The sequence below is a fragment of the Thunnus albacares genome, chromosome 1, assembly GCF_914725855.1.
Source record: "Thunnus albacares chromosome 1, fThuAlb1.1, whole genome shotgun sequence".
In the NCBI taxonomy this organism is placed as follows: Eukaryota; Metazoa; Chordata; class Actinopteri; order Scombriformes; family Scombridae; genus Thunnus; species Thunnus albacares.
Window position 1 is genome coordinate 4,510,955 of NC_058106.1, and position 72,089 is coordinate 4,583,043.

General features: G+C 38.6%; 1 protein-coding gene across 1 annotated transcript; it reads right to left on the bottom strand.

Annotated features, from left to right (window-relative positions):
• Nucleotides 1–12,752: 12,752 nt before the first annotated feature.
• On the bottom strand, nucleotides 12,753–41,254 carry vstm2b (V-set and transmembrane domain containing 2B). The gene is made up of 5 exons (XM_044355467.1): nucleotides 39,944–41,254; nucleotides 39,147–39,334; nucleotides 38,163–38,192; nucleotides 36,862–37,300; nucleotides 12,753–13,710 (listed from the first exon to the last, which is right to left on the bottom strand). Exons 1-5 carry the CDS (start codon nucleotides 40,014–40,016, stop codon nucleotides 13,622–13,624), a joined length of 819 nt encoding a protein of 272 aa, XP_044211402.1. The 5' UTR covers nucleotides 40,017–41,254; the 3' UTR covers nucleotides 12,753–13,621.
• Nucleotides 41,255–72,089: the final 30,835 nt, after the last annotated feature.

Here is a 72,089-nt window from a genome sequence, read left to right on the forward strand (position 1 = left end):
AGATAATAAATAAAAAAAACAAAGACATTTTGAATTTCCCCTTAAGGTTTGCTTAGGGAACGCTCTGTAGTGTTGAGGTCTCAGACGGGGCTACAATGTATTATTTTTTTTCTTTAGTCTGAACCAAATGAACCAAATCATAGGTGTGAAGTGACCCTCATCTCAAAGAAGAACAAAATACTAAAGGTAAAATGTAGTTGTTAATAACCTGCAGGTGGTCTGTGAGAAATCTCTAAAATCTTTACCTAAACTTGCAATAATTTTTGTTTCTGTTGCATCGCCATAAACTACAGTGCATGAGTAGATAATCAAAAGAAACATAGGAAGATTTTTCAAAAATGCAATTAAGCAGTCTGTTTCTAAATAGCCATTTTCCAAGGTTATCTAGGAAATGATGGAGGATGATGTGGAGCCATGCTTCCTCTCAGCCTAAGTCTCTGTCCAATGTAACATCAGGCCCCAACACAGTGTCCTGCCCGGGTTGAGAGACCCCCTCTCTGGCATCATACCAACAAGCTGTCCTGAGTGATGGAGATGGACATTTTCTGAGAAGACTCTTGCATCATTGAGACAGCTGTTTCCAGATGGAAGATTAAAAGTGACAATACGGCCTGCGAAAGGCACTACATCATGTGGAGATTTAAAGGAGGAATGTTCACACTTAACATAAGCATAATCCCCACCCCTTCTGGCAACATTATGTCTTTTCACATTTCAGTCTATTAATGATACCTTGATTATTTGTAGTTCTAACAGAGGTCACAATTTATAAAATCTTTTATGTCAATTACTTGGTTCATTTTTCAAATGCATATCAGTCTGTTAAAAAGAACTTGATTAAATTGTGGGTGTTAATATAACTTGGTCATTGTATTGAAATACAAATCAATTTATCACATTTTAAGTACTTTGTAATTTGAGTTTTTCTTAAATGTTATTTCTCTAAACATAATGCACACAATAACATTGTTAATTTACATACTTTAATCGTATTAGATAAATATTCATTTGGGCACTAGTTCTTTGTAGAAAATCTGCTTCCTGGCAGGAGGGTTGCACAACTGGACAGTCACAGCTCAGAGGCCTAAAATAAGTCAGGGATCAGATATCAAGTCATGACAGAGGTGACTAATGAAGCTTATATATCTTCCTCCACAGATCCATCATTGAGATTAAGGACTGTGCTCTTTATTACGGTTTTATGTGACTCTGAAAAGGGCCTTTGTGTTTTTTTGTTGTTTTTTTTTTAGATTAGGGCTGGAGGGAGATTAGGGTGTAGGGCTCAATGGACGTCTGCCAAGCTGCTGCACCAGCTGGAGAGAAAAAGTAGGTTATTAAATTCTCCTTCATTGCCAGTGCCTCATTGGTGGCATTTGTGCTGCCCACACTGGCAATTTGTTGCACTACTGTCCACAGACAAGTGGACAACATTTACTTTTCCCCTTGCTTCCCACTTGAGGACCTTGTGGAGAATGTTGGTAAAAATATCCTTAGCCACCTACGAGAACTGTTCAAAAGGTGGGCAGGATATTCAAAGAGGCATGCTTCTTGCCTAAGGTGATCAAATGTTAAAATCACTGTTGCAATGCAGGACACGTCAGGTAATGTTTCTAAAGAGTCCTCTAAATTATGAGGCCTCTGTGTGCCAAAAAAACATAAGGTCTGGGCCCACAGTGGTATCTGTGAGGTACAGGTTTGTCACCTGGCAGTTGAGGGTCTCCAATGACATAGGCAGCTAGTGTTCCACCGTTTATTGATCTTTTCAAAAGGTTCTAACATTCCCTCAGCCCTGTCCAGAGAGCAAGGGATGCGCCTGAGAACTGCCTACGTCCAGGGCATCCCCTGCTGTCTGCACTTTTCCAGGTTCCTGGAGTATGACAAGGAGCACCTTTCAATCTCTGGGCATGAATGTGACAGCTTTGGGGTTTTTTTGTTTTTTTTAACTCTTAGATTTTATTGAATCTTTTTTTGACAAAAAACAGCACAGTTTATGAACATTGCCAGGCATCATGAAATCCACAACATCCAGATAACACACACTATATATTATGGATTATGGACAGGGGTTCTTTATACAGCACTGCATGATTTATAAATTTCCTTAATTGGTAGAGCATACAGCAGAAGGAGGGTAAATTACATTTTAAGCAGTGAGGATTGGGGGAAAAGACACCAACCACTTTTCTTATTCCACTAAATATGTTATCCATTTTGTCCGTCTTGCGATATATAAGTAATTTCTCAGTCTCAGTAGGAAAGTCAGTCTTCCCATCTCATGGATCTCTTTGATGATTTCAAGCCAATTGCAGGCGAGTCAGTCTGACCATTTACAAGTGATTGCTTTTTTTTGCTGCTACAGTTATTATTTTTTGGAGGTATCTGTCATTTCCTGTTATTCTTTCTGGTAGATTGCCCAAATAAAATAACACACACATCATCGGGATCTGTGGTGGTGATTTGCCAAGTCATCCCCACAATTCCTCCAACATGTATGGTCTATCCATATGTGTTTTCATTTAAGGAGTAATGAAGTAATGAACAAGATTCTTCCAACATAATTCACGCCAATACATAGAAGAAGTAGTTGAGAAAATAGTTTCACACATGTTCTCACATTGTTGACTGGTTATTTTATCATTTAATTCTTTCTCCCATCTCTCCTTGATATAGTTTGTGGTAGTTCCCCTACCCTTTGCAATTCCCTGGTAAAGTTTTGAAACTATTGATTTAGAACTACCAGTGTATGCCTGTACTGTTAAATGTATTATCTCATTAGGTTCTATAATTGCCTTGTTTCTCCCAGTTTCTTTTAAGAATTATTGGTGTAACTATAAATTTCTGAAAAAGGCATACTTTTCCAAATTGTATTTGTTACACTTTGTAATGTGTTCTTCTCCATTATATTGCAATAAGCAGTAATACCTTTATTCATCCAGTTAAATCTAGGATCCATATTATTTGGTTTAAATTTTATATCACATGCAACCCATCTAAGTTTTCTGTTTATGTGGGTCCACAAATTTAATTGCTTGATAACGTCAAACCAGGTGTGTAAGGTAAATGAGATGAAGGGGTTCAGGTGGTTTTGATAAGTTATCACTAATTTGTGATCTCCAATCATTTCTTGTACTGGGGTACCCTTGCATTCTCTCTCCATCTCCTTTCATTTTGCCTCATATCCACTGTCACACCAAAGAACTATAGTTTTTAGTTGGGCAGAATGGTAAAAATCCCTAAGATTAGGGAGAGACATACCACCTCCCTCTTTACTGATGATTAATGAACTATATTTAATCCTTGGTTTCTTTCTATTCCAAATAAATTGTGAAAAAATGTTTTCTCAGTCATGAAATTGACTGGTTGGAACTTTTAATGGGTAGTGATATAAATAAATACAACAGTCTAAGTAAAATAGAAATTTTTATAGTCTCTATTCTTGCACTAAAATTTATGAGGTGTGTTGACCGCTTACTAAGATCCTCTTTAATTCTTTGCTTAAGCTCAGGAGATGGGTTGTAATTAAATGTTAATATTTACATTTTCTGTATATTAAGCTTATATCCTGAGTATGCCAAATGTATTAAGGAGATCTAGAAGGATAGGAAGGCAGACGATCTCAATTACAGATATATAGTAAAACATCATTCCCTGTTATTGACCAGAATTCCCTGCATTCTTGGGTCCTGGAAGGAGATTGCAGGGAAATACAGATCCTTAGCTTACAAATGCCCTACAGTAGACAGTAAGCAATATCCTAGTTCTTTGTTTCCATCAGGCTTAAAGCCCAGGTAAAGATCCCTGGCCCTGGAAAGGCGTTCCTTGTGGCCAGGTCCCAAGAAAGGTAAGCTGTCATCATAGGTGGTGCCAGATTGTTGGTCCCCAAGCTCATGCTAAGCTGAGTGTCCATCTGGGAAAGTGGCTGGCCTTAGAGGAATTCCTCAAGGGCTAACTCAAGCTGAAAGCTCTTCCATGAAGCATCAAAGTTCCCTTTGTGTCCAGAACTGGCGGGCGTCAGAATAGGTCACTTGCTCCACCCAGCATCCCATCTGGAAGACCATCTTGCTAGCCAGGTCTTCCATGTGGTCCAGGTAAGAGACAGCCCTTGTCAACGTTGCTTTGTTAAATTTGGGGTGGGACCAACCCCATGTGGCAATGGCACCACTGACAGGATGTCTGAAGGGTGTGGAAATGTCCACATACAGCTGACAGTTCAGCTCACAGGACGCGAGATGGTGCATAGCTGACCTGAAATGAAATGCTTGCTGTCCAAGTTGAACTGGTAATTGACTGTCTCATGTATGGACAAAGCAGTCCAATAGCTCAAACAGGGCATAGTATGGATTGAGACAGAGGAGACAGGGCAGATCTGACAAGCTGGGAAGGTCATTTCACATCTCTGGAAGATGAACAAGGTCTTGATGAGAAGCATCTATAAAACCTGTTTGGGAAAATAAGCTAATCACATCCAGCTGATATGTTACTCTCAAAAGGACCATTATTTTGATGTCATTAACACATGTACAATGTAACCTTATCCAACACAACAACCCTGCCAAAGATCCTATCTTTGTGAAGTTTGTCATGTTTTTGAAGAAACTATCAGAGAGGTGGTCAATGATCATTTTTGAGACTGTAGGTTGTAGTGGTGTCATGTCCAACCCTGCAGCTCACATCTTTCTCCATTTCAGTGGCATTTTCTTTCTCTCTAAGCTCGTCACAGTGGAGTTTTTACTTGAGATTATGTTGTTGCCTGTATGTCTGCTCTAAGCAGGCTGAGTATAAGCTAGGCTTGGTCAATGTCGTATGCAAGAAGTGCAAATGAGTCACATGTCAACAGCCTACAGGAGGATTGCACTGACAGGGCACAGAAGGAAAGCCAGGGATGGGAACAAATGTGAGTGTCATAGTTGGTCTGACCTCACCAGACATTCATCAGTTTAACTAATATGAAAAAAAGATCCATCTTTACAAATAGCTCACAAATACTCTGCCCAATTTTGTCTGTGCAGGTTTCCTGCTGATGTCTTTCAGATCAAGATGCTGTGGTGGGAAACCAAGTCTGTGTGTCCAGTTACATTTTTATACTTGCATGCTGGGTGCACATCTGTTACTAAATGCGTGTGTGTGTGTGCCTCGGCCGCACCATGCCATCCCCCATGTTATCCCCTCTGACCTTGTTTAACCTGGAATCCAATCAGATTTGTGCAAGAACTGGAGGGCCTGTCAGATGTGTCAGTTCAGCTTGCCACAGACTTCACTGCCAGATGTTCATGATGGCATGTGCCCTTACGGTGCTAAACCACCTCTCAATTTTTTTCTTATCCTGTCTCTATCTCTCTGTGTATGCTGCTCTCCACTGTGTTCATCAGTCTTTTTTCCCCAAATGTCTTTGAAATACTTGAATTAGTTTTCAAAGACATTTGAATTAGTCTATTTCCTTGGATTTCCTATTGGGTTTTTAGTTTCTGTAGGTGACACTTGCGGTAGCTTTAGTTGTTCATGCCAACTCAGCACTTCTTTTTATCAGGGACCACATTCATGAAGTGTTAATCTTACCATAAAAGAGTTCTCCTAAATGGCACTAAATGTGCTTGGCTAATAGTTTAACTGTGTTTTAACATGTTGGTGGATATGAGTCAGCCTGCAGCGACTATCCCCTACCAAGTTTGACTTTGCTGGGACATGATGCTCCTCAAACAGCATCCTTGGGCCAGCAGCAGGATACAACAATAAGGCATTTTTTGGATGATGGAGTCTAAAGAGAGTGTTTCTGGTTTAATGTAGCCTGTAGCCCCACAGATCATTAAGTTTTTAACAGCTCTTCATCGTTATATAACTGAATTTTCCCAATGGTCAAGTAGGGGTAAACTCCGCTGTTGTTGGATTGCTTCTGTTAGTTGGGGGGGGGGGGGGGGGGGTCAAGAGTGGCTCTAATCCCTTCAAGACAATGTCACATTTGAAGCTATATACTTAAAAAGAACACATAGTCTAGTCTGTATGCAAGGCTAAGACAATCTGCTGCCGAAAAATATATTTACCGTACGGACACGAGGGTGGTTGCAACAGATGCCTTATACTATTTATGATTTAGTCTCAGTGTCCTCTCAACCACACCTAACTTGTCATAAATTTGAGAGATTGTTTTAATATTAAAATGTTTCATGAATCACCTTGAAAACATGATCTAAGGTGTCTTAAAATTAGGTCTGATACAGCCACAGGTTCCAGGAGATATTTTTGAATCAGCCAGTTAGGAGCTTGTCTCCCAGTGCCAGCAACATTAAAGACCCAAACATGGAAGTTCATACTTTGGAACAGTATGTAAGACAATATAATCCTAACTCAAAGGTCCATTTACTAGCTTTTTTAAAGCTGTCATTGCACAGTCATCATGAGCAGCGTGACTGACATTCCACTGAAGTGTTATTTTGTTTTATATATTGTTAGATATTACATCAAAACCCAAGAAAAACTGTTCAGGAATGCAACTGAAACTGTAAAAGCCTTTATGAGCTGTGTGCAGGTATGAATGCAGACAGAAGTGGATAATTTTGCCTACAAAGCACTCAATTTATGGGCAATACCAGTAATTCACTGAGTATCACACTCTATCCTGAGTCCTTGCCAGTTGTTCCTGTTTATAGCACCAAATACCAGGTGAGGTGAAAATCCTCTTAAGGTCACAGGTATTGATTGTTATTTTGCAGGACACACCATGGCTTATGTAAAATCCAGGCTAGTCCCATCCTCTCTCCCTCATTCCGCCTCCCTGAGATGAGATTAATTCAGAGGTGACTATGCAGCCTGTGCCTCAGTCTAACATAATGTTTGCTTTCTGGCTGCAAAATAATCAGAGAGCCGGATCAGAAAGTGGAAATCAAGTTTTAGTGTAACACTCTGGGCAGCTGCCTGCCTGCTGAGATCTCTATCTATCTTATTAATTCATGTTTCAGTGACTTGTCATCATATCTTTATATCTTTAAATCTCTAAGCTAGGATCTTGAATGACACTCTCTCAGGCTATACAAGAGAGTATTCCCGCCTATGTCTTAATCTTCCACCAGTCTGCGATATGTATTAAAATACACCCTGTAAACCATCTGTTTCTGTACATTATACAGGAGCTTCTCCAGATTTCCATGAAATCATGTTTGTGCTAAGATTGCTGGACTTCAGGCAGCTGCAAAGAAATCAGACCATACTGTTTATTATATATTATCCAGTTGAAGCTTGAGTTTTAAATCAAGCTTACATGATGCTCTCTAAACTGGAAATCTCGTGATTTGGTACAAGTGGTTAACATTGTGTGAGCTAATTAGGTTTCTCATTAGCCACTTTTGTGTTGCATTCATCAGGATGGTTTGGATGGTTGTTTCAAGGCTCTCATCTGTGTTTATGTGCACATAACAAACGGTGATTCAGTAGGGGAGGGCGGACTGGCCATCTGGAGTAACAAGTGTTTTTGTGGTGGGCTGCGATGCAAATTGGGTTGATGCAATGAAAAAGAAAAAAAACACACACACATACAGACTACTGTGCTGTGAATGGCCCAGTCGAGGGAGCTTCCTGGCCCAATGCAGTAGAAAGAGGGTTGCCTGTCCGTCTCCCTTATGTCTGTCTTGCAGTTCCTCCTCACCTGGCTGGGTCCCATGGCTCCACCTGGCCCTTTTCCATTTCTGTATAAGCATCTTTTATCATCAGGTTAACCTGATGATAAAAGATGCAGCAAGCAGTTTCCTATTCTCCGGCTTACAGTAAAGTAGGAGACATCTTGTGTCCAGCAGTTAAACTTCTGAGATGAAATATGTTTATATATTTATAGATTTTGGAATTTTTAATGAAGGAGAAGGAGTAGATGTCATTTTAAGGATTTTAAAGTGGTAATTATACTTCTTTTCTGAAAAAAACCCAAACATATCAGCAACACATTTTTGTTCCAAGCAGAGTATTTTTGTATGTTTTAATACATGTCTGGAGGGGATCTTTAAAGGGTCTCAGTACCAGGGTGTTTCTCAGTGTTTTGTTCTGCACCCGAGTATGATTGCTTTTTCCCAGATCAGCTCAAACGAATCGTATCAAGGGGGAAGCCAACTAGAGTCCAATTCAGTCACATTAAACAATACAAGCTTGTAAGTGCCCTTAAATTGTTTTTATCAAACAATCCTGCGTTTGTTGCCAAATCTCTCTACATTTTCAGCCTGGCTGTGTTAACAGATAGTTTTTCACACAGGACTGATGTCACTCTCAGGACATGATCTAACAAAAAATAGGAGGAAAAATCACAAGAAATAGAGACATTTAAATGCTAAATGATTCAGTACCACAGCCCAGTGATTCTATAACAGCAGTTTTACATCTGAGGTGGGAGGCAGAAGACAATAGAGATAAGCTTGTCATGTAAAGCATCTTTAAATAATTATCATTCATGTATTCAGTTATGCTCTCATTATTTAGCTCAGTTCAGTTCTGCACTGGTTTCATGAGAACTTCTAGTATGCTAATTAAATTATTGTGTTTGTGTGATTACCTTTCATCTACAGAACCTCTTACACAAGGGTTCTTCACAAAAGCTACTAAGTAGGTGCTTTGACACCTAACCTATTTGGTTCGGAAGTGATTCATATGATCAGTGTATATATGTAAGATCGTTTTGTAACCATGGTAAGGAGATAACACGTAGGGTGCATTGTGCTTGTGTCCTATTCTGCATTTCAGCAGTTTCTCATTAAAAAGCTTCAAAAATAAATGCTTTTATTCCATTTTTATTTTGCCTACAAAATGCTGGTATGATTAGTGCGAATGCTCTTACTGCAATTAGTCCTGATTGCTTTCTTTCTCCACATCATTCTTTTCCTCCATTTAGTCTGTCACGCCTTCATCTGTCCCCTTTCATTTTGTCTCCTGCTTTGGAAGATGTAGAATACATGTCTTGAATGTACTGACAGTGTGCAGACAAATAACCTTCTCACAAACTATCAAACAGAGGGATATTTCATTTTCTAGTGGAGCACATGTTGTAGCTGACAGGTCAGTGGGGCGCTTGGCTGTGTTGTCCTTTTCTTGCTTCAAGGTGTGTATTTGGCTCAAATTAGAAGAGGAATGTACCCAAAGGCCCTGAATTTCTCTAGCTAAAACACAGAAAAGAATATTAGCAAACAGATAGGTGTTCAAAGCAGACTTACAGAGGCACAAATGAGTTGTACCATCATCTTGAAACTGGTTGCAAGCAGAAACTTTGGCGCAAGCATATTTGGGTGTGACCCACTAATATTTGCAATTTTGGTTAGAAAGGATGTAGCCCTGGCACAGCGGGGCTTAATGTAGAAGATGAAAATATTGTCAGAAGAAGGAATATTTGAAGCACTTAACAGATGATGTCAGCTGGGCAAGGCCACATAAATATTACTGAATCCCACTGAACTACTGCATGCATCTCACCTCAAAATCTTAACCAACTGGAGAACTTGCCCAACAAAGGGCTGGCTTTTAAAGATGAGCTTCCAATTCAGATTTCCATGATAGGTAGCTGAGCCGGAGGGAACCACTTCAGATGAGATACGGTAGACAATAACATCCACTGGTGCTGTATCTAGACTGGAACAGAAATATGAAATTTTCCTATGCATGATACCAAGAGGCTTCTGATGAATTTTCACTGTTCCTTTACCAACAGGGACAGTGTGGCAGCAGGTGATATACTCTATTCAGGGAACACAGATACAAGCTGCCCAGGGGAAGTGCAGTCATTAAAATAAAATACTTTTAAATACTTTTTGTTTTAAAAATATATATATATTTAAAGCACAGAAAATCTAATCTAACAGTGTTTCTGTAGTAATTAAAGGAATAAGCCAACATACTGGAAAATAATAAATTTAGACTTAGATGCAAAATACAATTTCCATCTTAACATAGGCTGTAATCAAATATTGCTTGGGTGATTTATTTTTGGATTTAGTAATATGCACTGAGGTAGGTGAACTAGCTTACTGAACCACAACTTCAGCCATAATGCTGTTGGCATGCTAATATTATGAATTATGAATTAGTTAGCTTAGTGCTTTTTCACTGAGGCAAATATTCAACAATTTCACAAAATTAAAATAAAAATCGAGTGGAAAAAGTGTGATTGTGAGTGCTGTGATTGCATCATTGGCTTAATTATGGGTAAACTTTATAAGAGATTAATAATGTTTTTAATATATAACATACAACATAGTAAAGTGAAATCTCATACCTGTATATCTTCAGTGTCAAGAGACTTGTTGATGTGGTGCTTCACCAGAGAAAGTTCTCACTTTGTTCTAATCTGCATGGACTTTCACTTCTAAATCATATAAACAAAATGTCCTGTTGAGAATTTTTGACATTTTGAACTCTTGAACTTTTATTTTTGTGTAATTAACTAGAGTGCGGTGAGAACTAGTGGACCACATTTCGTTTTGAGTGAAGCAATAAGTTGTTGTTGGTCCTCCAGGATCCATAAATCACAGGCGGCATGTATGCACGCTGAAGAATAAAAGCCAAAACAGTGGTTTGACCCATGTGGGCAGTTGAATGAATCAACATGAGCCAGGCAATCTTCCTTCATGATGATGTTGGCAGAATAATAATTGATGTAGGAAAAGTTTCAACGTAGTTGTAATAAACTGAAATTTGGCTTCAATGGTCATCAGATATCAGTCATTGCATGTTGAGCTGAGCCTACTCTGCATTGTCAATCTCAATCAACTCAGCTGAGAGGAGAGGATGATTTATTGGAATATAGGCTAACTTTCTGTCGATGGAAACAACCCTAATGGTACAAAAAGTAGCCCAAATTATCAACACTATTTCTGGCCAATTAAATGAAAAGTAGCCTAAACCACCCAATCTAGCAACACCGTGTGCCACAGCTGTCTCATATGAGCTCAACCCAGAATGCATCTGCATTCAGTAGACCTATGTTATCTGTAAATCTCCTGTATATAAGGGGTATAAATGACACAATGAAACACACTATGCCCAAAAAAGCTCATCAGTTGGCAAAAACTCCCTCAGATATCAGATATTGTGGTGTGCAGATATGGAACGCCAAAGTACATGTTATCAAGAGCTCATTATCTTTCAAAAAATTTAAAAGTAAACTGTCATCACATTTAATTCATGATGTCAAATTATTTCTTGACATCTATTGTTTTTTCTTCATCTCTGTATTGTCTCATATATTTATTTGTTTTCATTGGATTGATGTCTACTAATTGGTTAGTTTTTCTGTTCATTTTGTGTGCTTCTTGTCATTTATTTTTAGTTGTATTTTCCTAAATTATGTTAGCTTCATTTTTTTTTCTTTTTCTCCTTTTTTGTTATTTGCTTGTTTTTCTCCTGAAGTTTAAGGGAGGTCCACTGCATCAGCCTGTGGCTTCTTGATCTCTCATGTCAGGACTTTTTTTATTATCTGCATTTTATGCAGTCTTCTGTGTGTGCAAATAAAATAAAATAAAAAATAAGTAAAAGATGTTGCTCAGTGTTGATTTATTTGCTCAATCAAAATTCAGTAATTGTGTTTATGACAAATCAGTCACTGTGGAAACCATCAGCCCCCAGTTTTTGATGGGTTTTGAGGGTTGCTGGTTGAATCCCTGGATTGCCAGAGTAAAGAAGTGTCCCTGTCTTTGTCCTTCGCTCATCACCACCAACATACCACAGAGTAACCCACAACTTGGTGCCTTTAATCCCCAAACTTGATCAACAGATTTTGAATTGCATTTACTAGCTTCCATGTCTCAATGAAACTTCCCTGATTAAATAAATATTCTATATCAGGCAGCAACGATACAGACAGTGCTGTTAGTGGTGATTTGTTATTGAGGGGCTGTATGTAGCTTCAAGGTTGACAACTGCACAATCTCGAAAGTTACTGATACTTAAAGATACAGCGGCTTGGAGCAGTAGGAATCAAAGAGTCTGTAACTTTTCTAATGACAACTGTCCAGAAAACTATTGATTTTAGTTTGAATATCAGAGTGTAAGCATAGTGAATGACTAGTGAATTAACCTAATTTGATTATTATATATATCAAAAGTTATGTGCTTTCTTGAGAAATGTTTTTTCTATGTTAAAATAATTTATGTTCTGCTTGGGTCATCCCCTTCTCATAAATGTTGCTGAAACTGTTAAATAACAGATATGCACAAAATGTACATTTTGTCCTGAATGCTAGAAGAAAGCTGAAAATGGAAAGGGTTCTTCCTCTGGAGAGCATGAAAGGGCTCATTAACTTTTCTGGCATTTTGATTTATTTTGTGCAAGTGGACTCTTTGACCTAGTTGTGGCATTAAAGGTCAGAGATCACCAAAAATATTAGAATTCATGAATATCAACAGCAAATTTTATGCTAATCAGTACATTAATTTTTGAGAAACCTAAAGTGTTGGTCCAGGGAAAAAGTGTGGATAATAGAGGAGCTAGAGAGAGGGTCAAAGGTCACAACACCCTGGTACTTGACAACTGACAAAACCATCCTTAAATCCCACCTCTCGTGGAATGGACATGAAGCTAGTGCTGACTGTGAATAGTCCACTAAGGATTAATATCAGTAACGTCCTGACTTGTCTTATTCTGAATAACCGTCTACAGTGAAAGAAATCCATTAACATGTGACACCTTTGAAATCTACCTTTTATTACAAAAACAATAAACCTTCATCTCAGTTGCTGTTGGCAAGATACCAATAAATCATTTTTTGTCTCATAGAAATGAAATGTCTCACTTTGATCACCATATATTTAATAAAAATAAACATTATTGGAGGTGATTAACAACAACAATGGTAAGGTGTGCCTTATCTTAATCAAAATATATCAGCTTATTATTTGTTGTTTACATGTTGGAACACAGCTATGAGAACAAAAGTCAGTGTGTGTGTTTGTGTGTATGTGTGTGTGTGTGTGGGGGGGGGTGGTGGTGGACAGAACATACATTAGACTAACACACTGTCTCTATAATGAAGATGTCTGGTATGGCTACAGAGAAGTATGTAAATGACTGACAGGTCATGCTGATCAAATTGCCCCCTTCCAACAAAATAATAACAAAACATGGAAATCACATGTCGTCTTTATAACAAATGAAACGACTACGTTCAGATCGACAGCAGGACTCACATTTCAGTGATTTGGTGTTGTCAGAATTCACAGTGGAAATGCTGCAACAGAAATATGGTAGTGGAATATCTGAAGAGGGCCATGCGTGAAGCAGGTGCTATGCAAAGTAGAGGCAACGCTTCATGTGGCCACGCTGTATAGGCTGTGTGTGGATCAGTAGTGATGCTCCCATCATTCACGATATGCACATTTCTCTTCTCCACACTCTGCTCCGTCCACAGTCATGTAGCTTACATCTTGTTTCAAGTCTGAGGAGCGTCCTTCTCCTCTGTTTTATTTAGTCTCTTCTCTCCGTCCCTTGTCCTCTGACGTCTCCGTCCTTTGTTGCATTGCTTTCACTCCCTGCAGTGATGTGTTGCAACGGCATACATCTATTTAATGTGAGCCTTTTTCCCTCGGTGGGACTGCTGCTTGATTTTGTTTGGTATAGAAAGTGAGAACGTTGCAGGTTGACATAATTTTGGTTGAAGTCTCTTCAGTGGGCCAACAGGAAGGGGAGGAGCCTATGCAGGAACAGGAGAGTGATGCAGAGGAGGGGGTCCATGGTGCTCATTATGCTGCATCCTGGGTGAGACACAGGAGAAAGAAAGAAGAAAATTAGGACAGCATTATACAATTCACACTTGTTTAATCACACCACTAAAGACTCAAGATGGTACCTGCTGACTTATAATTGCCATATTCATTTAGATATGATGGTATTATCAATCAAAAATTAGAGCTTGACAGTAACTAAGGGGAACAGGGCAAACTTCACAAAGCCAGCTCAGGAGATTTACCACCAGTGTATTTTTCATTTTTATATTATGGAAATTTTTTATTTACTTTGTAAAAATAGTTTTGGGCAGATTGTGATCATTCCAGCTACTTTTTGTACCATTTGGGCAATTTCCACCAACAAAAAATCGGACTATATTCCAATAAATCAGCCTCTCTTCTCATCTGAGTAGACTGAGATTGACATTATTGTAACTGTGGTTTTGAGTTTGCCTAATTACACTGATAACAGTTATATATGTGTGTCCGTATATATATATATATATATATATATATATATATATAAAAAGATCAGCTGGACTCGCTCCAGAGAAACTTGAGTTCCATTCCTCCTCCTGGTTCAACAAGTTCAACAGACAAACCATTTCACACTCATCCACCACTGATTCTCCAATGAATCATTTAGTGTGTGCTCTTACCACTTAAGTACTTAAGTTACAAAGTCAGAAAAATATCAGACAAAGAGATATTTTCTGTCTCCACTGTCACTCTTTTCTTCTCTTATGTGAAATACAATATATCCCTGTAGCCCATATATCTACACCCCACCCCATTACAAAATACCTTTCATAGAACTGCATAAACAAAAAGAAGCCAGGGAGTAAACACAACTGCACAACATAAAATCCTTTTAGTATGGATGAAATGGGCCGTGTGTGTTGACTACAGTATATTCAGTGACAGGCAGAGAATATATCACCTGCTAAGGAACACATACCGGATAAGAACTGAATTATTTTGTCAGGCCAGCCTGATGGAATCTAACCCTGAAAAACAACACAATTCTTCAGTAAGCCTTACTTAATGATGAGATAATCCTTTAAATTTCCTCCCTGATGTAAATTGGATTTGGTGAAAGTCACATGGAAATCATTTTAGCCACTATAATAAGATGAAGACTAAAACCTGGTACTGTAGAAGGTAACCACTGTAGTTATTTTCGGCATTTATAAAGATGAAACTTCAAAGCTAAATGATTCTTCAATCCAGAATAATGGTTTTGCATTCTAGTCCCTCAAGTCCTGACTGTGTTAAAAGGGAAATTTGATTGTAATTGATAAATGAAAGGCATACTCTAGCTTGTTAACCTCTGTGGTGGCCAGAATGCTGATCAGACTGCACACACTCTGTCAGGGAGATTGTGCAGGGAGAATGCCTGCTGATGGGTTGCCAGGGATCATTCCACCAAATCACCAGACTGACACATCTGACACAATCAGTATTATCTAACAGACTTGTGTGTCACCCTGTATAACCCTCCTGGCTTCTCTCTACGGAGTGCATATTTTTGGGACATGACGGCAACTCCATCTGTTATTATGGCCACACTTTAATTTTACCGTACAGTGGTAATGACTGAAACAAATGGGAGCTTACATACAATACTGGGTATATTTGAATGATTTATGCTCATAAATACTCTTAACAGTTCAAGATGTAACATAGTGTTTCCCATTAATTACATCCCAACCCACCACAGTCTAAGCTCATGGTGCTCACGATTTTGTTGTCGAGTTTGTTTGAAGGTGAGTTGTTTATGTGAAATGATTCACAATTCATTTTCACTCAGCTGCCAACATGTAGCTTTAGCTACTAGCAGCCGCTACTAGCTACAGGCATGCTAAACTAACCACCACAACTCCATGTTAACACAAAGCTGCAACTTCAGTATATCATATTTTACTGATGAGAGGAATTACTGAAAGATACAGCAACAAGTTTATCTCAGTGCTGGCGTTACAAATGTATTTCATTCAATCTGGGAGAAAATACTGTCTGTTTTCAAGCATCAGTTTGCAACGCAGGACAGCATGACCAACGATAAACGTTGAAGTCTTGTCTTCATGTTGTCTGAGAGCAGAACTAGCTGTACTGGAAAACAAACGGCTCATTTATGTTTCTGTGCTCTGCTGCTGAGTGCAGCAAAGTCAGCTGGACTCATTTTGAATCAGACAGCACCACAGCCTTCTCTGGGTATCTGCAGTGACTGACAGGCTTCACCACCTCTGAGCTGACAGCATGTTCAGCGACACCCTGGAAGTCTCAGTAAATGCAATTAAACAGTCCCTTTTTAATTTTAGCTCAACTGATATCTCTGAGCACAGTGGCACAAAACATTAAACATAAATTAACTGATGTTTTGTCCTCCTTTGAAACAAGTAATGAACACAACACAATGTCAGAAAATAGATATAGTTGGTTATAATTAATGTGATGTTTTCAAATGTCACATTGTGTTCCAAATATATTCAGTTTACTGTCATGCATGACACACAAAAAAGATTAAAATCATCGTTTCAGAAGCTGCAACCGGCAAATTTTGTCATTTGTCCTTAAAAAATGATTATTTGGTTATCAAAATAGTTACTGATGAATTTTCTGTCAGTCGACTAATTGATTAATCCTTGAGCACTAATTTTTTGTCCACGTTTTCAGCAGAAACAAGTAGTGAACACAACACAATGTCAACACAATGAAAAAAGGTTATAATAGTTGATTATAATTTCTTAGAGCACATGTTGACCTTAAATGTCATATTTTGTCTGATCAACAGTCCAAAAAACATTAATATTCAGTTCATGATCATGTGACACAATAAAGCTTAAAATCCTCATATTTGAGAAGCTGCAACAAATACGTTTTTGGCATTTTTCCTTAAAAAAATATTATTTGTTTATCAAAATAGTTAGTTAGAATCGACTAATTATCAAATTGACAATTAATCTTTGTAGCTCTCATTTTTTGTCCTCCTGTCTTGAGCAGAAATAAGTAGGGATAACAAAACAATGTCAGAAAATAGTTAATAGTTTGTTATATTTGCTGTGTCATCACCATTTATATCTATACCACCACTGTGATGTTTATGATTAAATTGTTTATTAAAGCAAGTTCTTCATAGATCTAATTAATTTTGCCTTCAAAGTGCACCAGATTAATGTATTTAACTTTTTAAATGTACAGAATTTCTCCAGCCAAAGCAATCCTGTGGGAAACACTGTAACATTCACAATAAAGGCAGTGGAGCATTTCTTTAAAATGACTGCACAATGATTTTTTGGCAAGCTAATCCTGAGTCTTTATAACAGCTAAACATATAAGATCAGCAGCTTCCAGACAGCTCATAACATCAGTCTGAGCCTGATCACCACCCCTAGGAATATAAATAACCACATTTTAAAAAATATAATTTATTTACACGACACATGACCTTTAAAAATAAGCTCATGTCCTACAGCTTTTAATTGGCTAATTTACTGTATTACCTCTCCAAAGTGGAATGTCATGAATTTAAGGCCTGAATGAAAAATGGAATTTCATACTTTCAAAATTTCAAACTTTATTAAACCATACTCCCATAATGTTGGTTGCCTTATGCAACAGATAATATACAGAAGAGAATTATTTTCTAACAAATAAAACTAAGATCTCCTATTAAGACATAGGCTGAACTGAAGGGCTGCTAAAGGGTCAGTATAAGGAGGTTTTTGAACTGTAAATCATGCAAAGATATTCCAGTTAAGCCCGAGATTATCAATATAGACCTTAAAATGTACATAATATGTCCCCTTTAATAAAAGAAAATTACCCAACAGCAGCCACGTTCTAATGGTTTCAGGGAATTATGAGCAACATGAGTAAGAGTCTCCTATCTGTGCTCATAAAACAATGAACTGAGTTCATTCTGGCCAAATTTTACTTGGATCTGACTTTAACTCGGTATGCCAATCCCACATGTCCACAGGTGTTATTCAGGTGCTGTACAACTCATGTAAAATGTAGCTTTGTAAATGTAATTCTCAGATGATCTTCAATATAGGGTCAACTATCAGTATACTGCGGATAGACAGTTCCCCCAGGTTTAGTTCACAATATGTTTCATGGTTGCCTTATGTCTTTTCAGTCAGTACTGATATAATCCATCACTTCTATCACTTGTACAAGGTGAGAGCTCTGGACATGATTCTTATATCCGGTCAATCTGAGCACACAACTCAACCAATCATCATGCAAACATGTCTAAAGCTAACGCTGCTCTAGGGACGTCTGCCATGACAACTTGACATCAGCCAAGGGGACGACATCTATCCTAACCATGTCATAACAAGCTTCATTACTGTATCAAACACAAATGAACTGTTTGTGTTAATATTACATAAACCTGTCATATCTAGGACACTCTGGCCCTGAAAGTGACATTTTTAACCATTTAAGCATAGTGACAACAGTCTTAAAGCTTCAAAGAGTTAATTCATGTTCATGTCAGTTTCCACAGCATAGTTATGATCTTATGTCAGCTTTATGTAAATCCTTTCAAATAGCATTACCCATCAACTTGCAGCCAAGTGAAGCCAGCAGACCAATGTGGAAAATTCTTTGGTCTACTTAGAAAAATCCGACAAACCAGAATAAATGACTGTAGAAATATAACGAAGATGCTTCCACGCGGAGCCTTAGAGCCAACTGAATGGTTTGAAAAGTATAAAAATGATGTGAATCAAATGTTGTGACCTTCACAGTCATAGGTTTTCAACTAGAGGTTTCCAAAACAGACCCATAGAGCCCATAGAGGCTGACCCGTGGAAGAGTACACCCAGAGCCAACTAGAATAGACCTGAAAATAATTAGACCTGAACCAGGATGCAGTCGAGATGAACAGACCCTTGTAGAGAGTGACTGAGAGCAACATGAGAGCACACTATCAATCAAAACACAGCTACTGTGGAAAAGAGCAGCAGCGTAATAATGATGTCCTCCAAATGAATAAGTCATAGAAACAATTTCCAAAAATAAATTGTTTGTATGCTTCAAAGACTAATTTATAGATATAACTGCAAGGCCTTTATTCACTTCCTATACCAACAATAGAACATGGACTGTATATAAACATAAGATGAAATTATCTTCTGTCTATCTACAGTCTAATTTGAACCAATTTCATGTCCAATCAAATTCAAGATTCAATTGTCACTTAAGAGCAAGCATTTGATTTCCTCCACTGTGATTATGACCACCACTGAGTTCAGGAACTTGGTTTGGTTCTTGGGGCATTGAAGCATTTATTTACTGACAAAATGTAGCTTAAACTAAATTCACTGCTACATTCACAGTTTTAATGCCAATTTTACTCTACACCAGTCAGCAATACTACAGCACTACACACACACTATGTGCACAAACTAAGTAAAACAAGACTCTACCCAGACCCTACCAGACTGAGTAGAATTGGGACCTGGTCGGACTCGGAGGTCTCGGGTTGGGTCTCAGTTGCTCAGAGCTGTTTTCTGGAGGCTCATGGTGGAACAGTTTGAACAGTTTGAACGGTTTTCATAAAATTCACCTCAGTAATTCAGGACTGTTGATTCTAGATGATACTATACCACAAAAAAATGATACCAACACCATACTTCAGAAATTTTCAGTGTTCCCCTTGAGCCAAAATACGGCAACACTGTAGCCTCCTATACAATGAAGCATCTGCCCGGTGAAAATTTTGCAGTGAGGCACTGCCGAGAGCTGCTGATCTATCCAACCAGCAACACAGTATCCCCATCACTAACAAACCACAAACCTTGGATGCTGGAACTCTTACCCTAACCAGACACCTCATAGACTAAGGCCTTAATGACGTCTGCTCTAAGATTCATTTGCATGGATTTACATCGTTCCAGCTATGGCCAAAATCCAATTTCTGAGAAATGATAAAGACAACTTAAAGTGGAAGTATGCCTCAAAACTACTTACACAGCCATTCAATCACCCTCTAATTCTCCAACGCCACACTCACTAAACCTCCGTGCTACATCACTACTACCACTATCACTGCTGTTGAAACGTGGTGTCAGACTCAGCACTAAGGCTGCATAATCTAACACATAAAAGAAATGTGGAAGATGCTTTCAATTGCATTATCTAATTTTTTATTCAGTACACAAGGTGTTCAGAATCAGTGTTCACACTTAATGTAGCCTTCCAGGTTGACATCACCTTTTGTAAAAACTAATGAATGGTGAAAAGTGTCGATTTCTGTTTCCCACAGCCCAAGGTGATGTCACCTGTCTGAACAGTCAGACAGAAAATATTCATATTTGGTGAAAATCAGATATTTATATTTTGTTAAATGATGATTCAAAACAATAAATCAAAATAAAATTATTAAAACATTGTAAAATAATTGGTCACAAATTTTCTGTTGATCGACTCGATAAACTGACAAATCGTTGTAGTTCTAATCTGCAATAAACTAATATCAACTGATATACTTATCAATGTAGATCTAGTGGAGGCGGAATTATATCTTTAGTGTTAAAATGACTCAAAATGACATCACAGATTCATTAAAATATCCCAATGACATGAAAAAATAAATATAATAAACTCAAATCAAAAGTATTAAAATGACATCAAGAACAGTCATGTACACAGTTAACTATAATTCTCTATTACTCTACTCTATTTATTAGCGATTCATCTCCATGTCAATCAAAGAACAACTTTATACAGTCTTATAACTGACCTGTCACAGATATTGTGATGATAGAAAAGAGCTCCTCTGGTGGAGCTATTTAACCCATTCAGATTTTCAGAAGCACCACCATCACAAACTCAGGACAAACAGTGAATTTTGCAGTGCAGCTACCAATGTTTCTGGGCCCATGATTACTGGTAAAGCTACAATAAAGTTTGCGCTACTAACTGCAGTAACACACAAGACTGCAGTGGAACCTTTGACCCCCATATACAGTATATAGTGTTTTTATATATCACTTTGTTTTAATTAACAATAATCCATCCATCCAATTAACAATAATCCAAAGTTACATAAAAAAATCTAAGACGAGTTTTACTTGACAAACTTTTCATTTTTAGTTTTTGGAAGGCAAACTGCTCAATGTCATAAGATTTCTGCTGCAATTGAAAGTAATCTAAATATAAAGGAAGAAATCTCTCTGTCTATATGTATGTGTGTCCTTCACATATTTCGACAACCGTTCATCCGATCAACCTCACACCTGGCAGGTGTATTGCCAAGAACCCAAGGAAGTGCCGTATCAAGTTTGAAGTTCTCCAGAAATATATAATCTATCATGAACAGCATCTATCATGAACAAGGTGGGATTACATCCATAGTGATAATGACTTGAAAAATTTTAAGACTTCAGCTCCACCATTGAACTGTAAACAAAACTTGGCACATACGTTCAAGACTCACTGCAGGATGTCTCAGACATGTTTTGAACTGCAGTTCTGCAGTTCTTCTAACTAAAAAGCAAGGAATCTCTGTCTGTCTGTATGTATGTCCTCTGCATATCTTGAGAACCGTTCAAAAATAATTTTTAATGCCAAAAATAACACCAAATATCCAATCAGTAGCATTTAGGGGCGTCTCTGTGCAGCACTGTTCCGAAACATGAGTCAATCTCTGTGTCGTTGCCTGGGAAACTCTTGGTAGCGTAGCTCCTTTTAAGGAATATAGAAGTGCGTAATATGTGTGTATAGCGAGTGAGTGGTTGAGCAACTGCTAGCGGCAGAAAAGTGATGGTGAATGCGAGCAGAGCTTAGAAAGGTTAGAAGTAAGTTGTCAATCTGGCCGTAAATGTTGCAGTTCTCTAGACAAAGAAAAGTCATGTCTGTTGTTTCCCCAACTACTGGAAAAGTGAAGCAACAATGGGTTAGCCTAACCTGACGATGCTAAACAGAGGAACAGAGAACAGAGAAATATGTGGCTGCTGTGTCTGTCCCGAGTTTTGCTCAGCACATTCATCTGATCTACTTCACACTCAGTTAGTGCATTGCTGGAGACACAAGGGAGTACAATGTTGAATTTGGTGCAATTTGGACACGCAACACGTTTAATATTAATAAACTTCGAATAAACAAGCATTGGGCTCTATGACTATACGTCATGATCAGAGCTGTACAACCTTGCCATGAGAGATACAAGGGAGGATATCTCTCTTTCGTTGAAAGTTAGGCTTTGTTGTCAGCTTCCCGACTCATTTAAAAAAAGATGAGAGAAAGAGAGAGGGTGAGTGAACTGAGAACACAAGCCAGCGACAGAGAGACAGTTCTGGTGAAGAAATATATTATTTTCTGATTGTTTCATGGCGGTTACATTCTAAAGGACAAATAAACAACCATCAAACACTCAACAGGTGATTTACTGTAGAGACAGATGCTCTTAGTTTCTGTTTCCTTTTCCTCCTCTGTATTTCTCCTTTTCATTCATTCATTACATCCTACAAATGCAGCAGTAAATACAAAGAACAATAGGACATATCTGTGTCACTTTCTCCTCATGTGAATGCTGTGTTTCAAGTATGGCAGCTGACAGAGAGAGAGAGAGAGAGACTACTAGACTACTTCTTCCTCCTGCAATGTGAAACATTCAATGAAATAAGGAGCATTTACTTAAACAAATTCAACTCTGTAATTTCAGATTTCAAAGAGCTTAATGAACTCCCAAAATTAAAAATACTCGTAGGAGAAGGAGCCAGGACATATCTTGCTGCCCAATATGTATCAATATGCCACAACCTGAGGGTCAGGGAATAACCTAGACACACACATGCATTCACACACATACACGCATACATGCATAGGATATACTCTATAGCCTATATATAATTACTATAAATATTAACATTGTTCTCGAAAGTGAGGAGAGGAAGTGGTGGAAAGCTTTCTCTGAAATGGAAAGCCCATGAATGAGATAAATGATTGACCAATCAGTGGTCTGCAGTGTTTTCACGTCACCTTTTAGTATCAGCTTAGTTCAAGAAAAGTTTTTTCACATGCATGCCTAAAAAATGAAAAGTAGACAGTGAAGATGCAGCTTTTAATCAAGAATAGACAGACTCTTAGGCTACTTCCCACGGGCAGCTCAAAACCAGTATGTCTCATATAAGCACAAATCTTTTGAGCAAACATATCCACTCAAATGATCTGAACTGAAGCCACAGAAAATAAACAATCTAAGGGCCCAATATGATCAATCCACTTCATTTTTTCAAAAGCTCTCTGTTATGTTTTTTTTTTGTTTTTTTTTAAATGCAGCCCTTATTTTACTTGAAATGAGAAAGAGTCATTCATAAAGTACTTAACATCTGTGTATAATAGAATGTTAGTTTCTTTCATGTTGTTGATATTCACTCACACCTCACATAACAGTATTCATTTTATACTGGAGGCCAAGCTATCCACTGTTCTGAACAGGCATGTTTTGAACAGGCTCTGCACTAGTCTCACTACCAAAGGAAGGAATCTCTGTCTGTATGTCCTTCCCGTATCTCTTGAACGGTTCATCTGATCAACTCCACATTTGGCAAGTGTATGGCTGGGGACTCGAGGGAGTGCAGTGACAAATTTGTTGCAATTTGGACATGCGATACGTTTAATACTGATAAACTTTGAATAAATCAGTGACCACCGAGCCGCTCTGTTCTGTGCAGGGGCAGGGTGGAGCTTCAGGGCTCTGTTGACTGGCAGCATGTCAGGGAGAGACCAGAGATGAAGCGTGAGAAAACTGCTCTAAAAAGAAATAAGTAGACAGTGAAAACAGAGTTTTTAAATCAAGAATGGACACTGTTACCCCATGTCTAGACAGAAAGCATAGTGTCAGCAGCATGTTTAGCAGATCAGCAGCAACAGCGAGTCACTCCACAGGAGGCGTTCAGGTACATTATTGAGTGTAGGTCACCCGCGTTTTAGAAGCGCTCAGAGCCCAATACACAATGGAAATACCCACAGGCAATTCAAAACTAGTTTGTCTCACATGCTCTGAAACTGTGGCAATTGTAAAGCGTTACTACGGACAAAGTACAAATCTTTGGAGCAAACATACCCACTTAAATCTGAACTGCAGGCACAGAAAATAGGAACAATCTAAGAGCCCAATATGATTGATCAACTTTATTTTATTTTTAAATGCAGCCCTTATTTTACTTGAAATGAGAAAAGAACATTTATTTACTATTAGAGTACTTATTACTTATAACATCTGTGTATAATAGAATGTTAGTTTCTTTAACGTTGTTGGTGTATCTAGGTTGGGCCTACTCTTTCACACCTCACAACTGTATTAATTTTTCTATGTGATGATGTAGCAGCTGGAGGCCAAGCAAACGGCTCGTTCTGAACAGGCATGTTTTGAACGGGCACTGCACTAGTAGTATTAATGTAACATCAGCATCCCTGGAGCTATTAATGAAAACCAGGTAAAATTCTGCAGAATATACAGGAGTTTCTGCTTTATTGACAGCAATGTCACCTGGCACAAGGACAGACCTAAAGGCAGATGGTCTTTCTCTTTCTCACACTCTCACTCATTCACACACACACACACACACACACACACATTCAAGCATTAGTAGCCATTTTGATTACTAAGCAGTTCTTATTGCACAGACTGGAGAAACAGTAAGATGAGGGCTTCAGCAGCTTCTTATGAAGCTGCTGTAAACAAACAAAACCTTCACTACATGAATCCAGACACACTGAAAAGGCAAAACCTTTGACATTTAAATGAAAAACATCCTCTCTCAAGACCCACATATGACTACATAGACCCGAGCACTCACACATTCAAATAAAACCCAAGCAGATAAGGGATATGAGCAGCTGTTAGGCCAGATTCAGCAGAGAGACGCAGATGTCCACTGTAGAGTGTGAGTCAGTGTGAGTGCCTGATTCTGTCTCTGTTACATCTTCCTGTTCTTTACCAAAGCCTGAGAGCTGCTGGAACCAGTACATATTACGAAATGCTTTACCCTCAGTTCCCCTTTGTTTGCATGTTGAGATTTTGTGGTATCTATGGAGAAAACATCCACCCACCATGATTTTCTTTGGCTATGAAAAGCTTATACATAAGCATTTGTTCTCAGTAATGTTGGCATTTGTCATTCTGAAATAGTTAGGCATAGTTAATAACCTTGTACCCTCCTTTTGTAGAGCTTTTCTGGTGAGGGAGTTTTATTATTTCCATTGTTAAATGCAGCTAGAGTTCAATAAAGATTGCTTCATTCATCATTCGTTTTCCTTTAATTCTTTCCTCTAACTCATGTCTCTTGGCTCCTATCCATTCATATATTTTGCCACTGCTCTTTATTATCCTGCCGGTTTAAAATTTGAGGCAGCACTCTCCTGATTCACACCATCAATTAACTAAGCCCAAAAGTACCACTGTTGCTCTGATAACCCACATAGGAGTCAGTCATTATTAATGTGCTATTTATTAACTCAGCTTTAACACACATCCTCTAGCTCCTGATACTTTCAACACACAGACACCATCACCACCAGCAGCAACATCTAGACTCCATCCCTGATCAAGGCGATCATGCCCGAACTGATGGGTTATGTTGCTGAAAGATTATGGGATGGATAATCATGCATTAGCACCACATGGAGTCTATGCCAAAACTCTAATCTATGCTTTATCAGCAAAGCTTCATATACATTAGTCTCTGCTAATTTCACTGCCCAAATGTAGACAATGACTAATCACATACTAGATGTTTGCAGTGCACTAACCACGTGAAAGTGATACTGTAATCATGCCAAGTGTGCCACAAGACAGGTTCAGCAATGGGACAACCAAAAACTTTAGAATGCCAATATGCATGCTAGAAGTGCTCGATTTTAGAGGTTAATATGAAGTGCTGACAATGATGTGACAAACTGGAAAGAGGAGTCACTCATGACTCACTATCTCAATAACAAACAATATCAAACCAAAAATTAACTAAGAAATAACCAACTATTACTACCAAATACCAAATAACCAACTATAACTAAAGCAAATATTGTGTTTTGCCAAATATGTAAAACTTCTGGGGTTATTGTACAATTCAATTACAATTACATTGTAATTTAATTTTAAAAATGCCCATCACAAGTTTATAAAGCCCACTGTGATGTCTTTACATTTTTTGCCCATCCAGCAGTCTAGAACCCAAAAATGTTCCATTTATTTAGATCTTCATCCTCAGGAAACAGCAAATGTTCAGCATACTTCATACCAAAACAATTAACTGATTATCAAAATAGATGATTAATACTCAGTTGATCGACTTATCACTTTAGCTCTTTAATAGCTTATTCTGAATCATTCATTTAGACGATAGAAAGTCAGACACAGATGATCAAAGGTCATACCATCATGTGATTCCACTGATCAATAATCAAATCAATATTATTCTATAAAATATGATAAAATATGATTATGAGATATAATAAATCAATTCATTGCATTGCATCCACAAAAACAACACTCTGAATATTTGTTCACAATACTTTGACCTATTATTATTATTTAATAGCACAGAGTTGGGACACATACATTATAGGGATGGAGCTACTATCCAGTCACAAACATCTGGACTCGTCACCAGCCAGTTTAACCACATACAAAACAAACATCAATAGAAGTGGTTCCAACATTCACTAGCAAGAGAAGAGCTACCATCATGTTACATCTTCAGGTTGGGAATACTGTACTCTGTGAAACAAACTGATTTACTACCTCTTGATGGAGTCTGAAGGGGTTTGAAGTCAGTAATTATAGCTTCGCAAACACACTGCCCATCCCCACACCAGTAGGTGATAGAGATAACAGGCTTTTCTGTCTGCTGCTTCTCATGCTCTCACTCTGCTTTTCCTCCCATGGTCAAATGAAAGACTGACGGAATCCTTCACTAGGAAGGATTTCAAGTTTCTTCACAGCCTGTTGCTCCTCTGTTTATCACTAAAGAAGCATCTGAATGCACCTAAACTGCACGCAGACAGACACAGACAAACGTAGTCTCAGCATCGCAGCCACAAAACACATTTCCTATGTTTGGGTGCAACTCATAAGATATACAAATCCTAATCCTTCAAACAAATTCAAACTCACCGAAGTGGTTCATAACGCAAGTTAGAGTTTAATCACACTGACATGGCTCTCAGTGCAACATGCAAGAAAAGATATGCAATCAGTGACCACTGCTGCATATCTGTAGTATATCTGCCGTCTGTTGCTGATAATAAGAGAGATGGAAGAGTTATGGGGTAACCAGAGTTTACCTAACTAGTTGTGACCTTTCACTTACGTATTTAAAAATTATACAAAAACGGCAAACAACATGGTTAACAGTGATTTATCCATTTAAACAATCTCTCATTATCTATAATCTATCAAAAGTATGATTATAAGTAGGGTTAGTGCATTAACAATGCAAAGATTCCCATAGCATTTCTATTTTTTGTTAGTTTAGTTTCATTTTGTCATAAAACAACAAACACAATACACACCAGCATTTTTTATTATTATTATCATTACAGTAACTGGCTGACTATGTAGCTGCGATCAATAAATATAAATGTCATGATTATATGTGAACATATATCATTATATATGTGGGCTAAATTGGTCAGTTGACTGGCTGGCTAGAAAAAAGAATCCTTAGAAGACCTTGACAACATTATTGTATCTGATTCTATTCATGCAGACACAGGATGAATGTGTGATAATGCTTAGTACAAACATATTGTTCTTAAAACCATGTATGATGTGAACAAATACAAGTGTGAAGTTTAATTTACAGAGAGCAATTGAAATTTCAATAGCAATTGCAATATTGGTCACAAAAAGCAATATTAGCAATTACTTTCCTCCCATTGCTTTACACCCCGCTGTGGCTTTTTCATTGTTTGAGCTCATGTGACATTTGATCGATAGCCGTCTGAACGCAAACACCTTGTAAATACAACTTGGTCATGCGATAGTTTCCCAGCTGTACAAGTTGATGAGGACTGAATGCTGCATGAAGCACAAGACTATGATACAGAGAGAGAGAGGGGAGGGACAGGCTTATCAGTTACTAGGCAAGGCCACCAAACCACAGATGAAAAATGAAAATATGAGAGGCAATTTGAGACACCTGACAGCTTATCTCTCCCCTCCCCCCTGCCAGCCGCCACCGTCCTCCCCTCCCATATTAATTGTTTCTGCCACTCAGTCAGATGACATTGCAGAAAAGTGACAGATGCCTGCATTTTTGAGCCCTGCCCTCCTCCCTCCCCGCTCACAACATTGGTTCTTATTACTGTGGATAAGGCCGCAGAGCCGAGAGCGAGCATGAGGTAATCTTTCAATTCTGCCACACTTTTTTAACCTTCATCTGTTGTCAAATACTTGGAGCAGATCAACTTGGAGGAAACGGGGAAAAAATTGCCAAAGATGGATTCCTCCGGGCTCTTCTGTCAATAGAAAAGTGTCAGTGAGCCACTTAAACTGTATTTGATTTAGTGTGTAACAGACACCAGAAGCCTGCCTGGCTGACAGTCCACTCAAGGACTCAAATGTGAAAATATCAGCCCACACCACAGCAATATTAATCAGGAGTACTTTCAGATTTCAAAGTGCACTGGCTGTAAGCTCTTCGAGGAAAATCTATTTTATTGACTGACTTTTTTTCAAACAAGAATAACCAGTAAAAAAGTTTCTCAGGTGCAAATTTGACATGAGACATCTAGGTAATCATTATAATTAAATTTTTAATTCTAGATTACATTCTAGTAATCTCACAACTGCTGTGTCATAAACTGTTCCTTTTGTATGAGCTTGTTCATGCTTTTCATTGAAGCTATATGATGTTTACAGTGAAACATTCAAACTCCAGACTTGTTTTTATGGCAGCACCATTCCATCAAATGGAAACACTGCAGACACACCTCCCCAAAATTCAGCCTGACAACTTCAGCCGGGAAACTCTAGTTCTCCACAAGAATTTAAAATAAATGGCTAATACCTGTTAAATAATACTGAGGAATTTTAAGAGGAAATTGTGACAAAGACAGAAAACTACAAAAACAGACAAAAAAAGGCAAAAATTAAACGCGCGTACACACAAACAAGTAGGAAGAAACAAAAAAGAAGACAAGCTGAATTTGTTTTGTTTCACTGAAGGGTCAATGATGCACTTCACTAAAGGACTGTTTGATTCCAGCTGCATTTCAGGAAATAAGCTGATTCATAAGCTACAATAAATGTAGTCGAGCAAAGAGGAAATCACAAGATCACAGAATGGTTCTCTGATCAGCCACTGCACCACAGCTGCATGTAAAAATACTCCACTGACACCAGGACACTTTTCCTAATTGTGTTGACTCATTTCTGGAAGAATCTAAAAATGTCACCATCAGTATGATAATATTTTTACAGTTTGTCTTCTCTAATCAAACAGAATGTAACTGTATGTCAGTGTATTTAGTCAATAAGTCCTGTCTATACGTCTGAATCTGTTAAAAGATCTGCTGCAGAGTGATTTGTAAAGGTCAAAGATTATGCCAGTGAGGTCACATGACAGATGTTAGTGATGGCGTTACACTGTAGACGGTGAACTAAGCTAGCCTTTTCAAAATAAAGTCACAGATCTGTGCATTCGATAAATGTGTTGCATTTATTCTAACTCACATTGTTTTACTTCTCTTGTACTCAGGTAAGGTTCATGAGGCATTAGCATGAGATATAATCATCATACTTTACACTTCTCTCCTGTGATGTACTGGTGTCTTTGTAGGTGTGTATATTGTGCCCCCAAACCCAACTCCCACTGGCCCACATCCCCTCAACTTAAGTATTATAGCGCACTAAAAAATCTCCAAACTACATTAGATGTAAAGTCCTGCATTCAAAATTTAACTCAGGTAACAGTAGAGAGTATTAACAGCTAACAGATTATTATACAGTTATAGTGTTATATTACTAGATTATTATTTCTGATGCATTAACATGTAAGCAGCATTTTAATGTTGCAGCTGGTCAGCTGGAGCTTTTACCTACTTTACCTTAGTTAGATAGTTTAATATGTAACAATGTATCACATTTTATAAGATGATTATATGTTTTGTATGTGAAATATTTATCTGCATATCAACTATAAACTATAGCTGTTGAGTATTTTTTTCCCTTTGAATTGTAGTAGAGTAGAAATGAAAGTAGCAGAAAATACAAACTTCTTCTGTGAGTATCTTCAAATTGTATTTAAGTACATGTGCTTAGTTATTTTCCATGACTGGCATTTTCACAGAGGATGGACCAGCTTGCTTGTTAGGAGAGCTTGAAATCTCAGCACCTGTTGAGGTGACAATGGTCTGAGTGGAATTGATCACAACACTTTCAAAACCCTGCAGTGCCACAGCTGCCAGTGTAGCGCTGTTAGCTAATGTTACGTCAATCATCATCTCCTGTGGATCCTTCACCCTCTAGCTTGTGACTGTCATTAGTGTCATTTTTGTCATGCAGTTTTTTTTTTCTTTTTGACAAAGTTGTGCCTTGGTGTGTTCACTTCAGCTCACAGGTTATGGAGCAAAAGCGAGGGAAGGGACTCTTGTTCCTTGAGTTTATCCTGAAGACAGCACTCCTCTGGCAGTATACTACCTGAGAGGAGGCAATGCTTTAAAAGGGTAAAGTCAGGGAACAAAAGTCTCCAGTGCACAGTCAACTACATAGATTATATGAAAGACTGTAACATGACTAGCTGCCTTAACTCTGCGAGAGGGACAGTGATACAGTACATATCTGTGGCTATTTTTAGGGAAGCATACAGTAAATCCCACTGTATACCTGCGTATATACACACCACTACACCTCTGGTTCTCTCTTTGACATTAGTTTTTGCTTTTTAAACTGGAAAAACTTTTACTGTTTTACTTTCTCGACTAAACATCCAACTGATTACTTCATAATCAAACAGCACAATACAAATGTTTATTTTTCTTAAATTTTGAAGTGTGGCTTTGTGGGGGGTAGACTATCAACCAAATTCACTTCCTGAATAATTTTGAAACAATAAATAGGCAAATGGTTAATTTTATATTAGTTTAAAAATCTGTGCATGAGGTTGGGAAGTTTGGAGACTGTGAGTCACATCATCATCTTAACATTGTATACTGATTGGTTTGACACCTATCTCTTGGGCATAGATTCTTGACAAATCTGAGCTTTCAAGATATAGCCTCTGCAAGGCTACATTTATGCACTGGTAATAAGAAAATTCATTGAGTTCTTTGTCGACAAAATTAAGTTTGGGGCAAATACAATATGGACAATGTGTTAGTAATTTCATTCAGGATGTAGTCTGAAATAAGCATTGTGCTGACTGTGCTTGTGAGCATGTTAGTGGAGCCCTGGCTCTGTTAGTTCTCTCGTCAACTGAAATGGCTGGATGGAAAACAGTGTCAAATATTTTATGATTACAATGTAGCTTTTTAATCCCACTAACATATTCATGGCTATTATGTGAGAGATAATTTGGATGATCCTTGTTAGTTGCCTCATGAAATGGATTAAAGTGAATGTGTACAGAGAGGATTGGCACTAGGGTTGTATTATTAATTGAGCTAAAATTGAAAGTGTGATTTGAACATGCAGAAGCTAAACTGTAGAAGCTTTAATATGCTTCAGTGAACTCATCAAATCAGAAGGCAACGACTGGAGGGCAAGCAGTGAGAGTGGAGAGTAAGCAAGGCAATTAAAAATGTTACAGCTGGATCACTGGCTATTTATTTAGAAATGAAAAGACCAACCTGTAGCTTCAATACAAATGACAACATTTTTGTGATATGGACAGATTCATTTAATTCTTGTAATCTATATACTACAAGCTGACATTTATTGTTTATTTTTCATTCAGTTGCTGCCCAGCTGTGTGCTGATCTGCAGAAAAGTGAAAAATCAAACCTTGGATACTCTCACACAGTTATATGTTTTTAGTTGTTGATGTTAAGTGTATTCCCTGCATTGCACATCTAAGCATCCTGCCCACCCAACCTCAACCTGGTTGTCTATTTCTGTCGCATTTAGTGAAGCAGACAGCTGTTTAAATCACACTAATATCCCACTGTATATGTGTTTTGAACTTATTAACCATATCAAAGAATCAATAAATACAAACACTGTCGATTACTTCACATGGAGCCATTCACTCCTCGTATTTATATTCTGAATAAGGAATGTACGAGTGACTTGCATCACAAATCATCAGTTCAAGTTGACGGGAGCAATAAGGCTTACTCTTTCTGGAGATTAACAGCTAAATGGAAGCACTGGAGAAAGGGTTGAAATTAGGTAGCAAGTAAAGAGACTGGAGTATTTGCAGGTTAGCTAACTAGCTAGCACCTCCATGCCATCCAGAGAGATGCTACGGTTGTCACCAGGAGACAAAGTTTGCTAACACTAATAGTGAAAACCAAAGACTGTAACAGGGTAACAGGGGCATTCAAATTCAACTCTTGTTGATTTCGCCAAAGATAAAATGAACAGGCATTTTGTGCTGGAAGAGAATTTTAGATCTTCCCAAACACAATTTAAGCCTAATCAATACTTTTTAAGGCTTTTTTTTTTTAAGGACCCCCAGCCAGCCTGTTTTACCCTTTTTATTTAAAACACCATACACATAGCTTCACTGTGTATGACACATTGCAATCTTTTCTTTAATTTCATGGAATAAAACAACCCTTCTTTAATTTCAAATTGAGGAGGTGAGTGAATTCTGACCTCTTTGCCAAGTTGGGGTCTCACAACATGACACTGACCATAGTTAAACACTGTAACAAAATGGAGATTGAACAGACCTCCTAGAAGGCCATTTCTGACCAATAACTAAATTATGGCCTGAACTAAAAGCATAAATGACCTTTGGGGTCATTTGAACCAGAAAAAACTCCAACTCCACGTAAACATTGACAGAAAACGCCTTTCCTTATCTCCACAGACCAAAGTCATAAACTCTAACTCACATCCCTGGAGGACATTGACTTTGACTTTGAGTCTCTCTCTAATCTGAGTCAAATCTGAATTTGTTTGAATTAAATGTCTAATCATTATGTATATATAATGTTGTTTGTCATAGAAATAGATAAAGAATGGTATAACTTTGATAGCTATGTGGTAATCTATTGAGGAAATATTAATTTTTGATTTTGTTTTACTTTACAACGTGTGAAAATACTGGCATCTACTGGTAATGTTAGAACATCAAATTGAATTTTTTTAGTGTTAAGAGTTAATGAATGGTGACTATACAATGGTATTTTTGAATCAATTTTAAAATCATAGTTAAATTAATGAGCCAAAACACAATTCTTCTATTAAAATGTCTCTTTTCTTTGTTTTGCGACCAAGTATACGTGTATTTTAATTTATTTTATTTATTAAAATAAGTTCAGTTGTTTTTATTTTAGTAAGTCTCCTTTTTTCATGAATAGTATTTGCTTTTGAAGTCACGTCAACTCACATGGAGTTTATCCATCAATGAATAAAGATTTGAGTATAGTCAGATTAAACTGTATTCAGCATTAAACTAAAAGCCTGAATCCTCAAACCTAAACTGGAATGTTGCTCTGAAGAAGAGAGCAACGCTTAATCTTGATCTCAGCCAGCAGTACAGCCAAACTGGGAGTAAACCCGACAGAGACTCTTTCACGGCAGCCTGAATCATAGCTTAACCCTGCTTTACCAGTGGTTTAACACTGCTTCACCCACAAAGACTCATCTACAACACGGCCCAAACTGGGCCACCCCGCTCAACACTGCAGCTTACTACAGCTCAACCAACACAAACACAGACCTGCTAAGACGACACCAACTACAACAAAACTCGTTAACAGTAAGACATAACATGGCTCAGTGATCAAGGGTAGCTTTCCCTTACATTCCCCGTTGCAATACGTTAGCCTTGAGTCACATACTTCCAGACACTATTTCTTCAATTTTCTTTATTATTTTATTTTATTATTATTTAAAAGCCTTATTATTCTTTTTCTTTATTATCTTATGCTTTATCATGTATCCTCGAGACATTTAGCTATTAATAAATGTCTAAAGTTGTTGTTTCTTGGGGAGAACAGAGTAAACAGAGGTCACTGCTTTGAAAAGAATTTAGGATTATGAGATTGATTAGATGATCAAACTGAGAATTGAATTCAGGGTTTAATGTTTCCTCCGGACATTAAAGATCACCCCTCAAGGAGGTGGTGCCCAAACAAGCTTTTATATTAATTAAAGCAGATTAATTCCTTTAACTGAGTTATAGTATGCTGCCGCACAGCTTGTGTAGAATTGAGTGTCTTTCTTCTCAAATGGATTTTCCCTTTAATGATTGTTAAATGTCGGCAATAATTGGCTGATCTAGATATAAAATCCCAAAACAAATGGTCAAATTAAAGCACACCATGCATTGTCAACCTGTAATATTTAAATTGTATCCCCTGTTACTTCTTAGCCTTAGAGCAACATTTGTCCAAAAACAATTTTAGCAGTGTGATATCATCACTGTTTCTGCCTTAAAATGGCCACAACAATAAGAGGCATTAAGCGATAAGGCTTGACAGTCCAATAATGGAAGTAGAGCTTCTGAATCTGGCTTTATGTGCTGTGTCAGTAATCGTCCAGAATAACCAACAGATGTAAGTTACATGAATGAACAGTCACATGGCTTTACAACTTTTCTTTTAATATGTTTTTGGTTTTACTGAAAACTGATGTCCTTATTGAAACATACCGAGATACAGCAGGATGAAATCTTGCCAGGGCTGGCTAAACTGTGTCCAGTAATAGACCCCCAGATGTTTATGTTGGCAGGTCTGGATTTACTGCAGTTTATCTAGCTGAATATGTGCATTTGGCCTTATCGCATGTTTGTCTGCTCATAGCCAGTCTGCAGGGTGGACCTGTTTTTCCTGCAGGACATTTAATCTGACGCAAAAACCATCTGATAACTGACCATTGCCATGGTCATTTTGGCCAATTCAGATACAGTAGTTTTCATTTCACTGCACCACCACATGTCTGGTTTCCACCACAGGGGATTCCTCATTATAACTGCCATGCTTGGAGCAGATGCAGCTGTCAAAAAAAACCCACTGTGTTATTAGTACCTGTCCTGATTAAACTAAAAACTGCACCGTTTACAAGTGTCTGTAATCACTGAAGAAGATGAACACAGATTACTGAAGCTCAACTGTCGAAAACATTTCATATTTATTCTGGCAGAGCATTTCTCAAACAAATCAAATTCAATGTAGTTTATTTTTTCTCTACCATGTAGATGCTTGAAAGTTTCCCTGTGAGATGCTGACTGTCACACACAGTCGCCTCAATTGTAAACTTGAACTTTTGGAAATATTAAACGAGGGAAATGTGCCCTTTTAGTCATGCAGAGAAAGTTAGATATTCACTTCATCTATTTAGAGCTGGCTAGTAATTACCCTAATACAAATCACTTGTAGTTTATTATGGTTGAAATAGACAAAATGCAAACTTCTGCACTTGTGTAATGTAATGAATCATGCAGTTATTAAAATGCTGTGATACAGTACATCAGTAAGATTTCAATAGCATACCATGTATGATAACATACTGTATATTTAAACTATGCTAATAATGATAATTTGGCTGATATTACTTTTCAGACACACTCACAGACAGTGTCAGTCTGTGCAGACATCTCTAAGAAAAAGCTGCACACAAGTGTAGCAGCAGCATCGGTGCTGATGAAGTCCTCTCCCTTGTCCTAGAGAAAAGCCTTTGAATGAGTGATCAAAGCTGTGAAAACAGTGGCTTGATACTCTTCTGAAATTACACAGCAGACTTGAGCACAGCAGATATCAGACCTTTTCAAAGATATCAATTCCAAATACCACCAACACAGTAGACTAACCCCTGTTATTTAACAACATATTGTAATGCCAACACATGGAAGTAGAGAGGCACTTCATATCACACATGGTATTCGTGTGTCTTAGTAGCACACACAGCATCTGTCATACAGTCCACGGGGCTGACTGACTGCTCTCTACATCAGCAGCAGGGCTAACAAGACTCCACTAGACTTCGATGAGTTTTAATTATTCAGAAGTACGCTTCATCAAAGCCCCCCACCCCCACCCTCTTTTGCTCCAATCCCTCCCCGTACCATCTGCCAACCCGCTGGCAGAGGTAGTAATAAATAGGTGTTACACGTTCGTATACAAGTCAACAAAAATGCTCCCCTGATTTACAGAGATTTGAGAAGTGTGACGGAGGTTTGGCAGGAGTGTATGAATAGATGATGAGCCGGGTGATCACACTTGTTTCCAAGTATACAACCATGAGAGGACACATATGGTATGTATGAATGCAGAAATATTCATGCTCTCACATGCAGGGTCGCCACCAAATTAGATTTTTTTTTTCAACGAGGAAAATTCTATCTCACCAAATGCATTTTTTCTGAGAAGTGATAATATTACCGGTTCTCATAAGCTGTACATGAGCTTACTGAGTTACAGTGTGCACTGTGGATTACAGAAGATTAAAGTTTACAGTAGGAGAGTCACCACTGGTGCAAAAATAAGAAAATATGGACATTAATGAATGCACTTAATAATGCATTTAGCTTTACTTTATCCTAAATACCGTCTATACTACTAAAATCTCACTGTCTGCCTCTATGTTTGCAGATTGTGACAGACACTTCAGTAAATTATAAGTAATTTCCGCATAACTGCATAAACAGGAGGCTATTATTTTAAATGATTGGTGTCCAATATGCCACCAAAGAAGACTCCTGGAATATGTAAAGCACATGGAAAGATCACAAGAAGAATTGTACACACACAAAAATCTAGTAGTGGCAGGTGCAATTGATCAAAACACCCCACAGTGCATCTTGGAATTAAATATCTTCCACACCAACAAAAAGATAAAGGGTCCTTGTCACAGAGAAACAACAGCACATGTGCTCTGATTTGAGTTACTAAGACAGATGAACCTTGAGACAGATACAGACCAGCACACCGGGCTCATAGACTATATTGTGCAGTATGTGAAAATCTCATGTGATTACTCCCTTTCATCACCACTAGGGGTCACTGTGGTTCTGTTCCACTTCCATCAACCCTCCAACATTCACTCACCAGCTCCGTGCTGCTGCCGGAGGATGGCTGCATTCCCTGGCAGCGGTGAGGCTGAGGACTTGGCCACCGAGGTGGTGGTGGACGAGATGGACGGGAGGAGGCCGGGTTGGGCCTGCTGAGGCACCCGATGCTTCCCCTGCCCTAATCTTTGACCCCCTGCCAGGCCCTGGCCCGGCTCCGAGGTCGCCTTCCCACCTCCGCCCCCTCCTAGAGCTGTGTTGGTATTCCTCAGAGGCCAGCGGTTCTGGATGTGCGACACGGCCTCCTCGGCCACCATGCCGTCACCCGCTGTGACGTGCAGCGCTGCATGGACCGTAAATTCCTGAGTCTCATCGGCCCACAGGTCAGACACGCGGCACTCATACACCCCCTCATCTTCCTTCTTCACCTTGGACAAGCTGAGGCGGTGGGAGATAGCGTTGCCCTGGACACGCACAGTCTGAAATGAAGGCAGAAAGAAAAAAAATGTGGCAAAAAGCAACGCTTGAACAACAACCAGTTTTAGTATGCATTAATCAGCATAAAGAGGGTAGTTTCATGTTTTATGACTGGAGGTGGAGGCAGAGGCACCATCAAAAACGCACCAACTCGTGACCCTGTATTAGCTGCTCAGCAGACTGACACATAAGTTCTTAAACAGCCTCAATTATCCCTAATAAGGGTACACTTTAACAGCAAGAATTTAACATATTATCAAAGCTAAACTTGCCTCGACATTTTTAACACTGACACCATTTTAGAGGTCTGAAAACATTACGAGACAAAGCATGTCTGATGAAATTAGGACAGTGAAAGAAATTCTTCCTGGCAGATTTTTTTTTTTTTTTAAATGTGCACACATCTGCAAAAGAAGGGTCTCTTGAAGTCTAGTTTTGTGATGCCAAGATCAAATTTTCATTTACCAGTAATGATTAAAAGCTTATTTCCAGAAAAAGCACCATAGCAAAGACTCATTTAGTCAACCTTAACAAGCTGTTATTCAAGTAATCGACTACCGCTGAGAGTGTCAGACATATTAGATCCATTAGAGTTGAGTCAGACATTTGGCATTTAATGGTGTCATGCCATCATGAATAGACAAAGAACGTGATTCAGCCTGAGGAGCGAGCAATCTCCATCAGTGGGAGAAATATTACCTTCCACCTTTTAATCGTAATGCACACCCCATGTCAGGTAGCTATTTTCTTTCTTTAATTGAATAAGGCATGCATTCATGGCAGTCTTCTGTCTAATATTTGGGGAATAAAATTCTACTAAATTAACATGCTTCAATTTGTGCAGACAGGAAAGTGGAGACTTACACTTATTTTTGTGGCTTCCCTCGGAACAACCTGGAAAAAGAGAGACTTGTGAATTTCATGTATACAATTTTATTTGTTACTGAACTGTTACATAATAGTACAAAATTAATCGGCAACAATAACACAACATTTTTCTTTCGTTTGGAGGAGAAAGCAAAGTGCATGTAGAGAGCTGGTTGCGTACATTTCTCAAAGACGCCATTGATAACTCCTCTCTCTCTATCTCTCTCTCTCTTTCTCTCTCATCGCCTTTCCCCCCGCTGCATGTTTTAATGTGCTTAAACCGCAGAGGAAATGCCGCAGATGTGATTGTCCCTGACTCCTCAGACGACTGAAAAAGACTCAGACTGATTTGTCATGCTGGAGGGAAAAGTAATTCCCACTGCGTCCTGCCATAATATCCTATCATGGCGGTTTTAGGCAGCGGACCTGAGAGGAATGTAATGCTGTTGATAACCAACAAGTGCCCTTTCTGCAGTCGTAGTGACATCCCCCTCGTCCTGAGTAACGCACATGCTGTGTTGCTTATGTCTGATCGTAAAGACAATACAAATGCTGTAGCAGAGGTCAGACACATACAGATTTGTAACTGTGATGTGTGGATTTATAGTTTTGAAGACAAACACTGGTGATTGTTACTTTTAAAAAAACTGAAAAATACAGACGAGCAAAGATACTGTCTGCATCAGGGTAATATCAAAGATATTTGCAGCTTACATTTACAAATATAGGCCAGTGCAGATGCATGTAGAGTGTGTGATTGTTGGTTGCTGGCAGATTTACATGGTAGATCTGGCATCTATGCATATTATCAGATTTTTTTTAGCTGATAACAGATAAAATATGCTGGGGCTGAGGTGTACGGATACGGCATTCGTCCAGATATGTGCAGGTCATGTAGGGCAGATGTAGTACGCAAACAGCAAACACAAACACTTCCTCGGTTATATATAGTAAACTAATAATGCTTACGTTGCCAGTTACCTTAGCTCTGTTGGCCGGGGAGCTGATCTGCAGCTCGTGAGGCAGCTCTTTAGCCACATCCTCCTTCAGGTACCACCACTGGATCTCCAAAGACATGGGTGCCGAGCTGACAGCCTTGAAGGCACAGGGCATCTCCACATCCTCTCCCTCCCCCACACTTACATCTTTAGGGACTTCAGTAAATGCAGCTTTGGTATGTATATGAGAGGGGACGAGGAGAGACAAAAGCAAGACACCAGAAGCAAAGATTAATGAGTAAGATGCCAACGTGAAACTGTTGTTCTACACCTGCCATAAGCCTAAAACATCCTAGAGGTTGGCCTGTCACTTCAGCCACTTATGTGTGCCGTCAACGCACACTTCTTCTATTTTAAGCTCACCCCCTATAGTCCCCATTAGCCATGATTTATAGAGTTTTATTAGAGCACCTGTGACCTATAATCTGCCTTGGGCTTTATTTGATCAAATAATGGAAAGCAGTTCTCCATCCTTATCATGAGGCTGTGATCTGGGTACATTTAGACAGCTGGGTTATTCTCTCTCTTTGTGTTTTTAATGGTTTACTGTTTCACACAGTTATCCAACTATTCCTCTATTTCAGAGGGAAATGTACAGTAGAAATTCACAGGTTTAGATTCAGCACTAGCAGGAGACGTTTAATCCTGCAGACAGGTGGCATTTATTTTAAATATGGCTTTAAAAAAAAAACAAACGAAAAAACGTCTATTTCCGACGTCAAAATATTTCTGTTATTCCCCACTTTGCCTCCTCTCTGCTTCTCTGGGGGGTTCACTTACCGTTTGCACAAATCATAAAGGGCGAATTGAGAATGAAGTAATAAAGGAGGCTGTAGAGTCCCGTTTTTTCCATGTCACAGTGCGGCTCGTCACACTCAGCACGGGCATTAGACGGTCATTTGACCTGGATGTGTAGCGTCCTGTTAACTGCCTAATCAAATAACTCCAAATATGGGCATAGAAGAACCCGAATCCAGAGGCAGCCCTGCATCAGCCAGGCAACATGTACAATCCGGAGGTGAGCTCCAGCATAATTCAAAACCAAATTTCAGCGCAGAAACAAGAAGAAATGTGATAATTCTACGGTAAATGAGTCAAATAAGTGGTTTAATCCCTCAGTGAAAGCGGTGGCTCCTTTATTTCCCGATGAACGTCGTCTCTAAGTAGAAACCGAACTTCCCGGTCAGCGGCAGAAACCTGCTCTTCATCATCACCCAGCTCCCCTGGCGAAGGAACGCTCTCCCGGGCTCCGCTCCAAGACCCATCACATAACCGGTCCTCTGTGTGTGTGTGTGTGTGTGTGTGTGTGTGTGTGTGTGTGTGTGTGTGTGTAGTGTGTGTGTGTGAGCGCTGCAACAGCAACAGCCCAGAGAGGAGACAGAGAGGACAACTTCTCTGTGATACTGACAAACAGGAATTATCGTCCTGAAGAGCCAGAGGTTTGTCCGTGGTTCCCGCTCCTCTCTTCTCTTCGGCCTGGCTGCTGTCAACCGACCTGGATCCTTCCCGCGGCTTAGTGTGCGTCGCGAGCAGCTGAGGTCCCTGGGCTCTCTCTCTCTCTCTCTCTCTCTCTCTCTCTCTCTCTCTCTCTCTCTCTCTCCAGTGTGTGCCAGTGTCTTGTCTTCTTCTGACTGCTACTGGCTTCCTTTATGAAAACACACACACACACATCACACACACACACACACACACACACACTCACACTCACTGAGAGAGTACTGTAGCCTATCTATCAGAGGTAGTCAGAGCTGCGGTTTTAAATTAAGGGCATCAAGATAATCTATACAGCCTCAGACAGACAGTTCCAGAGGCTTAATTCAGATTAAATCCTCCATCTGAATAAAATGCTGCTCTATGAAAACCATTTAGGCTGGTACAGAGTGGAGAAGAGGGCTGTTTTGATGACGTGTCCCCCCCCCCCCCCCCCCCCCAGACAATGTCATGTGACTGGCCATTTGAGCATTCCCAACACCTGCATTGGGCATGAATGTCAGTGGCATCATAATCTGTAGCCTACAAACAATAAGCAATTGTTTAGCAATGAAAAAAATTAAAAAAAAAAAAAAAAAGGAAATAGAAGAAAATTAAGGATACATGTTAGGGATGCACCAATCCAACTTCTTCCTCTTACAGGCTACCGATTCCATCTGCTCTCTTTTTTTCAATTTTATTTTATTTTGAAAAAGGTGGCATAGGTCTGGGATTGCTTTGGAACAAAAAAACTGATTCGACAGCCCACCATGACTCAGTAACTGATGGCGGAAGATACTGGATTTTATCATGGCATTGATGAAGAAGCTGCATTCAATATGGATTGGTCACATCATGGCCGATACCCGATTCGCTCAATAAGGTCAGAATCTGTGATATTTTTGTAAAGTTCACAGTGCTCTGAGATTTATAACAGGCTGTGAGTCATCACTGACTTGTGCAGGAGTGTAGGTTGACTCTGTAAGTGAGACGATAAATTTGTATGTATAAAGGCCCTCTAATGAAAACAGCCTTCTGCAGCTCTTCTGCAGTATAGGCAAACTCACTGCCTTACTAGATCTCAGGATTGTCGTGTTCTGATTGTTCCCAGATTACATTCCCAGATGGAATAAACACAGCAGAATTTGAATCTGGATCACCTAATTTCTTTAGCTGTTTTCCAGGTTTTAAATGAATAATTCCTTCATTATTATTGTGATGGTTAGATCTGAATGTGTGCAGATCTTAAAAACTTATCTTTAAAGTTGAGTAATTTATGAGAAAGTCATTTTTACTACCTACAGATGACATTAAATTTATCCAAAATTATATTTATAAGAAAGACATTTAAATTACACAAAAAATCACTGCCACGCGTCTTAAATGTGTAGGAAGTCTATGCATGTACAGTTTTTTATTCAACCTTTGACTTTCTTGATAAAATGGGATGTAAGCTGAAGTGAAGACTACATTCAACTGATTTGTACATTTTATTTTAGGAGAGGAGGCTTGTATAATAAAGACCAGCAAGGTAAACACGCAGTATATGCAATGGATTTACAAGATTTTGCGGTAGAGTGTGTTAAGAGTATTTCTCATATCAGAGAGAATAAATGTATAACTTCAGTTCCCCTTCAGAAATACTACATTTTAAGTTTCTGACTTGAACCTCAGCAAAATTCCGGGAGTTAAAAAAAACAAGTTTTCTACATGCTTTTTTTTTTTTTTTTAATTTTATTTTCAGGAATGCAACTTTTTTGTGCAGGATTACTTGCCCCCACTCCACATGGACAGGACATGTTAAAGAGAGAAAATAAAGTCATGTCATCCTATACAAGGATAAGACAGCATTCTTCCACATATTCCCTCATTTGGTCTTTTGATAATGCTGGTGGAGAGAATTAACACTTCACTCCAAAATCTCCTGTAGGTGTTCAGCTGGTTTGAGACCTGGTGACTGTGGAGGCTGTAGCATATGATTAACATCACTTTCATCCTCATCAAACTATTCAGTCAGTCCTTTTGTCTTGTATGGAAACATCTGCATTTGTTATGACTCTCAACTCATTTATTCTATTTTTTCCTTTAATTTGTGGCTCATCTGTACCACTAAGATGAAGTTCTGTGGGGTTTTTGTGTGTGTGTGTGTGTGTGTTTGTGTGTTTTTTTGCTACATAGATAACCATATCTAGCCAGCAGAACTTAACAAGAAGCTCTCTTCTGTTTATGCATTCCCAAACTTTTCAGCCCCTGACCCCCAAAATAATGGTGCCCAAGACTCACAACCCCACCGTCCTCAGAGGTGGTTTAAGTATACAAATGTTGTACGCACAGGCACTAATAGGCTTATCCATAGAAGGGCATAACAACACAAAAGAACACAACAGCCAAATAACCATAATGTTATTTTATAAAGTAATTTAATATAGGCTAATAACGTTAAACTTACCTAATGGGTGGGCACTATGCTCGGAGCACAGCAAGTCCATTCTGGGTTTAATTTTGGAGATGGCCACTCAGAGATCATCCTCCACTCAGAGATCATCCTCCACTCGGAGATCATCCTCCATTCGGAGATCATCCTCCACTCGGAGATCATCCTCCATGTTTAGTCGCGATCTGTATTTATTTTTAATATACGTCAGTGCCGAGAAAGACTTTTTGCAGAAGTAGGTAGAGCCAAACGGCATCAGTACATTAATTGCGGCCTTGGATAGCTGTGGGTATTCCCTCTCGACTGAAATCCAGAATGCAGCTAGCGTCTTGAAATCAAATGCTGTCTTTAAGGTTTGATTGCTTGACAGTTCAACCAATGTGCTTTCCCCAGGTCAGATGTCAGGTGATTTGCAGTCGTTACAGTGAATGGAGATCTTATCCAGTCATATTGTTCCATAGGTGTTTCCTCAGGAAAATACTTGTTAAAGTGTTCCAGGAGGGCTTGAAGGTGGGTAATGATAGACTTCTTGACTGTGTTAACACTCAGTTCATTTTCATCCATGAATTTGTCCAGCTCAGGAAACATATCAATCCTACTCATTTCAACTTGCAAAGTGCAATGTTCAACTTCCCTTGTGAATGCGTGGATTTTATCATTCAGCAACATGATGCTTGTGTTTTAACCTTGCAATGACATATTAAGTCTATTCAGTTTGTATGTTGTATGTTGCAGAGAGTGGCTAACAGCCTGGTTTTAAGTGGATGTGATTTTATGTAGTTGACCATTTTTATCGCAGTCACAAGAACACTTTTAAGCTCTGGGTCAAGTGTTTTGCTTGCATGTTTTGCTCTGTGTATAATACAGTGCATGAAGTTCACGTATGGCGCCACTTGTAAGACTCCTGCTGTCAATCCTTTCTTTTTCCCTAGCATCACTCCAGCACCGTCTGTACTCACACCGATGCACTCATCCAAAGACAGTCCCTCTTCTTTTAGTTTGTTGTCAAGTTTTGTGAAAATGTCTCATCTGTGCACGTTCCATCAGCATATCCTTGTTTAGTTTTCTGTCAAAGCTGTATCTGATGAATACAAGCAGCTGAGCAGAGTTTGATACATCTGTGGATTCATTTAACTGCAAAGCATATTTCCCTTTCTTCTCAACCAGCTGACAATTTATATCCTGGGCTAGGTCGGTGATGCACTGTGCAATGGTCCTGTTAGACAGCAGCACTGACTCTAGCTCATGGGCCAGTTTATGGGCCATGCATAGCCCAACTTATAGCTATAGCAATGGGTTTGATCAGGGTTTCCCCAATTGGTGTGTGGCTTTTTTGCTTGTGCAGTTAAATAATGATGCCTTTTGAGCTATGGCAGGGATTGTTGTTTGTTTAGTTAGGACTTTCTTACGGCCTTGCAACTCTCGCTCCTTACGGTGGAAAAAATCTACGGGTTTAGCAGCGAGAGAGGGTGCTTGGTTTTCAAGTGTTGTAGCATTTTTAGAGGCTTTAGGCTTTCATGTGCAAGCACCTCAGTGCACACTACACATTGGTGATGTACTTTGTTGACGACGATGCATGTGAATCCATACTGGATATTAAGGGTGTGCCCGAATACAAATACATTATACAGCAAAGCACAAATAGTGGGTTTTTTAATGAATATTTGTTTCATACAAATATTTTAAAAATATTTAGAAATTTGTTGTTTTCGGGAAGAAAAAAAACATGTCAAATTGACCTTCAAATGATGCTTTCGCTAATCTGTCTAAAAAAAAGAAGAGAGAAAGAAAGAAAAAAGAAAACACAATATCCATACCAGATAATCTGACTGAATTGACTTTGAATAACTGCACTTAAAAAGCAAATGTTTCATGTGCATGTGCACGAGTGAATGTGTGTGTGTGCATTTGTGTGTGTGCATCTTTGGGCAGAAACTTTTAGATTTCTCTCTCTCTCTCTTTCTCTCTCTCTCTTTCATACACACACACACACACACACACACACACACACACACACACAGACAAACCACTACTGCTCTGTCTTGAATCCAGATGTTCTCTATTGAAAGTCTGAGTGTGTGCATGTGTGTGTGTGCTTGTCTTTCTATCTTTGTGAGGATGTGAGTGAGTTGTGAGTTTAAAACCATCATTGTGAGGACATCTGCATTGTGAGGACTGATTTTGATGCTTTTGAGAATTTTGGCCAGTCCTCACTGAGAGTTAAGACTTGGTTTTAGGGTCAAGGTTAGAATTAGGTTTAGGTTAGGGTTAGGGTTGGGATTAGGCACTTAGTTGTGATGGCTGAAGGTAAGGTTAGGGGCTAATGAATGCATTATGTCAGTGAGAGTCCTCACAACTACAGAAAGACAAACATATGTGTGTGAGATGGTATTTGTGTATACATCTACAGTTTTTCATGCAGCAGTGTGTGTGAGTGCAGCAGGAGGTTGGCTTCACATTTCACATCACAAAACAGAAAATGCATTAAAGTTATACTTCACCTTAAATTTTTTCAGTATTAAACTTACTCCCTATAGGTTGGAGAACAGCATCTGTGGTCAGTTTGGATTAGTTACTATGAACTCCAACAGGGATGCTTTCATATTGAATAAAAGTGGTAAAAATGTTCAGAGCAGGGTACATGGGACAAAAGAAGCTACAATCGGCACTCTCTTAAATACTATAAATAAGCTTAAATAATATTCTAATGAATTAAACCCATTGGGAAATACTGCTGTAGCTGCATTGTAAGTTATTGATCCTGTTGCTATTTACTTGTCTGGTTATAGCTTCATGTATTGGTTCAATCAACTGCAACAATTTATTTCAGTTGTATATTTTTACATTTCGGGAACAAACTGCATTTCTAAGTTTTCAAATCCTTCTTTTTGCAAGATATATGCATGTACTAATCTAAAACAGGATCTTATGGTATTACAGGAAACACTGATATATTCTTTTATGGATGAATTATAAAGTTATTAATGGCTGACAAAAGGGCTCTGGTAAATCCAGAAATGAGAGGTACTTGTTTTCTTTTTAATTGGTGTAAATGACTATTTTGACTAAAATGTTATGAAATAACTGTGTCTCAGGTATTGAGTAACCTTGGGGGAGACTGCACAAAGAGGGGAGGTGGATAGTATAAAGGGAGGAGGGGAGGGTAATCAGTGTTTGGATAAAAGAGGAAAAAAAGAAAGAATTAAGTAGCAATATGTATCTGTACTTATTATTCTATGTAACAACAGAACATTAGATGTTCCCACATCTGTCCATCTCCCAGAACAGATACCATCCAATAAAAAACAAAAATCTGTAGGGGTACAACATATTTGTCAATATTTATAATATCTAACATTTTTACCGGGGACTTCATACCACTCCATCATACAAAGAAACACACAGAAAACACACACATTCCACAGAACTATTGTATTACTCCAATAAGAAGCAGGCAAGAGTGTTCAGCACCATGGACAGTGCCACAGACCCACAACCCATTAAACTCAAATAAAGTTGTGTCCCAATTCCATACTACATTCTAATTGTTTACACTAGATACAATACATACTAATCTCTAGACTATACTGTTTTTACAGTTTACAAGCTATAAACATACTTACTTTTATTATACTAACAGCAAATTATACATTAATAAATTATACTCAGGCCTGTGGGAGTTAGTTACACTTTTTTTTCTTTACTGCTCTTGCAGCAGTTACAATTAGTTAAAAATGTTTCCAACTTCTCCATTCTCTTTGTGTATTGCATTTTAGGAAATACACTGAAATGTTAAATACTTCTGGTAGAACCTGTGAGCCCTGAAGAGGATAATAGCACAACAGGGAAGCAGCAAGGGAGGCTGATAATCAAAAGATTAATTTTGAGTGGAGTATCACTTTAAATCAACTAGAAAAACTCACCAATCCCCCCTCTACAACACACACACACACACACACACACTCATATAATACAATCTACAAGACAACCAGTGTCACAGGTATAATCAAGGATAATACCAGTGTGATTCTTCCCGTCACTGTTATTGTCCAACTCTGCAGTAAATCTCAACATTCTGTTTTTAGTGGATTTTTGATATCAGTGAGGCCTCATGACTTCTGTTGGTAGCAGCTTGTATTAAACTGTGGAAAATACATCTGAAGATTAACAATTTTGATGGGCATTAATGGCAACAGGAAAAAAATATTACAATGGTATTATCCCTTGAGTGCAGCAAGACCCTATTCCCCTGCCATCCGTATTGTATTATGCAGGCCCTTTGGTAGACTCAACCTTCTTATCTCCACACTGAAGACAGCACAGACTGTACATGGCACAGGAACTGTTGCCAAACTTACTACTAAAAACCTCACATTTAATGTCTGATATGTGCTTGTCAAAGACTACATGGCAAGAGGACATGCTTTAGTTCTAGGGCTTTACATACTATAAAGATCATTCAGAAAGTCAAACTTTTTGACACGTGCATCTCACAGTGAACACTTTTTGATCAATATAACAGAGTCAACCTTGGCAGCATTGTATGGAAATTAACAAAAAACTTACAGTGTTTGTAATAAGACAAAATAAACATTTAAAAATGCACACACCAATGAAACACTTACTGCCACTGCTTCATATTAAATGCTGGAAGATTTTTATTGTGAATTAGCTACATGAAATGTATTTTTAGAAACATATGTGTGTTTATGTGTCTGTGTATGACAATTCATGTCAACCCATCCAATAGTTGTGAAGACCTTTCACTCCAGTCTAAAGCAATGGACAGACCAGCCAAAATTGCAGGGCATGTATCCTAAATATTAATAAGAAATAATGAAAATAAATACTAGTGGTTGCCAGGTCTTTAGAAAATGTGACAGCATGCTATTTTCAGAGTTCAGAAAGAATTTTGGTAAGGACAAAAATGGACAGTTTGCCCTAATTTTCTCAGAGAGAAACTGTGCTTCTGGAATGACTCATAGCTACTTTGAACATTCTCAATAATATATTTATCTTCATATCTTAATAGGCATATCATGTTTGCCTATTAAGGTAGTTTTTCTTTTTACTTTTTCCATCTTTTTTGTCTAACTGGTATTTCAATTTCAAATATTTTACTTCATTTAACCTCATTTCTCTATGTAGTGGGTAGCAGTAGGGGAACCTATCAAACAGAGAATGTTTTACTTGAAATTACAAATACAGACAACTGGAATGGACTTTCTCCAATTGTGTAGTACATTATGTCATTAAATTTCTATAGTGTGACCTTGCTCTGTCAGTGCAGACATCAGTACATTCACACAGTGAGCAAAAAGGTGGTTGCTCCCCTCCCTGTGGCAAATCGGACTTCAATCTTAATCACCTCTATTGAAAGAGACTGTGAACAGAAAAGCACACATTCTTTAGTTAAGAAAAGTCATTTCATATAGCAGGAAGCAAAATCTCTGTACATTTATCTCTGTAGTTACTGATAGAAATGTCATTTGCATTTCTCCTCACATCTTTCTCTCTGCCTGCCTTGGCTGATCTCAATGTGCTTTTTTTCATTTTGTATTCCACCTGTCTCTTCAGCAGAGCCAATTTATTTGCTTCGGACAACACAGTATGTTGACAGAATCTTTCTTTCAGTTGCAGATTTCTTCTGGATCTGAAAAAGTGTAAAGAATAAAGGACAAATTGTTTCTGCTCAACATGCACAGCATCTTCAAACACAAGAATTTAGACCACCAATTTCACACAAATGGGTTCACCAAGTTCAACAACTCTTCTAGCCACAGGATTTTCTCAGCTCTTTGTTACACAGCAGTTGTCCTACATATGGGTTATTGTTAGGAGAGCATCCTGCCTGAAATTAATTGTTCAGTACATAATTTTTGTACATGTTCACCATCTTAGTTTAACATGTTAGCAAGCAGTGTTTAGCTTACTTTAAAAAAATACTTGTTACTCAATGAAAAACAGCAACAAAGTTAAATTACTAATTACATTTCTTTCATGACTCAGCCTAGCTTTCCTGCCTTTAAACAACTCCAAAGCCTTCACACCAACATGTGATGCATTTCATTTATACCATATTTCTCATGTGCAGAAAAAGAATATAAAAGACTGTGTTTTTTTATAAATACATACATACAATAAGTATATTCTAAACATATCTGTGACATTTTATTCACCAAAAGATTTTTCTAAATCCATCTCTTCTTACAGCCCAGATCTGTCCTCCAGCATACTGTTTCCAAAACAATTTACATAAAATCTGCATTATTAATGACCACCTACTCCGATTGGCTGGAGGTGTGACCCCCACCTTTACCCCCAGCCGATTGGAGTACTAACTAATTAATAATGCAGGTTCCCATACATCGCATCTTTCCCTGAAGTAATGGCTGCAGCTGGAGACATAACACGTAAACATATAGTGGTCTAATCCTGAATGAAGGGGAAGAGCCTGCTGTTGCATAGTTGAGGAGGATGTTTCAGAACGGTAAAATCATGTCTAAGTTTCCTCATAAAATAAAAGTCATAGCACAGATATATTCCTTTAGCAGAGTAACAGAAAGAAACAATGTTTACAAGTGTGCTTGTTTTAAAACATCATCCAAAGGTTGAAGATGCAAAAGTAGAACATCCTGTGGTGCACTGAATCACGTTAAGCAGACAGTCGGCTGTAAAATGTGTGAAACATACACACAATCACTTGACAGAGGGAACATTGTCTCCAAAAATGAATTTCAGCCATTCCTGACGTAAATCTCCATCCTCTGGAAGGCTGTAAAGACTTTTGCCGAACAACCAGCAATACTTCCAGTGTCCTGCTCTGTTTGTCATCTGGCTGTGATGCAAACTCCGACTACAGAAGTCTTAGTGTAGCACTGGGTGGCAATGATGTAAGAGAGATTATAGTGGTTATTATTTGATATATTTCTTGTGTCTATTATATATGTTACAAATATTGTTTTCAAACTAAGGGGTCAATGTTTGTTCTCAATTCAATGTGATGTAATGTCATTGTGACACTGTGGTATAGGAAATCCTACTCCTAGGCTAATTGACCTCAAACTTGTTTCAATCAGAGGGTTGTTTGTTGACCTCTGAGGTTAGCTGGCGATATCTTTGCCTTAAGCCTACTGTTTTAGAAACTGTGTGGATCAGGAGGTACCTGGATGAGCTAAATTTGAAAGATGTCCTTGTTTGAAGTTATTGACTGACCATTAGGTGTCTATGAGATCATCCTATGACTATACTTGTTTGTAAGGAGGTGTAACAGTTTGTGGAAGTGTCTATTTAGGGACCTGACAGTTTTTATATTTGCTTCTGGAGAGGTACAAAGCTGTCTGGTTTGTGTTTGTAATCTTTACAGAAAGGGCTGGCTTTAGGGAAATGGCCAACTCAACAACAGATAATTGTATTTTTGTTCTGTATTTGGACCTCTGTATAATTGTAACTGATTGTGTAATGGATTGTACAGTGTCTACAACTGCTTCAACAAGTAACAATGTTTAATGCTCTCTTGTGTCTTTGTTTGTTCTTGAGTGAGCCATACAAACATTTCTACAACAACTGGCTCATGCTAATGCTTCCTAGTATATTTGATTTGACTTTCTGGTGTGACATAGCAACGAGTATCACGTCAACACCACTTGCTCCACAAATTTCAAAATTTCAAATAACTTAAAAAGAAAGGCAGAGGATATAGCATTGAGTAATTTTACAGCAGAGGCCGGCCCCCACCATCACCCTAATCCATCCAAACACTCATTTTTCTTCCCACAAATCCTGAATGTAGTCTTACGTACTAAATATAGGCAATGCTACCGGTGGCTAGCTAGCAACTGAGAAGACAACATGTAAATAAGATATTGGAGTAAACTGGAGGCATATTTCCCCTCTTTTGGTCGACGTGAGCTGCCTTTCCACATCTCCAGTCCTTACGCCAAGCACACTAGCATGTCCCTGTTTAGTTTGTTGACTGAATGCAAATACAGAAAATATATATCAACTCCTCATCAAACCCCCAGCAAACAAGTATAAACCTCACATGTAAAGTACCAAAGTATTGCCAGAAATTGTAATGCTTTGCTTTTTTTTTTTCAGTAATGAGTAGTGTAATCACACCAATGTATCTGCCCATCACTGTTAGCATGTTTTAATTAACACTAAACAAAAGTACAGTACTGAAGCTGATGGCAATGTCAGTTTTTGGTGTTTGGTCATAAACCAAAGCATTAGACAAACTGAGATTTGGAACTGATGATGGTGCGAGATGAAAAGTCAGAGGGTCACCAATGTTTTTACAATTCATCCTGAGGGGGGCATGAATGTCTATCACATTTAATGGCAATCCACCCAATAGTTGTCAAGACATTTAAATCTAAACCAAACATTTCCAACCTGTTGATTGCACTAGATAAAATTCAGGGGATCACCAAAGTCATTAGGATTCATTTTCTGGGAACCTTACATACCTCTACCATATTTAATGGCAATCCATATAATAGAAACAATAGTTAGGACCACGAATGTCTTGACACAATTTCCATCCATTCAATATTTGTTGGGATATTTTAGTTTGGAACAAAGTTGTGGACCGACTGACAGATCTGACCATCCCTACAGCATGGCTAAAAACCACCACACTAGACATTCACAACTCACACTCTGAGCTGAGTTATGATACTGAAGGTTTAGTAAAAAACTGAATTTCACTGCTCTCAACAGGTCTTTGATTTGTGTCCACAGTGCTCAGCAGAGAAGTTCCTGACAATTTTATTAAAGAGACAATTAAAATGCAATCAAAAGATATGAACAGTGGTTTGCCACATTAAGTTTCATGATTGAATCAATGTGTTGTGACATTAGTTGTGATTGAGAGTTTATGAGAACAGCATTTGTTCAGGGGGAAGATAAACTTGCTGGCTGGTACACTGACATTGATGTTAAATAGAGGTTGTTGTAACACACATTCATGCCAGAATGTACTAGACAGTCTGTGTGCGTGTATTTGTGCTGTCTACCTCATAGCCATGATGATGATGTTTTCAGTAATGTAAAGTAGAGTCTATGTGTGTGTGGACATGGTGGAGGCTCTGGCTGTTCCCTTCATGCACATACTGCAGTTGAACAAAGGCACTGCTGAGCAGACGGAGAAACACAAAATGACAGAAAGGCAAATCTGCTCTTTCTGCTTGTTTAGGGAAAAAATACAGCTTGAGGAAAGCCAGTGCAGATTTTTCAGGCCTAACAGAAGCCAAAATCATCCTACAGAGAAGCTGAATGTCATGACGACAGCTGCTTCATCTTCCTCATCTCCATCCTTTGCCTCAAGTCACTTGTGATGTCATTTGAGTCAGAGTTGGTTGGGGATGAAGACTGTGGTGTGGAGTTAGAAAGAAATGAAGTTACTAGACTAGATTAGATGGGACAAGCTAGATATTTAGGGCGTTTTCACACCTGCACTTTTTAGTCCAGTCGAATCGGACCCTTGGTGTTTCTTTTCCCCCTTGGTGTGATTTCTGTAGGCAGATCTAAACACAGTAAATGTGTAAAAGTAGTAGAGTAAAAGTACTCAAGTGAGGACCAAAACAATTATCCACTGATTTGGACCAGAGCAAACAAACTATAAGTGTGAAAACGCCCTTGGACACCAGAGCAGAGGTCAGGTAACCAGCCAGAAAAAGTGAAAACACACGTGTGGGTTTATAGGACCTGTAACAACTGTGTTCCCTGCCAATATTAGGCCTACACTCCTTTTGTTTATAGTTCTCTTAATCACATATCTTGATTTGATAGTTTAAGGAATTTATGTTCATAGAAATGCAAGAACAATGACAAAAATGCAATGAAATAATATGTTGATTTATTTATGAGCTGCACTCTTGCAGTGTAAATAGTCCAACTGAAAACCATTTTAGTGACAGTGAAGGCACAGAAAATAAAGGGGCTGCATTATCTTCATGTTGCCTGAGTTCCTCAGACGTGATAAATGTGTTAACCAAAAACAATTAAAAGTGAAATCCTCTTCAAACACTGAAGCGTTACTGGGTAAGTGAGATCCCACAGCAACAGTGGCTGCTCCTTTATTTGTGCCATCTCCAGTGATCAGTCTATAGAAATACTGTAGAAGCATTAGTGGTCATCTTATTTATTGTATTATTATTATTATTATTATTATTTCATTGAGTCCCTACTGACATTTGATACACAGAATTGCTATTTGCTTTAGCATTTTTATTGCTCATTATGATTAAAGGTCTTAACACTTTGGAAAATCCCAGTTGCAGCAAGCTTGGACTGGACACAGATTAATTCAATAATGTGAATATGCTGGCTAGAAATGACGTTAAGCACCCTAACTCTGACTGTGGATAGCTGGGCCTTGGATGCGACCAAACACAAGGCTTCTCTAAGCTCTTGGCTGCCAGAGCCAAGACGAGTCAGAGAAGGAGAGAGGAAACTAACTTCTGTATTTGTTGTCTACACCCTGTGATTAGTGGAATTGTTCTCAAAGAGAACAAACAAAACCAGTAGTGCCACTCTGTTTTGCCCCTACAATCTTCATCTTCAAGTATGATTTGAATTTGAAAAGCTAATACACTCTGAAGAATGAGAATGAAAAAGTGAAAAATAGGATCTTTTGAAGGATTTTCAGGTTGTTCCCGTATGAAAACATTTCTGCACTTCTCTTTGTAAGTGCAGGCAGGGTGAAATCTGATTGGTGGTTGTATGCTTTTTTTTCTTTCAAAGCCTCTAATTCTCCATGTACTCAACAGGAGTGCCATGGGTCATTACAAGGCCCCTAATGGCTGACCATGGGAGTTTACATAGACAATGTGGCAGCTCTGACACTATTATTTTGTGCTGGAGAAATTGTGTACTCCAAATTTTATCACTACATCATTGTGGCACACTGTCAGGTTGAGCATGCAGGCAAACTTGAATTCATTCAGGCTGTATCTGAAATCAGTCCTTACGTACCATATAGTGCACTATATTTACTTTCTGCCATTTGATTTAAAGTCCCCCTCCACTCAAAAACATGTTTTTCTTCGCGTTTCTAAAGTTGGATGTTTGAGCTTCACTGTGCAGAATGATGTATGTGCAGAGTTTGACATAATCATAACTAGTTTGGAAGCCAATCCTGATCCAACATTCAACTTACACTACAAGTGTGATGAGGAAACTTGAAGCCTCCAGTGAACAAACACAAAGAATGAACTTTACAGTGAAGTAGGAGACATAGTGCATCCAGCAGTTAAACTTTTGAAAAGAAATACTCTTGCATATTCACATATAATGGGTTTTTAAAGTAGATGCCATTTTAAAGATTTTGACTTGGTAATTATACTTTTGTGTGGAAAAACCATATCAAGCACACATTGTTGTTCCAAGCACAGTATTTTTATATGTCTTAATACATGTCTGGAGGGGATATTTAAATAATTTTTGTGTGATAAATTCTGTGCAAAATCTGATTCATGTAATTGCAAAAAAAAACTCTATATGTCCCATCATGTGCTCAGGATTGTGACTCAAATATACACAAAATGGCATAGAATCCTCTGCTTATTGCTGATGCCATTTGTCAACTAAAGGCAACTGAGGGTCTGAGTGAGGCCAAAATAAACCAGAGGTAGTGACTATAACTATAGGTTTATAAGGACAAATGATAACTGACATTCTCTCTTGTTTCACAGAACAGGCTGCAGTTTTCAAAAAAATGAGTGGAAAGATAAAATCATTCAAGGTAGAGACTGTAGTGATTATAATGCTCTCTCATAGATTCATAGTTATACTTTGTACTATTTATATTAAACCCTCCTTTTATGTTGCAGATAAGTTTGACTCTTTTCAGCTCAGGGGCATTTCTAGGAATTCTCAAGGTCTGGGGCTCAATCCAGACCATCTGGGGCTGTGGGGTATGTCTGCACACAGAGCGTGCGCTGAATTTTTTGGGGTGCTCCCTGCTGTTCGGCCTGGAACACTACAGCCTAAGTGTCATTTACTTTTACTGCATTGTATGACTACTGCAAAAATTAAATTTCATTTGAAATGTATTTTTTAACAGTAATGTTAAGATAATTGCTCTGGACAAAATGGACATCTGCTGGGCAGCTGAGAATTCTCAAACCTATGGCACCAATGTTCAATTGCTACTTTACTTTTTTATTCTGCTTTCATATTTTTATTTGACATCTGTAATGTTTAGATACAAATAAAATAAATCAGCAGCCTGATGACAGTAGATTGAATTGAAACACTTATTTATTTTTACAACCATTTAGGGAATATCAGGTGTTTTGACCATCCCGCTTTTCTTCAAATTGTGTTGCCAATTCCTCAAATATCCTGTATCCTTTAACTCATGTCATCTATGCCTACATGACAAAACGCTGTTACCCTACGCTTATTACCTTGTTGACATGTACCAGTAACCTTAGCTTAGCCACGTTGTCTGGCAAAATGTCAGAATGCACCAGCAGAAGATATCACAGATATGTAGTTAGGGTTTGCTTGGCTACATTAGTCAATAAACCAGTGGTTCTCAAATCTAGTGAGACTTTTGTTAATACTTTAAGCCTTTATGGTGTAGTGTTGTTACTGCTGTGTGAGCCCCACAGCCGACAGACAGCATGAAGCAGAAGCAGCATTGGACACCGTGCGTCTGTGCCATGGCACAGCTGGGGACATGAGCAAGCAAAAGTTGACAATGACAATGAGGGCTGCAGATGGACTGAGCTTATATACAGGAGGCCATATTTAGCCCTGCCCACTCCCTCACACTCTACTACATCCACTCACAGGTAGCAGCAAGGGTTGGCGTGGTCAGGAGTTAAATTAATGATGTTTTTTCCTCTGTCAGAAAGGTATGGGCTGGTCAAAAAACATTCTCAGCTGAAGCCCTGGAAGCCTGATGTTGACAACGCTGATGATCCTGCTTCAGGTGTTCTTGAATTCATTTGTGCTGTACACTGGGAATGGAAATACTGTTGAGTATAATCTGTGTGGTAGGTCGAAATCAGGTCATATTCCCACCCAAGTTGATGCATAAAACCCCAGTCAGACATAATGACTCATACCTGTCTGTAAATCTAATTTTGTCAAAGATCCAACAGGTGCAATGTAGTTTGATAATATGTATATGTGCATCCCAACATTCTTCATCGTCTAGTTGTGTTGTTGTTGTTTTTTTGTTTTTTTTAAGTGGCTCAAGGATAGCTGTTTAGCCATAGTTTCTAACTTTCTAAGTTTTCATGAATCTGATAGGGTGGGCAAGCTGTCACTCTGGGTGGGCATGCACACATCAAGACCCACCCCTAGATCTGCCTCTGGCACAGGGTGTTTCTGAGAGATTCACTCAACAATGAGCTCACTGGGCAGAGAGCGCCATAATTTATTCTGAGCTGCAGTAGACAGTTGGGATAATATGCAAAGTCACTACCCAGTGTGCTGGGTAGTGAGGAGCAGATGTAATCCTTGACCAGCTGTTCAAAGCACTTTATCAATACAGCGGTGAATGCCACTGGGCGGTAGTCATTCAGGCAAGCTGGTCTTGTTTTCTTGGGCACAGGAATGATGGTGGACTCCTTGAAGGGGGTATGACAGACTGAGTAAGGGACAGGTTAAATATCATTATGAACACTGGCACTAGTTCGTCAGCACATAGTTTGAGGACCTGCCCACTGATATCGTTTGGTCCTGCTGCTTTCTTGGTGTTCACACACTTGAAAGCCCTCCTGGCGTCATGCTCAGAAAGGGTGATAGGTGTGAAAAGTGCACCCACCAATCCATTAACCTCTGCCTCTGCAGTTTTTGCTTGCTAGCTGCCAATGGTATCATGGTGGGCATAAAAGTTGTTGAGCTCAATTGCTAAAGACACATCATCACTTGACAAGGGGGTTTGGGGGTTGGGCTTTTAATCTGTCATAGTTCTTAGACTTTACCACATGCTTCTGAGATTGCCCTCCTGGAATTGCAGTTCCACTTTCTTCCTATAGTCCCTTTTGCCTCCTCTACTGCTCTTCTTACATTGTAGGCTTCTGCTTTATAATCGTCCATGTTTCCAGACTGCAGCCCTAAATTGTAGGCTGCAGTGGTGTGTTTATGGCATCTCGGATGGTTCTGGTAATCCATGGTTTCTGGTTGTGGAATGATTTAACTGTAGTTTTGGTTGCCATTGCTTCTGTTGTTTTATAAATTAAATCCACCACAGACTCAGTGAATCCATTGATGTCATCGGTGACAATGACAGTGGTGTCCTGGAACTTGCTCTAGACTTTTACTGACCTTTCATATCACTGGGGGCATGCATCATAGTTTGTTTACATATTTTTACCTCAGCAAGATGGCTGCATGGTCACTCTTCCTGAACACAGGTAATGATCCTGTTCTGTATCCATCTTTGAATGGTGTGTGGCAGTGATCCAGAGTGTTTATTCCCCTTGTGGCGCGATAAATATGTTGATGGAAGTCAGGCATAACCTTCTTAAGGTTAACCAGATTGAAGTCTCCAGCTACAATAAGAGCAGCATCAGGATTACTGATCTGTGAGCAGTTCAAGTCTTTGCAAAGAGCCAACAGTTCAGTCTCTGTATTCACCTTTGGTGGGATGTTGACCACTGTGATAATGACTGATGTAAATTCTCTCAGTAGAAAGTGCGGTCTGCATTTAATTGACAATAACTCCAGATCAGGTGAGCAGGAACGGGATAGCACTCTAATATTCACACTGTCACGCCAGTCCTTATGCACCATAAAGCACACACCTCCTCCTTTTTTCTTGCTAGCGTCCTCTGTCCCATCGGATCATTATACAGAAAAAGAGTCATATGGTTGAATGACGTTGTCTGGTATTCCAGGATTTAGCCAAGTTTTGGTGAAACAAAGGACTGTACAGTTCCTGATATCCTGTTGGAAACTGATGCGGGGACAGAGATTGTCCAGTTTATTACCCAACGCCTGTACATTGGCTAGCAGGATGCTTGGTAGAGAAGATCCATGAGGCCGTGAACACAGCCAGTGTTTAATCCTTCCACATTTTCCTCAGTATTTACATTGTTCACTCTGATGTTTAAATTTGAAAACCTTGTCCAGCCAAGTAGCAGAGTCAGCAAGAGGAGAGTTTCCAAAGTGGTGACCTTACCATTTCCCTATCCTGACTCATATTCATATGTTATCATTGTCCAATATTGTCTAATATTATTCATAAAAGTGTACAAATTTAGCAGAGCTGACAGAGAGGCGACTGGGAAAGTCTGCACCTTCTAATTGAGCATGTCAGGAAATATTTACAGAAACTTCCTCAGTATTTCTAAAATCCTGGCTATGGCCCTGCAAGACATGGAAATCTAAAGATAGTCACATTCAGTGGTCACTATCACATCAGCAAAGCTGAGGCAGACTGTCAAAATTACATTTAAAGCATTTGTAGTTACAAAATTATAGTCTGTCTTTCCTTTTGGAGGCACAGACATCAGTTTGGCAGGGATGTTGGTTTTGCATAATTAGCTCAGGATGGCTTTATTAATAATGCAAATGAGCTCAAGACATTTCACACAAACAAATGCACATGGCAGCGGTTGCTATGTGACAGCTGAATGATGATGTTTTCTTTATGGTGTGTTTATGAATAACAACCGTGTGGCTCCAAAGATGATCTCCTCTGTTTGAGTGTTTTGATTACACAATGGAAAGGGGAGGAAGGGGAGTTAAGGGATGGGATGTTGTATTTGTAGTTGTGGCTGTCATTCCTATTAGTAGTAACAATATCATTATTACCAAATTAGTTTCTGGGATCTGGGAACAAGGAAATATCTCTAAAAAGAAGTTTAAAACACAAGTAGACAATCAGACAGGCTGTAAAAAATGTTAAGGTTAGACAAACTCACTTGAAAGAGAAAATGAAGGTGAAACAGTAAATTATTACTCAAAATGTCTGTTGTGACTATCCATCACACTTTACAGACCATCTTCCAGTTTGATCTACCACACACTACACAGTTTTCCTGTGCAATGAGGGATTATTAGAAATATTTCAGGTGTGCTCATTCAGTTTTACCTCTAGTTGAATAGGTTAGGAAAATGTGGCTACTGTGTTGATATGGCTAACTGATAATCTGGCTTGGTTGTCAATTGTCTAATTTTGTGGTTGCACCTGTTTCTTGCCCTGTTGGACTTCCTAGTAGCAATGTTGCAGTGTTTGCCTGAGGTCTGTGCTCACACACCTAACCTGTTTTGTTTGATAAAACAAACTCTGGTGGATTTGCCTGTTTATTGTGGTTTGTTTGGACCAGTTTGAAAGCTGTTAGGCAAACTCTGGTGCAAATTGGGTCATTTTCAAACCTATTATTTGTTTTCTCTGGTCCGATGGTCAGTGGATGAGTTGTTAACTTGGTGTGTTTTCCCCTTGGTTTCTTTTCACACAGAGAAAAATCCAAGTGGACCAAAATGCATCACTACTAGCCACGTGAGAATGTTCACTCCGCTTACTGGTCAGATGTGTGTGGGGCGGGAGCAAGAACATAAACACAGGAAGAAGGTCCGGAAGAAGCTCCTCTGGCCAGAGGCAACATTCTTGTTGTACTAGTCCAGGTGAGACCTCATTTCTTCTCCAGCTAGCTGCTAGCAACTGATGAGTTTACTCATCTGCATCCATGCAAAGCACACCTGGCTACAGGAGCTGTTTAGCTTAAACTTGCAGAGTACGCCTTGTAGGCGGGTCAGATTGAGTTTGGATCATGTTTCCCCCAAGCAGATGTTATGGCAGAAAGAGATGGATCATAGAGGAATCAGATGGTTGAGACACAGGTGTCAGATGGGGGAATCTCTTTATTCACAGCGGCCCTTCTAACAACGTAGTCAGTGATATCTTCCCGTTACAGAATGTGACATGCCTTTTTATACTGAAGACAGGCTGTGTGTGTGTATATGTAGACAGGTTTCATCTTGTTTACCAGACTCTAACTATCCCAAGGGGGAACTTTTCTCAATTTCATTAATCTTGGACTTTGACCAAATGTGAGTAGGTGTCTCTGCACTATGGGGATATTTCTGAATTTCGTCTCTGCACTCTGTGTGTGTGTGGTGTACTTTGCCCCTTTCTCAATATTCCAGATGTCTCCCGTTTGTTTGGTGGGCTGACATATTTGGCATCTGTACAGGTCCTGATGACCTTGGTCATAGTGACCTGGCCCTGAATTGCCTGCTCATTCCCCTACACAGACTCTGGTGCAGTTCATTTGCAGTCTAAAACTAACAGATCAACCAAAGGACTTTATTCAAAAGCTAAACTACTGTTACTGTAAATCTATCTGCTGATTGTTTACTGTTCAGGAAGCGATATTATAATCAGTCTTACCTTACTAACACAATAAGCAATCTGTATAAGCATTGCATATATTTATGCAAACAAAATCAGCAATTGCCTCTTCGTTTTTTATGTTTGTCATCATAACATGCAGTGGATTTGGAATCTACAACAATGTTCACAGTTATTTCTCAGTGAGGTCTTTGTGACATCAGAGAACATGAATATACACATCATTAATGTGCTGCATGATTTGCTGTCAGTCACTGGAATTTGATTCCTCTATGTGTGTCCATGTGAAGATGATGATGATGCAGGATGTCATCACCAAAAACTGTCCAATCAATGAGTCAGTCCAGGCGACTTCAGGTTTACTCTGGCTTTGTAAAAAGCCAGCTTGAACACCAAATGGACCAGTGGTAAAAGGCAACAATGTCCCATTTTTCCCTTAGTCTGGTCCAAATGATGAGAGGATGTGCGCACGGGAACATGCAGACAGTGAAATTCACACCCTGCAGTCAGTATTTTCAGCATGTTCAGTAGTCTATAGAGTGAGTATAAAAAAATAAATGATCAAAGTTGTAATAAATTTTGTCATTTTCTGAAAGACTGCTGAAAAATAGCTTTATTATTTAAATAATTCTGATGCCGTTTGCCTTAGTTGGATAGTCAAAAGTGTAGAATGAAAGGAAATATAAGAAGAGAGAGCACCTCAGGCTGCTGGCCCATCACAGCAACCCATATCTCTTTCTGTCGGCAGGAGTTTGCATTGACATCATAGCTGCGCTATCTTCAGCCGGGCTCAGACTACTGGAGTTTTAAAATCCTAACCGATTTTGAAATCGGGTTGCATTACGCACATAAGAAGAAGCTTCACAGATGTTTTTCTCTCCAATCTCAAACATGCACACTACAAGATTTGAAAGTAATAGCGCATCACACAATACACAGGGAGCAATGCTCCACCTCACATGATCTTTGGTGACCTCATGACGAAGCAGATGTAAACAAAATCGATACTGACATGGTGCAACAACATGTTTTAGTAATGCTATGCAGTGAGAAGAATCAAAAGCAGAAGGCTAAATGAGTCTGGATGAAAAACTGGTTGAAGAGACGCAGTCAACACAGGTTGTCTCTTCTTCAGTGGGAACTGGAGGTGAGATTTTAACTCAGTTTGAATATCTGTCAACAGTAGTATGCTAACTAAAGTTTTCTGTTGCTTGGCAACACCAATGGCTGCTCGGGGACTAACATTTCCGTCTCCTTGTGGACTTGTCTCTCTTATTTGCTATTGTGGTCCTGCTTGGAAAGTAGTGACGTAATCATCCAGATTTTAACTCCTAAATAAAAATAAAAAGAGATGAGAACTCGCGTTTCGGCTTGTGGCTTCATCAGGGATCCTGATGAAGGCCACAAGCTGAAATGTGTTGGGCAACTAATAAAGTTGTTCTTCATACTACAAGTGTTGCTGGAGTTCTCATCTCTCTAGACTTCTTTTCCTTTCTCCGTGCACCTTGGAAATAGGTGAAGTTGTGCCAGAGACCTTTACTCTGCAACTCCTAAATATCAAACATGTTTGAAATTATCAGGGCGGCCCCGATGAGTCTGCAAGCAGCTCTGGGGGTTTAAGATTGGATCTGTAAACCCCTAACATTACCAGATAATCTGGGCCGAACATCGGTACCAACAAAGGTCCCAGACATGATTTCTCCTCCAATTGTCAGGAGAGGTAAATCAGGGATAAATCGGCCCAAAACTCCTGTAGTCTGAGCCCGGCTTTAGATGTCTGACATTCTGTTAGTTTATAACCCCAGCAGATCTCTCCGGTCACAAGGTGGAAATCTCCATGTGCTCCATGTGCTTAGAGCACTTTCAAAGTCTGGTGAGATGGCATTCAGTATTTATGCGCCTAAAGAATGTAACAGTTTGCCTGCTAAAATTAGATTTGTTCCAACACTGTGTTCTTTCAAAACCAAACTAAAGACCTTCATTTTCACTCAAGCATTTTCTTTTGTATGTTTATATGTATGTGTTTTTATGTATATCTATGCATGGATGTTTCTATTTATCTGCACATTTGAACTGCTTTTGTGTGAGATGCTATACAAAAAATTTGAATTCAATTTGAATTGAGTATCTGGAGATATGTGAGAGGATAATCAGCAGTTGTTAGCACTATGTCATGTCTACCTGACATGAATTCCACTGAGGCCTCCCTACTGTGGCACAGTGTGAAAATGGACACTGAGATAGTCTCTGTAGATCATAATCATCACTTCTGTGTCACTGTTGTCCTGTCAGTGGTGTTTTTCTTTGGTAATGCGAGATCCACTTGGCCGACGTGAAGGGTTTGAGTTACCCTGAAAAGGATGTGGTTGACAGTTAAGTCATGAAGACAGCAGTGTTCCCTGTCAGAATAAAAGTGTGCTCTCAGACAACGGAGGCACTCTGTTTCACTGTAATCTGAGGCTAAATGTTAATCTAAAGATCCACCTCTTAAGCACAAGCATGAGCATGAGTATTGACAGACATCTTATGGTGCGTTGGCTACTCTGCTGGCAAATGTAATTGAAGACAGGTGATATTGCTGTCCTGAGATTTGCTGAGTGTTTGCTCTTGGAGCCCTCCATCAGTGCTCTGCAGTCCCATGTGATCCCTGCATACCTGATTTACATGGATACTCTGCAGGAAAACGCCTGGACAGCACAAAAATAAAGGAAGCAAGGAAAGAAGACAGACATGAAGCCATCTCTCTGCCTTTGGTCAACTAAACTATGCATCATGTCCAGGACTCTACACTCATTGACCAGAAAATAGAAATGCCATTGTGATGGATTTCAGTGCAGTGAATACATCTTTACATAGTTTCCTATTTAGAGGAGTAAAAATAATAGAAACACTTAACAATATAATGCAATCCAATGCAACAACACCACAACCTGAAGCGAGTTAGAGTCAAAGCAAATTAAATTTAATTTCACTCACAGGACTGTTGTATTGCTTAAAATGTCCTAGATGTACTAAATCTACCAGGGTTTATAGAGCAACATATTTGAAATAATTGAAAGACGCACTCTTTGAAGTTACAATTCTCAAGATGTTTTACATACCAAATCCCATTTTTTCTATTTATCCCCAGCATGTTTTTCAACAATAGACCGCCACTTTGTACTGTATAGTAGTTTTTTTTCCCTCTCCTGCACAGGATTTAGATTGTGTTCCCACTATGAGGGATTCACAGGAAACAAGTGGTCCAAATTAAATGACAAAATTAATAGTTTGCCCTTCAGAACAACACAGCGTTTAAAACTGTCAAAACTGTTCCAAATCAGTTACGAAAATAAAACAACTTTCTGATCTTACCGCTATGGTTAAGGTTTGTTTAGTGGGTTTAGGTACAAAACTAACTTGGATAAGTTGGACCTTTGTCATCATGGTTACAATAATAACCCTGTGGTTAAGATATGACCATGGTCATAGTTTAAAGAAAACAGCATTGACTGTTGGTAAGAAACTGGAAACAAACAGTGATCTCTCATGTTAAAGTCTAATGTTTTTTTGATAAACATATGTAGTTTCTGGACATTTGCTGAAACAACTAAAGATGAAGATGATGATGTTTTTCTTGGGAGGACAGTCTGACAGGAAATAATGTATTGTATTTATTTATTGGGACAGTGTACCGTTTTTAACATAAATGATGCACTGTACCAGATTTAGCTTCAAGATAATTTTCATCTGCAGTTCCTTACACATACACCCACAATGTCAACCAGAAATCAAGAATGCAAACATGTCAAACCAAAAGTTCAATTATTTGAGAATCCAGACTCAGTGGCCACAGAGCTGAGCAGCCTTCAGCAGATCCTTCAACCTGGTTCTGAATGCACTGATTGAACTTCATATCATCAGGCAGGACATCCCACTGAGTTGTGACTCTCACAGAGAAAGCTGATTGTCCAAATGCAGTGTGAGAAAATGGTATTGTACAATCATGTATAAAGGATATTCTGGAGGTTCTAATAGAACTTACTGAGCAAGTGTACACAAAGTCACATAGTTCAGGAGGGGCCAAACCATTTAACATTTTATAAACTAGGCACAAATTTGAGAATAATCTAAAATTCTCAAAGCTCATTAAATTGCAATAAATAAATTGTAATTTGCAAATACTGAACGTAATGTGCATGACACCATTCAATCATTCAGGTCTTTAGCGCAATAATTCCTTTCAGCCCACAGTTTGTTTGGCTGCACTGTAAACAGATACACCAGTTCTTCTGTCATATTCCTGACAAAGTGGCTGCTCTAGACATATTTGCTGGTCTCAACACACTTGCAATTATCACCCGTAATCACAGCTGTTGTCAAATACTGAGGACTAAAATCTTACAAATTATAATCTTATGAAGCTTTCACACCAAAAGCTCAAGTCTGACATTGTGCAGAGCATGGCTTAGTAGCTAGATGTGTCATCTGACTATAGAGGCAGAAAATGGGAGAACTGTTCCTACATGGTGCAACTAAAATAAGTGACCAGTGACTTAATGACAAACAAAATAGGGATTTTAAAAAGATAGTAGTGTCTAAAGTTGATATATTCCCCTATTCATATACACTTAAAAACACCAATACCCATACATGTACATATTAATAATGTACCAAGCTAAACGGTTTCCATGTAAAATATTTATATTCACCTTAACATGAAATCTACTTAGCCCATGCAGTAGAAGTCAGTAGTACTGCTGAAACAGTGGTAAGGATATTAACCAAGACAGTATGATAAGATAAGTGGCTCTGAGGAGACAGACGTTTGGAGATGTGTCAAATTCTTTATCCATGATTTCTGGAATAACTGAGGGAATCTTTCTACAACAGCAAAATAAATGAAGGCATACTGCACCTTTATAGGTTATGAGCATAAATTTAAAATCCAGTTCCTGCGTATTAACTGAGGTGCATTTTGGGAATATCATTTCACAAATTTAATTGCAGTAAGTTTAATAATTCAGTTCAATAATATTGATCTCAAACTAATTTGACTGCAGCAAGCAATGAGTTTAACACAGTGTCATATAATGTATTTGTGAGACTCTATCCTTTTGACTGTCTGTGACTGATTCAGTTTGGTGATCTTAAAGTATGAATTTTTTTCATTTAAACTTCAAAATGTAGACATCTGAGTTTGATATGTCAAATGAAATCTTAATCTGTAAACAAACAAATCTAATTATTTAGTGTAAATTAATGTGAGATTAGTAAAGGTCTCAACAGTCTTGGTCAACATGTGTCACACAAACAATATCTACCTGAATATCTAGTTTCCCGCTTTAGGGCAGGCAGGTGGAAACTAAATCTGTGAAGGGTACAGATCCTTTCATTAACTACCTATAGCCTAATATCTCAACATAACACTTTAATTGAAACCCCATCAATATAAAGCAGTAATATCATGGGTCTACCATAGTCACACTGACAACAGACAAACAGCAGCGTGCTACACAAAGGCCACAAATTTTGAACAACAATCCACTGTAGTTTGCAGACAAGATAGCTAATTAGTAGGTATGTTTAATGTGTTGCTCAGCTGCAGCACATTAAACATACCTACAAATGTCACCGCTGTCCAGTTAGATGCTGATGTGGTCCTTACTCCTCAATACTACTGCTATCAACACACTGTCTGTCCATTACTTGAGGCTACAGCGCAAGTTTGCTAAATTTGTCTCTCATTGCCTCGTCAGGGCTCAGCTTGCCAGCTGCTGTCAATCAAACCCTGACACACCCTTCCAGGCGGCTAAAAGCAAAATGAGCTTTTCTGGTATTTTCCATGGATGTATTAAGAGAAGTGAGTATGGTATGCTCAGCCTTGCTGCCAATTTCCACTTGCAGTATTGCACCCATAGACCACCATTTTAATAGAGACATCCATAAAATTGTTGACAGGACACCACAAACTGCAAATAATAATAATAATTATTATTATTATCTTGGTATTATGAATTTTTCATCCATGAAGGTTTCATATTTGTATTTTATTATAAATTTATAAGACTTTCCTTGATCCTAGAGAAGTGATTTTAAAATCTGTGACGTCATCCCAATGTAAAGTTTATGGGCTGAGCAGGAACTGGCAGGCTGCACAAAGTGGAAGCAAAAGCGAGAAATTTTTCAGGCCCCTGCATCAGGCAAACAATTTTCATTCGATTGAATAGGTGCCATTTTTGAGTCTGGTGATACTGTGTGAATGATTAGATTTCCTCTGATGGGTTGGGACCTTGCATGGTAGCCCCTGTACCCATTCAGTGTATGAATGTGTGTGAATGGGTAAATGTGATTTTAAAAAGCGCTTTGAGTGGACGGAATACTAGAAACCATTTCTTCATCTTAATAATAAAAAAGATAAATTCTTCCTTAAAACATGATATAATGATTTTTGACTGCAAAAAGAAATGACTAAATGTGATTTTAGTTGGACTTTAAGAGTTTACACATCACTATTCACACTGGCTTCTCTTTCCTGTCTACATCTATTCAGTGGTTAAGTAGATACTATAGAATGTCTGCCAAACACCATGTGGGTCAGTGGTTTATTCTGTCTATTTAAAACTAAATGCATTCCCTTCGTCCACCAGCGCCCTCACTCATGAATTAATAGGTTGTCATGGAGAAGGATCTATTAACTCAGATTGCATTTTACTGAGATGTGCAATTTACACCTACCATATGAAAAAAATCACAGCTACATTTTTCTTCTGCTTCTGTATATTTCTATTAGCACAACAATTTTGTTCATGTCAGTTGGGCCAACATGATTGGTTGAACAACAGAAAATTAATTGTCAACAGTTTTGATAATCAATTAATCATTTAGGTACTTTTTTAAGGCAAAAAATGTTTATACTTCTCTGTTTCCAGTCTCAGAGATGTGAAGTCTTTTATGACAGTACACTGAATATCCTGGGTTTTAGACTGTTAGTTGCACAAACAAGAAAACGTCAACTTGGGCTATAGGAAACTGTGTTGCACATTCTTCATTATTTTCTTACATTTTGTAGAACACATTAGTGAAAGTAATCAGTTATGAATACTGAAAATTATAGAATAATTGTCAATTCGGGGTGAGTAGCTAGAAATGTATCAGAATTGAACTGCAGACATATGACTCACCATGGTCTATATCGGAATGGTTGTGTTACCATTTGCACGAACAAACAGGAGAGTTTCTATATGAGCGGCAAAAACAAACAAACCTGACACAGAGCAAGCATTTCCTCCATTCACGTTATTCATTGTCCTTCCATCCTACGGAAAAGAATAGGTAAGTAGGTTTTTTGCAAGGGATGTGAGATCTCCTCCACTAAAGAATCATTGCCTTTTCATGTGATTTCACTTTAGATAATAATGTGTTAGATCTTCAAAGCCTCAGCACTCATCTGCAGCCCCATACCTAGCCTTGCAACTTCCTCTGAGGCAAATGTATTATTAACATGACAAAAGCACCGTGGCCTCTCACTGCCCTGCCATTCATTAGCATTTATATAGATGCTGGACGCCATGGCAGACTGCTGTACAGCTTAATTCAGAGCAGCATGCAAAGAACTGACAAGGGGAAGGAGAGCAGCATGAAACAAAATATTGATGGATGGCAGAGGAAGTGCAGAAGCCGGTATTTGTCTGATGGGGATGTCATGCTGTCCCTAGAAGTATTGTTTTGTCCCTGATGTAACAACTGATGAGTGCACGCCTTCTCTGCTTTGTGTCATAGAGGCAAATCAAATGAGACAAGCCCTGTCTAATGTATCAACTAACAGTGGTATTACCCTTACACGCCCTCAATAATGTAAGGGATTCATGCCAGTGGTGGTGTTGTTTGGGTTTAAGAGGAAGAGATTTGAGTTGAAACTTCTGCTGAGGATGTACAATTAAAGCAAAGGGACCTGTTTTCCCAACAGCAAAACAGATGCTGCATACATCTGGACAGGTTTTGTTTAAAGAGTGAGGCAAACAGGAGTCATGCAACTTTGTGTGAGAATAAACACACAAATACGTTAAAGGGTAAGTCTAGTGGTATTCTGTATTTTTGTTATTATGACCAAAACCCATGAAAAAAACAAAACCATCAATCAATATATTATAAGTATTGTGTGCGTATTCAAGCCTGATATCTCTGTGCCATAGAGCTCCATTGTTGTCGAAAAACACGTCAATTAGCCACACTGTTGTACTGGGTGACATGTTCCTTCATTACCATGAGCACACACACTGTAGTTTATTTTAAACTTAATCCACACACACTGTTCTGCTGCCCGAAATACACACTAGAGCACCACATTTCAATTATTTCTGCAGCTGAAAATAGTCCCCAACAAACGCACCATTTCCTCCTGTTTGAGTAACATTTGTTGAAAAGTACAGTGTCCTGCTGTTTCAGGAAATGACTGAGCCTTTTTAAAAATGAAAATATATATATATGTGAGTTGTTTTTAAAGATTCATGTCGTCAGACGAAAAAAATGGGCTTGGAGCTGAGTGCCACAGGCAGGATAGGGAGGACAGAAATTATTGATAGACTAACACATTGTTGGTTTTGGGCCTTTCCTGGGATTTGTTGATAATAAGAACGGTTTACAGCCATGCTAGGGGCTGTACTTAGGCAGCTGCTTTGAGCTAAATACTAATGTCAGAATGCTAACATGCTCACAACCAGGGTGTGATTTGCCAGGGGGGATGGTGGGGATTTCCTCCCCTCTGGTCTATATCCCGGTTCTGCCCAATGGGGACAAAAATATATCCCCCTCATTGTGATTTATGCTCCTTTACCCATAGACCATATAAAATATCTAAAATAAAAATAGGCTATTTAAAAAAAAATCAGGTAAAGTTCTGCAACATGACAACAGTGTATAGTGCAAACAACGATAAAATCAGAAATGGATTTTCACTGTCAGCGCTTGTGTGACAATAGAGATGACATGGCGTCTAGGATACATGATGACGCAGTAAATGGACCAGGGGTTGCCTCCCTCCATGCTCAGAGATTTGCAGAGATGTGGGTAAAAGAGGGGCGACATGCCACGGATGACTCCACAGGAAAGCAGAAAAATAAGACAACAGTCCTTCATCAAAGCAGATGTCTTTTCTTAATCTGACAAGTAGGCATATACTGTATCCTATTTATTTTTATGAAGACAGCATGTTGTCATTATTTATTCAATATTGAAGTTTGCTGCACGCTGCGCATACAGCTGAGTTAAACAGTGACTTGAAACAATGACATTAAGTATATTGGCATGTCTGGCCAAGTGGCGCTATCCATAGTACTGAGAGGAGCGTTGGGGGATTTAATTCCGGCATGTTAAATTAGTATTTAACCTTTTTATTTAGTTGTATATGATCACAACTCCTATGTGTCTGCATGAAAGGACAAGACATGAACTTGACATCACATCGCTGAGATTGAAAATATCACGCTACTTGATGAATTACTTTTAAAAAATGGATTAAAATGTTAAGCTCAAGTTCAAGTTCCATAATTATTTTATTAATGTTCACAATTATTTAAAAAATGTTACTGTAACTAGCTGCATGAAATAGCCTAATAGGCTTCATAGTCTATATTGGCCCACTGTGGCTCTGATTTATTTTCATTTGTTCACTAATGTCATTATTTTTGCAAAGATTAAGTCATAAACCAAAGTATTGGACAAAGTGAAAATGTGACCTGCTGGATGAAAGGACAGAGGATCACCAAAGTCACCAAGATTCATTGTTAGGGAACATGAATTTCTGTACCAAATGTCATAGCAATACATTTAGCAGTACTGAGATATTTCAGTCTGGACCAAAGTGGCAGACCGAGAAATCCTTGGAGAAATTCAGAATAACAGCAGCACCACCCTTTAAGAACAAGAGGTCTGAGTTGAAGTTCATACTGGAGATGTACAATTAAATTCATTAATGAAATTTAAAAAAAATAATTAAAGCAATTTATTTTCCCAACAGCAAAACAGATGCTGCATAAATCTGGCCAGGGTTAGTTGATGATGAGACAAACAGCAGCACACACATATATAAGACACAAGTAGGAAATCAGAACACTGTCAGTGAGTCTCCATTCTATGCTACATACTTATTGTATGTATTTTGTAATATATAATGATTGTCACTTCAAAACACTTTTTGCAGTTAGTATACAAGAAAATCAACACACTTTACCATTTTCTGCTAACTGGAAATCATTCAAAACGTGCACTGACATCAATCAAACTGCTATGTATTGTTGATAGGTATTGTTAGACCTGCTATACTACCACACCACAATTAATTGGTGGTAAGGTGGTGATGATAAAGCAGTGTGCATTTTCATTTTCTTTTTCTTTCTTTTGCTTATATTCGTAAATTCCCTTGTGTACTCCCCTTGTAGAACTGGATGTGCATGTGGTCTGTGTGGGCATATTTTTTTAAAATTTATTTTAATTGACCACTGTGGTGGCACTTATGTTTATTTGTTGTGTGCTTGTGCTTGTGTGGTAAATCAGCCTCCTCGGTTAGTTTAATAAATATATTTCAAATTTATAATCATTATACATTTAAAATATATCCCACCCAGCAGGCTATCTTGGCTCAAATCACCTCTAGTTTGTCCTCTTTGACTAGTTATGTAATTAAATATTCAGTTAATTTAACTAATGTAGAGTGCACAGCATGGAGGCTATGTTTGTGTTTGTTTTTGAGATCAGTCTGTTGTAACTGAACCATTGAGCTCAAGTAATGTGTGTACATGTTTTTCACTGCTCCTGTGATTTGATCACATTGCATTAGATATCTAGGGTTAATGTAGCTAAATCTTCATATTAACTTGTTCAAAGAAGCAGTGAGGGAGGCAAGGTCTTCTTTGCAGAGGTGGTTATAAAGCAGCAGCTAACAGCTGCATCATGAAATATTGTATCTAGCAACAAGTTTGTACACACTTTACAGCCAATAAGTAAGTTGAAAAGTGTTTCTGTATCTTTTGTTAAAGTTAGTGGTATGCATGCTTTTTTTGACTGTAAAATTTGAATTTCCTTGACCCTCAACGTGTACACCACGCCCTTCCAACCATTGTGAATTGGTGGCAGCATGGCACAACTCAAGGTAGCCAGTAGCTGCTACTCCTGTTGATCTTACCAATGACCTGCAGGTTGTTGCTCTCTACCTACTCTAATCTTACCATATAGCTTAGTGGAATGGGTTTTGGTTTAAAACAGAGGGAGCAGTTGGCAACATGACATAGTTAATGAAGCAAGTTATCTAACTAATATCAAAAACATTGGTTTTTGGTTCAGACCAGATAGTTAAACTTGATGTGATGTCTAAGACTAGTATGGCACCCTCATGCTCCTTGCATTTGTTGACTCCTGTCTCAGTCACCATGCTGAAGAAGATGCATGCACCCTTGAATTAGTGTCAAACTACAAAGAACACCATACAACAAATGTTAATAATTTTGTACATACTGTAAATTACCAACCAACATTGTACTCAAATGTGTCACCACTATTCAAACATACGAATGTAATCTCACTATAGCTTATTTATAAATTAGAAATGGTAAAGTAGATTTTAGCTTACATTAATCTGTATGTTAGCTGCTACAATGACATATATTCACCTTCGTAAAACATGAAATAATGAGCCTAACTCAAAAATACTCTTTTTTACAATTAGG

Coding starts and splice junctions, on each gene's coding strand:
- vstm2b (XM_044355467.1), bottom strand. CDS start 40,016: ATGGAAAAAACGGGACTCTACAGCCTCCTTTATTACTTCATTCTCAAT. Junction 38,193..39,146: donor CCCCGGCCAACAGAGCTAAG/GTAACTGGCAAC, acceptor CTCTTTTTCCAG/GTTGTTCCGAGGGAAGCCAC. Junction 13,711..36,861: donor CCGGCAGCAGCACGGAGCTG/GTGAGTGAATGT, acceptor TGTCTCACCCAG/GATGCAGCATAATGAGCACC.